This window comes from Carcharhinus amblyrhynchos, chromosome 10 (genome assembly GCF_965287045.1).
Source record: "Carcharhinus amblyrhynchos chromosome 10, sCarAmb.v2.hapA, whole genome shotgun sequence".
NCBI lineage: Eukaryota > Metazoa > Chordata > Chondrichthyes > Carcharhiniformes > Carcharhinidae > Carcharhinus > Carcharhinus amblyrhynchos.
This window is the reverse complement of record NC_137333.1, coordinates 14,575,495-14,647,583: the sequence shown is the minus strand read 5'-3', so window position 1 is coordinate 14,647,583 and position 72,089 is coordinate 14,575,495. Positions and strand designations below refer to the sequence as shown.

Genomic DNA, 72,089 nt, shown 5'->3' with positions numbered 1-72,089 from the left:
TGTTCTGGCAAATAAAGTTATTGAAACTTAGTCATGTACAATCCTATATGATCCTTCTTAATTCTCCAAATGCAAGGAAGAGACTTGTATCATTAAGTAGAATATTTTAGTGTATTAATTAGTGTATAATGTCAAAGATTGTTCGAAGGGATTGATAGTTGTATGAGTAAATATAAGAAATAAAGCATAGTTTTCAGTGAGTTTAATCTTATGTCTCTGTGGCTGGAAGTTGCCTTTAGCTAGATGTATGCTTTTGAATGTGTAGGGGTTGGTTTCAATTCAAACTCAAATTCTATTGTGCTGAGAGAGGGCTATGGCATGAAGAATAAATAAAGTTGCTGAGCAACCAGAGGCCCTTGTGAAATAAAAAGCTGTCCTTTGCTCTTAGGTTTAGCTAGAAGCCAGAGTAGTTAGATCATTGAGGAGTGAGCAACTCTCAGATCTGTTGAAGCAGTACAATGGAGTATTTGCAAGAAAGCAAATTCCAGAGGAACTAAAGGATGGTTGGTTCTGGGAACCTGGAAATAGAACAGGAATAGAACTGTTCATGAACATCCCAGACAAAGCTGAGAAGGAATCTGTTGCTGAGAATGCACGAGAAAGGTTTTTAAAGTAATCTGAAAGTTTGAAATGTCTTACTACTGTCTGTGAAACAAACTTTAAAGTATTGGCTAGCTATCAGTGATTGTGTAATAGTGGAAGTCAGTGGAGGCAAAAAAAAATCCTAGAGAGGTTGGTGCAAAATCATGGAGTGGATTTGCTGTTGAAAATGGAGCAAAAGCTTTGTTTAAAAGTGTCGATTATAAAACCTGGGTTGGAGTTTGGAATACAAACCAGTAAGTGGAAGCATTACAAAGAAAAAGTATGCATTTGGGAGTGGAGTTTGGAATGTGTCACATGAGATGTTGTCTGGAGGGATTCTGAAGACAAATCCACAGACAGTACTTGGGTTCAGAGAGGAGTGAGCACTTGGCAATCATTTTGTGTGCATCAAAAGGATTTTGTGTGCTAATGATACCACTGTAGTTTTAAATGGGCTGTGACATCTATGTTAATCATAAAATTTGTGTGCATTGTGTAAGCTAAAGGGGAATAAAGTTGTATTGTATTATGTTGCTATTATGGATCATCAGGTGATTTCAGACATTATTAGGAACAGAAGGTACTTATTGCTAAGAGAACCTTAAGTACAGGAGGTTTATGCAGTATAAAGTCTGCCCTGGGGGGGGTCAGCTCTACTTGCTGACAAAATTGGTCCAGAAGTAAAATGCCTGACAGAGGACTCTCTCTCCCTTGGTGTGATCACCCACTCTCAGTTTCCATTGGTCCCTGGAGGTTGGAAAAACATTGTATAAAACCTGAGTTGGATCACTGCGAGATTACTGCAACCAGCTCTGGCCACCATGACTGGAATTCTCCGGCCATCCGCTCCTCACCTTTGCTGCTAGTGAGAACAGAGAATTTGTCTCTCAGCCAAGTCTCCATTCACTGCAGTGGGGCTGGAGAATCCCAGCGGTGGGTGAGGTTGGAGAATCCAGCCCCAGGTTACACACGAAAGATATGCTTGCAATAGAGGATGCAGAAGAATTTCACACAGCTGTCACCAGAATTGGAGAATTTTTGCTCTGGGGAAAGCCTGGAGTTGTTTTATTTGAAACAGAGGAGGCTGAGGGGACATTTAATTGAGAGGCACAAAATTATGAGGGATTGGAGTGCAGAGACTTATTTCCAATGGCAGAGAGCCCAGAGGGCTACAAAGTTAAAATAATTGGTAGGGGAGACTTGAGGAGGAATTATTTGAACCAGAGAGGCAGCCTGGAACTTCCTGTTGGAAAGAGTACAAAGGCAGGAAACCTCACCAACCTTAAAAATAACTTGGACACAAACTTGATGTGTCTTAACACACAATGCGACTGGGAAGTGGGATTAGGTTGAGTTGCTCTTTTTGGTCAGCACCAAGTAGATTGGCTGAAAGGCCCGCTTCTTTGCTACAACTCTTTCTATGGGCGGGTTTATACGGTCTCGCTCATCCCAAAACCGTAAAATCCCACCCAAGGTCAACGGACCTCCCCATTAGTCGTTCCTCGCCCAATCTGATTCCCATGGCAGGCGGAGCAATAAAATTCTGGTGTATGTTTCAAAAGATGCGATAACTGAAGAATACTTTGATACAAAGAAGAAAGAATTGTATTTGCGTAACTGCTTTGTCATTACGTATCAAAGCGTTTCACCTCATCAATTGCTTAATGCTGTTATGTCAGCTGCTCTGTGCCAGAAGCATTTCACAATTGTCAATTCCATGATTGACGAGTCAATCTATTTGTTCAGACAAAGCTAGTGGTGGATCTCATGTTGGCCAGAACTTTGGGAAAACTTGCTGCTCTTTTTTTAAAAATGATGTGATCTGATCGATTTTCAAAACACTCGAACAGATAAGCAATTCTTTTAGCTTAAAGTCACATCAGTAGGGAGCCCCAATATCAAGAATCATCGCATTAGTGCACTGAGGTGTCAGCCTACATTATAAATCACTGAGATGATAGACAACTGGAATTTACAACCTTGCCCCAAATACTAGCTGAATGAACTGATGCAAGATACAAACTTTCTTTGCATTGAAATACCTTGTGAGGATGTTCTGGAAGGGCCAAGGACATAATCTATATGGCTAGAGCTAAGGAACAAGAAAGGTACAGTTACATTGCTTGGCATAGTGTATAAATCACCAACTAGTGGAAAATATGTAAGGAATCAATTTGCAAGAAATTATAGAGAGGTGAAAGAATTATAGAGTTGTCAGAATAGGGGACCTTTAATCACCCAGAAATAGATTATAAGTCAGAGTGGGCAAGAGCTCAGGAAAATATTCTATAGAGAAAGGAGACATCTCCTTGAGAACGAGGTGGCATGAAGTGGAGCAAGTGTCAAGTAAGGGAATATTTAGATGGCAGTGATCATTATATCATAAGATTCAGGTTGGCTATAGGAAATGGCAAAGATCAATCCAAAATGAGAATAATTAATTGGGGGAAATCTATTGGAATCAGAGGTTTGCAGACAAAACGATGACTGAAAAATGTATAGGCTCTAAAGAAGAGACAGTTTGGGCACAGTCAAGGTATATTCCCAAGAGGCAGAAAGTTTGGGTCAACAAATCCAAGCTCCCTGAACAACGTATGTAGGGATTAATATGGAAACGGAAAAATGTTCACATGTTAGGTAATGTGAAAAATGCAGCTGAGATCCAGGCTGAATATAGAAGGTTCAGAGGGGAATTGTAAAAACAAATATGAGGAGCAAAGACAGACCACGAGAAGAGACTTATGACTAACATAAACAGAAATACAGAAGTCTTCGATCGGCATATAAATAGTAAGAGGTAGTAAAAAGAAATGTGAAACCGATTGGAGACTAAAAAGGGGATTTAACCATGAGGGTGGGGATATGGCTAAAGTACTTTATTGGGCGGCATCATAGCACAGTGTTTAGCACTGCTGCCTAACAGCGCCAGGAACCCAGGTTCAATTCTGGCCTCGGTGCACTGTCTGTGTGGAGTTTGTACATTCTCCCCATGTCTGCGTGGGTTTTGTCCAAGTGCTCTAGTTTCCTCCCACACTCCAAAGGTGTGTGGGTTAGGTGGATTGACCATGCTAAATTGCTCTTTAGTGTCCCAAGATGTGTAGGTTGGGGGATTAGCAGGGTAAATACTTGGGGTTATGGGGAACAGGCCTGGGTGGGCTTGCCTCTTAATGTCATGGGGATTACATAGAATTACAAGGATAGGGCCTCGGTGGGGTTGTTGTCGGTACAGACTCAATGGGCTTCTTTTGCACTGTAGGGATTCTGTAACAAAGAACAAAGAAAATTACAGCACAGGAACAGGTCCTTTGGCCCTTCAAGCCTGTACCGAACATGCTGTCTGACTTAACTAAAACCCCTACCCTTCCAGGGACCATATCCCTCTATTCCCACCTCATTCATATTCTTATCAAGACACCCTTTAAAAGTCACTACTGTATCCACTTCCACTTCCGCCCCAGACAACGAGTCCCAGGCACCCACTACTCTCTGTGTAAAACATCTGCCTCGTACATCTCTTTTAAACCTAGAGCCCCTCACACCTTAAACCTATGCCCCCAAGTAATTGACTCTTCCACCCTAGGAACAAGCTTCTGACTATCCACTCTGTCCATGCCTCTCATAATCTTGTAGACTTCTATCAGATCTCCCCTCAACCTCCATTGCTCAAATGGGAATAAACCAAGTTTCTCTAACCTCTCCTCATAGCTAATGCCTCCTAATGTTACCAGACAACAACCTGGTAAATCTTTTCTGTACCGTCTCCAAAGCCTCCACATACTTCTAGTAGTGTGGTGATCAGGATTGAACACTATATTCCAAGTGCGGCCTAATTAAGGTTTTATAAAGCTGCAACATGACTTGCCAACTTTTAAACTCAATACCCCGGCCGATGAAGGCAGGCATGCTATATGCCTTCTTGACTCTCTTCTCCACTTGCATTCCCACTTTCGTTGATCTGTGTACCTGTATACCCAGATCTGTTTGCCTATCAATACTCTTAAGGGTTCTGCCATTTACTGTGTATTTCCTATCTGTATTAGACCTTCCAAAATGCATTATTTCATAATTATTATAATTCTATGATTCTATTAAATTGGTACTTGTGTCCGTCTTTACAAAGGAAGGATATTGTGCTCAGGTGAGAGTGAAATTGAGGCAATTAAGAGCCAAGAATTGATTAGGACGAGGTATTGCAAAGGCTGTCTGTACTTCAAGTTGATATATAAAGAACATAAGAACATAAGAAATAGGAGCAGGAGTAGGCCATCTAGCCCTTCGAGCCTGCCCCGCCATTCAATAAGATCATGGCTGGTCTGTTGTGGCTCAGTTCCACCTTCCCGCCCTCTCCCCATAACCCTTAATCCCCTCTCTTATCAAAAACCCATCAACCCGCGTCTTAAAAATGTTTAGCGAGGTAGCCTCCACCACGTCAATGGGCAGAGAATTCCAGAGATTCACCACCCTTTGAGTGAAGAAGTTCTTCCTCAACTCCGTTCTAAACCGCCCCCCCTTTATCTTGAGGCTGTGCCCCCGAGTCCTACTGTCCTTTCTGAGCGGGAAGAGCCTCTCCACCTCTATCCTATCCATCCCATTCATCATCTTATACGTCTCAATGAGATCTCCCCTCATTCTTCTAAACTCTAATGAGTACAAGCCTAGTTTATTCAGCCTCTCCTCATAGCTCAACCCCCTCAACTAAAGAAACAGGACCAATGAAATACATCCAAGGATACTGAGGAAAGTGAGAATGGAAATTGTGGAGGTACTGGCCATAATTTTTCAGTCTTTCTTAGACTTAGGGTAGCGCCAGGGGACTGGAGAATTGCAAATGTTGCATCTTGTTCAAAAAAGGGTGCAAAGATAAGCCTAGAAAACAAAGGCCAGTCCATTTAAGTTTAGTGTTAAGAAAACTTCTAGAGGTGAAATTTCAGGAAAAAAAATAACAGTTGCTTTGCAAAATATGGGTTAAATATGGAAAGTCAGCAATGGAGTAATTAAGGAAAATTGGGATTAAAGAACTTGTTCAAGTTTTTTGATGAAGTAACATAGAGTGGTAATGAGGATAATGCTGTTTATATGGTGCACAGGGACTTTTAAGATGCATTTGATAATGTGCCACGTAACATTATGAGCAAAGTTAGAGTTTGTGGAATAAAAGGGACACTACGAATGTGGATACAAAATTAGCAGAGTGACAGGAAATTTAGCAGTGGATAATAGATGTTTCTCACACTTCAGGAAGGTTTATAATGAAGATCTCAGTGGTGGTGGGGTGGGGGGAGTGGTGGGTGGTGGAGCTTGGTGTTGGGACCACAGTGCCTCCTGATGTATATAAATCACAGAGACTTAGATACAGATCGCAATTCAAAATGTGTAGATGGTACAAAACTTAGAAATAGTGTGAACTTGGAGGGGGATAGTGCAGAATATCAAAAGGACATAGATCGAATTGATGGAGAAGTTGCAGATGAAGTTTAATGAAGGGAAGTGTGAAGTGATTAAGTTTGATAGGAAGAACATGAACAGACAATATAAAATAAAGAGAACAATGCTGAAGGTGTTATAGGAGCAGAGGGGCTTGGGTGTATATGTGCATATATTATTGAATGTGGCAGGACAGTTCTAGAGAATGATTGATGAAGCATACAGTAACCTGAGTTTTATTGACAAGGGTATGGAGTACAAAAACAAGGAAGTTATGTTAAACTTGTATAAAATACTGGATTGCCCACAATTGGAGTGTTACATCCAGTTCTGGATGCCACACCTTAGGGAGGATATGAAAAAATCAGAGAAAGAACAGAAAAGATTCACAATAAGGCTTCCAGATGCGGAACCTCAGTTATCTAGTTTGGAGAAATTGGGATTGTATTCCTCAGAAAAAAGACAGTTGAAAGATGATTTAATAGAATCATAGCGTCCCAACAGTACAGAAGAAGCCATTTGGCCCATCAAGTTTGTACTGACCACAATCCCACACAGGCCTTATTCTCATAACCCCGCACATTTATCCTGCTAATCTCCCTGACTATAATGGGCAATTCAGCATGGCCAATCAACCTAACCCGCATATCTTTGGAATGTGGGAGGAAACCGGAGCATGGGGAGAAAACCCACATAACACGAGAAGAAAGTGCAAACCCCAGACAGTTACCCAAGGAGGAATTGAACCTGAGTTCCTGACGCTGTGAGGTAACAGTGCTAACCACTGTGCCACAGTGCCTCCCTACTGGGAAATAACTTTAGAAATCTTTCCCTAGCTTTCTTACCAACCAATTTCTTCTCACTGTGCCACTGCGCCACCCTAAGAGGTAGAGGTATTCAAAATCATGAGAAGTCTGGACACAATAGATAAGGGAAAGCTCTGTCCATTGGTGGAAGGTTGGCATGGATTATAGTAATTGGCAGAAGAAGCAATGGTGACGTGAGGGAAAATGCTTTCCTGCAGCAAGTTGGCAGGATCTGGAATCGACTGCTGAAATTTTGATGGAGGAAGGTTCAATCATAGCATTTAAGAAAGAATTGGATGATTCTCTGAAAAGAGAAAAATATGCAGGGCTATGGGAAGAGGGAGGAGAGTGCGCTCGTGGTGAAAGATCTGGGCCAGAATTTTCTGGCCGTTTTTGCCAGCGGGATTCTCTGCAGTGAACAAAGATTTGGCCGAGCACCAAATAATCCATCTTCATTTGCAGTGGGCGTGAATGGCCTGAAAATTACAGCTCCTGCTCTATAATAAAGGTAAATTAAAGCCACTGCAAATTGATCAAGTGCTACATCCTTAGCCTGCAGAACACAGAGCCAGGGCCAATTTACACTCTCCTCGAATTGGGTAATTCATATTTATGCAGGTTGAGGAGTGTAGGCGTAAGGGGTGCTGGGGGGAGAGGGGGAGGAGGGTGGGGCAGAGTGGGGATGGGAGAGGGGATGGTGGGCATAATTAAAGTAATTTCATTGCGAAAAATGAGGCTTGAAGGTGAGAAGCCAAAGGGCAGGATTCTCTGATCTTGTCTGTAACCCATGCCGCTGTCAGCAAGGATGGAGAATTTCAAAAACTCCACTCACTGCAGCATTGCCGGAGGATCTCAGCCACGGAATAAGTCGGAGATTATCGGCAAAAGGGCAGGATTTTCTGCCAAACCCTTCCCACCCTTCCCACCTCGCCTGCAACGGCATGGTTTCTAGTAGCAAAGGCAGCTCACCATTCACAATTGCCCGCTGGCAGAATCTTTCAGCTCTGCTGATGTCTCTGCCATTTTGTGTGGCTCACCCGTCCCCCATCCCACCGCTGGGGACCCTGCTGCGGGGTTTGGTGGGAAGGGCGGGATGGCCTTTGGCAAGAACGAAAGATCCTGCCAGTAGGAAGGACAGAAAATCCCTCCCAAAGAGATTATGCCCAGAAGGGGGCAATGTTGGGGGGGAAAAGGCAAAAAATATTTTCAAACGGAGCAAATTCAGAGAAAGACTTTCAGAGTTTTGTGTTGTCGACTTGCTTATTTTTTGTTGCCTTGGAGAGCCAGCACAGAAACAGCAGGGCAAGTAGTCTTTTGCACGGTCACCATTATGTGATTGTGTGAGGCCTAGGTTTTTTGATCAGAATACTGCTGATAACACATTAAATAAATAATGGGGATGGTGCATCAACAGCTGAAGTGAAAGAAAAAGCCAGCTGGTGCCTGGAGAAAAGAACCTTTAGTCGTGTACCAGAGGGCAAAGGGAAAGAATTGAAAGGGACCTGATGGGTGACTTCTTCATGCAGAGGATGGTGATTATATGGAATGAGCTGCCAGAGAAAGTGGAGGCAGGTACAATCGCAACATTTGAGAAGCATTTGGATAAGTACATGGGAAAGGATTCGAGAGATATGGGCCAAGCATAAGCAATTGGGGCGAGTTGGGAGGGCACCATGGTTGGCATGGACCAGTTGGGCCGAAGGGCCTGTTTCTGTGCTGTACTACTCTATGACTCGATGGGCGGGATTTTATGCCCTCTCTCGGCTGAGACCAGGAATTTCCGCTGGATGTCAATGGAGATTTCCATTGTTGGACACCTGCCTGTGCAGATTCCACGGCGGGCAAGGTGATAGAGTTTTGGCCAATGACACTATGTGGTTTTGGTTGAGGTTCCAACATGATCAGCACCGACTTAAACATTCCCTCCCCCCACCACCAATGCAAAGTGGCAGCAGTGTTAACAATACTGGGGCAAATGGGATCAAAATTTATACAGAAAAAGTGACCGAGTTGGATGATCAGCCATGTCATAATAAATAGCGGAGAAGCTCGAGGGGCCAAATGGTATCCTCCTGCTTCTAGTTCCCTAGTCTTGCAAACATAGCAATTAGGACCATTGTTCAGTGGTGGATCCAATTACTTGTAACCATGGTACAATGTTCAAATCATGAAATAGCCTACACAAAAAAAACCAAAGAAATTGGTTCCTGAATTGGCTTAAACAGGCTTCACAATTGATCAAACTCAACGTGGACTAAGTAGCATGACACTTGGACCATATTTGAAAGAGGACGTGGATAATGTGAGTGTTTGGAGAAATCTGGGACCTATTGATGTTAATTAAATCTCTTGTACAATTGTGGGAAACCAATTTGGCTATCATACACATACTATGTATAGAAAGTTTGGGACATAAATTTAATTTACTATCATATGGTTGGTTAGCGTTCCTCTTTTAAGTGCTGCTAACTTTTCCCATTATCTGGGCTTACTTCTCACTCTGTATTTATAATACATGTAGCAAAGGGAAATCAATAAAACTATTCATTGATTTATATGAATATGATTTAAGCATAGCTGTTGTATCAGCTTCATAATTTCACCATGACTGTTGTGCATTTTTCACCATGTATCTATCTTTATTAAGGATTCATTCATGGAATGTGAGTATTGCCGGTGAGTTCAACATTTGTTGCAAGCTCCCTAATTGCCCTTGGGATGGTGATAGTCAGCCACTTTATTGAACTGCTGCAGTCAGTCTGGTGCAGGGGCACCCATAGTACTGTTAGGAAGGATGTTCCACTGACATTGGAGGAATGGCAATATGGTTCCAAGTCCAGCATGCGTGTGGCTTGAAGGGAAATTTGCACATGGTGGTGTTCCCAAGCCTCTGCTGCCCACATCCTTCTACCCGGTAGATGTCATGGATTTGGAAGGAGAATTGCTGAGCATCTTGTATATTACATAGAAACATAAAAGATAGGGGACCATTTGGCCCTTCGAGCCTGCTCTGCCCCATTTATTACGATATGGCTGATCATCCAACTCAGTAGCTTTTTTCCCCATAACCTTTGGTCCCATTCGCCCCAATATTGTTAACACTGCTGCCACTTTGCATTGGTGGTGGGGGGGGAGGGAATTTTTAAGTTGGTGCTGATCAAGTGCACTGCTTTGCCTTTGATAGTGTTGAGCTTCTTGAGTGTTATCGAGCTTCACTCATCCAGACAAGGCGAAAGCTTTCCATCAAAATCCCAGGATTGCTGTCAGTACAGGCTCGATGGGCCAATGGCTTCCTTCTGCAATGTAGGGGTTCTATGATTCTAGGCCCAGTTCACATGAATGAGCAATGGCAATGGATCGAAGAGATGAAGGTACATGAGATTGTTTCAAATTGAGCGCATAGTGAAGTGGGTCAGAGGACCTCAAAATAACAATAGTGCTGAGTTTCAAATCAGGGTATTTGGCCTCTTACTGAATGCAGCAAAATGGATTCAGAGAATGAGTTAATGCACTCTCATTGTTCATTTCTTTTGTATAAATAGCTCGATTTTCTAAATATTTTCAACATACTGTAGTATGGGGCAGTATGGTGGCACAATGCTTAGCACTGCTGCCTCACAGCGCCAGGGACCTGGGTTCAGTTCCCAGCCTCGGGTCACTGTCTCTGTGGAGTTTGCACGTTTTCTCCATGTCTGCATGGGTTTTCTCCGGGTGCTCTGGTTTTTTTTCCCGACACTCCAAAGACATGTGGGTTAGGTGGATTGGCCATGCTAAATTACTCCTAGTTCGGGAGGATTAGCAGGGAAAATGTATGGGATTGCAGGGATAAGGCCTGGGTGGGATTGTGGGAGGTACAGACTCAATGGGCCAAATGGCCTCCTTCTGCATTGTAAGGACTCTATGATTATGGATTCTTTCTATGATTATATATTGTTCGCAGGTGTAAAATGACGAAGGCATTTACAGCACTCCAAACACAGAGAGAAAACCCGGCAGAGATTCAAGCTTTGTTTTTTTCAGAGCAGCTGAAATGATGAAGCTTAATGTTAATTGTCTATATGGCGATTAAGTGCTGCAATTAGTGCAACATTTGAATGGAGTATATGTTAGCTTCAAAGCACGATCTGAATCCTTTCTGACTCAGTAAATTGGTAAATTGAAACACTTTAAATAAATAAATCCGACTGGATGACAGAGAGGAGAGCGGCACAGGAACAGATGGTCACCAAAATTCAGGGCTTATGTATTCTGTACTGGGAATTGAACAAGAATACAGTTTGAAGATTGAAGGACATTGTTATGTAATTACTTGCCTACCATCAATTTTCTGGCAGAGTAATGTTGTTATTTTAATACGATTAGCATGTTAGGATTAAGATTAAGAGGTATGTCTAAATGTACTACTTCAAAACACCATACGAATGATTTTATACAGCCTTCAGTCTTAAAAACCACAATGCAGCATGATTTGATCCAGTTGTCCAAATTTTCAAGTAAATTGTGTTTAGAATCAGAATTATTACACTGCAAGGGGGAGGCCATTCAGCTCATTGAGTGAGCACTGGCTCTCTGAATGGGCGTTCTACCTCATCCCACTCCCCTGTCTTACTGGCACAATGACACAGTGAGTTAGCAGTCATAGTGGCAGGGACCCAGGTTCAACTCTGGCCTTGTGTGACTGCCTGTGTGGAGTCTGCTCATTGGCTACGTGGGTTTCCCCTCGGGCTACTCTGGAGCGAAAGATGTGCTGATTAGGTGCATTGGGCACACTAAATTCTCCCCAAACAGGCACTGGAGTGTGGTGATGAGCAGATTTTCATACTAACCAAATTGCAGTGTTGATGTGAGCTTTCTTGTGACACTAATAAATAAACTTTATACCCATCATCTTGCATATTCTTTCTTTTCAGATTGCAACCTAATTCCGTTTTGCCACCTTCTCAGGTAGAAGTCTCCACTTGGAGCTGACAGTTTGCAGTGTGGATGGTAGCCATGATGTGGAGATGCCAGTGTTGGACTGGGGTAAACACAGTAAGAAGTCTTCTTACTGTGTTTACCCCAGTCCAACGTCGGCATCTCCACATCATGACCTTCTCAGGTACCAAGGGTCAGTGCCAGTGCACCTTCCAGCCATGCCCATGACCACCTGGGGGCTTCAGTGACCTCCGAGCCCCCCCTGGGCATGGTCATCATGTACACTACAATTATAGTGATTCCCTCCAGCCTCACATTGTGCGAGTAGGTGGGAGAATTAAAGGGACCCAGTGAATTCAGCTTAAAGCCAAATCTAAATATGCAAATGATAATTTAAATATGCTTACCTGAGTTGTGCCCTTGTTGGGTGTGAGCCCGAGGATGATGTTGAGCAGGGAGAATCTCAGAATGAATTCTCCCTGGAAATGAAAGGCCTATCTCACAAGATTATCCAGCCATGATGCAATTTGTGCTTTCGCGTGCAGGGCCCAAGAATTACCCCGAGTGTTTCCAATCTTATTATCATCTGCACACTTGAAATCACACGCAGAGCATCACAGTCCAGACTATCAATACATATATTTATTTTTTAATTAGATTTTACCTTCATGAATCTTGTATCCAAAATTCTGATCAGAGCCATATGGAATGCCAGCAGATTTCAAGCGTGAAATCAAAAAATGGCTAGAACCGAATTTGACCAGAATTATGTATTTGTTTTTGATCCAGGAGGAAGGTTGTAAAGGCGTCTTTCACCCACGGTTCGAAAAGCAGGAAATATGTCTGGAGCTTTCCTGGTTTAATCCAGAAATTCTATCAATGCCTCTCAACAGAATTCCCATCTGATGGTCTTTGACCAAGGGGCTGCAAATGCCATTTGAAAAGTTCTTGAAGATGTGACGATAATTTAAACTAATTTGCAGAAAAGGGAGGCAACGGCCTACTGGTATCTTCACGAGATTACTAATCCAGCATCTCAGCTAATATTTTGAGGATCCCAGTTCAAATCCCGTCACGGCAATTGATGGAATTTGAGTTCAATAAAAAATACTTTGAATTAAGAATTTACTGATGACCATGAAACAATTATTGGAAAAACCCATCTGGTTCACTAATGTTGTTTAGAGAAGGAAATGTACCATCCTTACCTGGTGTGGCTTGCATTTGGCTCTCAAAGCACTGCAATGATTTGATTTATTATTGTCACTTATTATTATGCAATGAAAAGTATTGTTTCTTGCGCACAACGTAAAGCATGCCGTTTGCAAAGCATACTGTTCATAGAGAAGGAAACGAGAGAGCGCAGAATGTAGTGTTACAGTCATAGCTAAGACGCAGAGAAAGATCAACTTAATGCACCGTAAATCCATTTAAAAGTCTGATGGCAGCAAAGAAGCTATTCTTGAGCCGGTTGGTACACGATCTCAGACTTTTGTATCTTTTTCCGAAGTAAGAAGTTGGAAGAGAGAATATCCAGGGTGCAAGGCACCTTAATTATGCTAGCTGCTTTGCCGAAGCAGCAGGAAGTGTAGACAGAGTCAATGGATGGGAGGCTTGTTTGCATGATGGATTTTGTAGTTTCTTGCATTCTTGGACAGAGCAGGAGCCATACCAAGCTGTAACATAACCAAAAAGAATGCTTTCTATGGTGCATCTGTAAAAGTTGGTGAAAGCTGACATGCTAAATTTCCTTTGCCTTCTGAGAAAACAGAGAAATTGGTGGGCTTTCTTAACTATAGTTTCAGCATGGGGGTATCAGGACAGGTTGTTGGTGTCTGGACACCTAAAAACCTGAAGCTTTTGACCATTTCTACTTTGCCCCCGTTGATGTAGACAGGGCATGTTCTCCACTAACTTCCTGAAGTCAATGACAATCTTCTTTGTTTTGTTGACATTAAGGGAGAGATTATTGTCGCTGTACCAGTTCACCAGGTTTTCTGTCTCATTCCAGTACTCTGTCTCACCATTGTTGGAGATCTGACCCACTACAGTGGTGTCTTCAGCAAACTTAAAAGTCGATTTTGGAGGGGAATGTGGCTTAATAGTTTTAGGTGTGTAAGGAGTATAGTTTAGAACTGAGAACATACCCTTGTGGGATACAGAATGTGGAGGAGGTGTTGTTGCCTGACCTTACTGATTGTGGTCTGTGTGTTAGGAAGTTCAGGGTCCAGTCACAGAGGGAGGAGCTGGGGCTCAGGCCACAGAGTTTGGAGATGAGTTTCATAGGAATAATAATATTGAAAGGCTGAGCTTTGGTCAATAAATAGAAGTCTGACATAGGTGACTTTGTTATCTAGGTTTTCCAGGGTTGAGTGCAGGGCCAGGGAGATGGTGTCTGCCATGGACCTGCTGTGATGATAGGTGAACTGTAGTGGATCCAGGTAGTCCAGGAGGCTGGGACTGATTCATGCCATGACCAACTTTTCAACACACTTCATAGTGACGGATGCTCAAGCCACCGGACGATTGTCGTTGAGGCATGTTGCTTGGCTCTTCTTTGGTACTGGGATGATGGTTGTCTTCTTGAGGCAGATGGGGACCTCAGATTTTTGTAAAGAGAGATTGAAAATGTCTGTGAATACCCCCAACAGCTGCCCTGTGCAGGGTCTGAGTGCTTGTCCAGGTATCCCATTCGGGCCAGTCAGTGTTGATCCTTAACTTCCCTTGGGCAATAGAGAATGGCAATAAATGTTGGCCAGCCCGTGTGCCCATGCCCCAGGAATGAATATAAAAAAAAAGTGTTTTTTCCAGCAAGGATCTTTAGCTTGGGAGAAGTGCAGGACACGAAGAAGCAAAGTGATTTCATCTCTCTGCCTTTTGAGGAGACTCTACTGATGCTTGCAGTTAATTAACACTCTATCCCAATGTTACTGACAGAATTGCTGTGATTTGTAACTTAAGGACTGGTGTTTCTGGCCACATCACGCTTTTTTCTCCTGGCAGAGGCAGCTTGTCACTGGCTGCTGGTGGCATCTTCCAATCCCACCAAAATCTACGGCATTTTGTGTGGCTTGTCCATTCAAAAGATCCCACCGGCAGGAAGGGCCAGATTTTGTGTAGCTCATGTGAATGGAAAACAAGGCGGGCAGGGCACCAACTTGTGCAGGAGACCAGAAGCGTGCACCTGACAATTGGATAAAATCATCATATTCAGTTGCTGTCAGATTGACGGCAGATCAAGCCTCCCAACAGCAAGTGTGGGGACCTTTTTAAAAACATTTGCATGTCATGCACTTTCATTAATATGCGATCTCTCCAGAATTAAGAGCACCTTCCCAATTAAGTGAAGCAGAAATATGCTTAAGCAGGGTGTTCACAGGGTGAGGTAATTCTCACAATGGATTTGGACTGGGAGCTGCTTTGTCTTTTTATGTCAAGCTTCGTTCAACTGTTAGAGAGGAGGCATTGATGGTTGAATTTAGGTTGGGGCAGTCAACGGAGAAGGTGATATTGGAGACAGAGAGAAGGAGGGCAATGGAGGACAGCTCTCAGAAGACTTTTAGAGGATAAAGGGGGGAAGCAGGGATGCACTGGGAAGGTCAATGTTAAAGTCCTCAGAATCAGGAGCATTCAAGGGAAGGTCAAGAATTTTTATTTTTATTCATTAGACATGACCATCGCTAGCTCAGTCAGCATTTTTGGTCCGGCCATTTTTTGCCCATCCTTAATTGCCCTTGAATTGAATGGCTTGCAAGACCACGTCAGAGGACAGTAAAGAGTCAATCATATTGCTGTCGATCTGGAGTCACATGTAGGCCAGACCAGGTAAAAATGGGAGATTTCCTTCCCGAAAGGACATTAGTGAACCAGATGTGTTTTTTTTTAAGTCATTTGTGGGGCATAGGCATTACCGGCTGGCCAGCATGTATTGCCCATCCCTAATTTCCCAAGGACAGTTGAGAGTCAAGCACATTGCTGTGGAATCACATGTAGGCCAGACCAAGTAAGAATGGCAGATTTCTTTCCCCAAAGGACATAAGTTAACCAGATGGGTTTTTATGGCAATTGACAATTGTTCCATGATCATAATTGGACTTTCATTCTTACGTAATTCAGATTTCACCAGCTGCTGTGGTGGGTTCTGAATTCAGGTTTCCAGAGCATTACCCTGGGTCTCTAGATTACTGGTCAAGTGACAATACCACCATGCTATTATCTACCCCCAAATAGAAGAAGAATCAAGGATGATGGGTGGCAGGTTGAGTAAAAAACTCCACTGTGCAGTAGGAAACAAGGGGCACAAAAATGTGGATTGGGATGGGTCAAAGATTACAGAAGATTACAAGTGATGGGTGGAGAGTGGGCTGTGGTTACTGTTCCATAAAGCTTCTCAGACAGGGAGGGTTTTGCCCCTGTCTTGCAGAGTGTCACTGCATTTCTGGGTGCCTTTTAACTATGGTGACCAGGCCTTCAATCCTGTATGGTAATGGACGGAGCTTCAACTTCCTGTCCATTCCTGCTGCGTGATTCACCATTGAGTCCCTGGTTGACGGACCAACCTCTGATCATACGTGACCAGCCATTCCAACTACCAACTATGTGTTTCCTGTCCCATCGCTGACAACTTTATCATGACCAGAATGTTTCTCCCATTGTTAAAAAAGTGCACCGGACTGTGACCTTTGTGAATAGATGGAAAAGTAACAAAGTCAGGCTAAAACATTATAAAACACTTGCTAGTCCTCAATCGGAATATTTTGTCCAGTTCAGGAAACCAGGAGTGGGATCTTCTGGCCCCACCTACCTGGGCACAGGAAATTCCCACCCAAGGTCAATGATTCCCATAATTGTTGGGATCAGAAAATGTACCCCCAAATTTTAAAAAGCATAGCGAGGCCTTGGAGTCGCTCTAGATGTTCATGAAAATGATTCTTGGGTTGAGGGACGTCAGTTACACAAAGACACAAGGAAGTTGGATTTATTTTCAATACAGCAGCAAAACATAAGGGGAGATTTAATAGAGATTAACAAAATGATGTTGGATTTTTGTGAGAGAAAATAAGGAGCAATTGTTTCCACTGTTCGGAGGGTTGGTAACCAGAAGTCACAAAATGAAAGGAATTGTCAGAATGGAGATGGGGAGATAATTGAACACGCAACAAGTTGTAATGATCTGGAAGGGTGATGAATGCAGATTTAACAGTTTAATACATTTCAAAATGACATTCCCACAGTCACTTTGTGACCCTCCACAGATCCTGGCTGTTTAAAAAATCTCCAGCTCAGAAAGACCACTGACTTAATCCAGGTTAACATAAACTACCTTCACAAGTTCTAGGGGAGGTGTATTAGTGTCACTCAACTTGCATCCTGGAGGCCCAGGCTAAAGTTCTGGGGCACATGGATACAAGTCCCAATATGGCAGCTCTTGGGATTTCAATGCAATTTATAAATCTGGAATTAAAAGCTAGCATCAGTAAACTGAGGACCTGGATGCTGCAACACTGTGACAATGATACTGAAGTACTTGCTGCGCCCTGAGCCAAGCTGCCCCAGAACAGTAACACTGGCATCTACCCAGCAATGTTGAAAATTGCCTATTTTTACCCTGCTTTTTGTGGACAAGACATACCTGGTCAATTACAGTGCCATCAGTCTACTATCGAGCATCCTATTGCTGACAGCATTATTAAGCAGTACTTACTCAACAATACCCTGCTCACTGATGCTCAGATTTTATTTCATCCAAAATCACTCAGCTCCTGACCTAAATGGGGATCATGGGCAAATCTCTTCAAAGGATGGATGTAATTGTTGGAAGTCAAACGTCTCAGTCCCAGGATATTGCTGTAGGAATTCTGTTCCGATCTACCACCTATGGCACTAGTAGATGCCTGTATTATAGTTGTACTGAGACAGCTTGGTTCAGGCTACAGCGATACTTCAGCTGCTTCATCAATGACCTTGTCTCCATCATAAGGTCAGTAGTGGGAAGTTCACGGAGGGATGCACAATGGTCGGCACCATTCGTGACTCCTCAGATACTGAAGCTGAACTTGCCCATATCGAGCAAGAACTGGAGAACAATCAGACTTGTAATGGCAAGTATCAAGTATCACAATGCAAGTGTGTGAGGCAAAAACCACCTCCAGCAAGAGATAGTCTTACCATCTCTCAATGGCATTACCATTATTGAATACCCCACTATCAACTTCATTGGTGGTTACCATTGATCAGAAATTGCGTTGGACCAACTATATAAATATTATAACTACAAGAACAGGTCAGAGGCTAGGAATTTTATGGAGACTAATTGATTGCTGACTCCACAAAGCCTGTCCAAACAGCACAAGGAGTGTACTGTTCAGGATACTCTCCATTTGCCCGAATGATTACAGCTCAAGCAATACTCAAGAAGCTCAGTACCATCCAGGGCAAAATTGGTACCCTCACCAAACAAAACATTCACTGTCTCCATCACCAAAGCACAGTGGCAGCAGAATGTACCATTTACAAGATGCACTGCACCAACTCAGCAGGTCTCCATCAACAAGACCTTCAAAACCTGCAACCACTATCACCTGGAAGGAATCCGATGCGTGGGAGCTCCACCACCGGCAAGTTCCTATCCAAGCCACTCACCATTTGACTTTGAGTTAAATCACCACAATTTCACTGTGGCTGGGTCAAAATTCTTGAATCCCACTCTAACGACACTGTGGTTGCACCTACACCACATGAACTGCAGTGGTTCAAGAAGGTGGCTTACCACTACCTACTCAAGGGCAATCAGAATGGGCAACAACTGCTAGCCTAGCCAACTACAGCTGTATCCCGTGAATGAATACATTTTTAAAACATTGATGAGTATTTGAAAAAGGAAAAGCATGCAGGGCTTTGGGGGAAGGATAGGAGAGCAAAACAATTGGGTTTCTCTCCAGAGCCAGCACAGCTACAATGGGCTGAGTGGCCACCTGCACTGAGTTATCATTTGTACCACAGTAAACTCTGCTTCTCAAAATGTTGAAAATAGTTCCGTGGCTTTTGTGTAATAACTTAATAGTAAAGATTTTAAAAACTTAGACATGTGGAAAGAAAAATGGAAAAGCGCCAAGACCGATATTTAAGAAAAAAACCCTCTGAAACGTATATTCCTTGGCAGCTTATTACACAAGGTGACTCTGAACTAAGCAATATCAAGAACACATTGAGATTAATTGGATAAATAAATTTTAGTTTTCTACAATTTGTGTTATGCCTGGGAAATGACTGCTGAATGCACAGGAGTAATTTCTTCATGAAACATTTAAAACAAATTTGGGAAATAAAAAAATCCCTCGCTGTAAGCCCAAGGTATTTTATTGGTGTGTAATTTTTTTTATTGCATTGATATTGCTAAAATATGAAACAAACATCAGGGTACAGACAGAGTAAAGGAGAGATTTTTTTAAAATTAAAATTGTAATGGCTATTTCATAACACTTTTGAATATTTACTGTTTATGCAAAATTCTGCATTTTAAACGGATATGCTCACTATTAATCTCTAATAATAACCAGAAGGTTTGGATGGATGAATCTTAAACTGATTTTGTTTTTGCACAATTTTACAGCTATATTTAAAAGGAAATGATTTGTTTGACAATTGCTAAACCTGATAAATAAGAAGTGCAGAACACTGATTGGGTTTTAACCGTGGATATATAATCATCATCTATAAATTGTTGCGCTGGCTGATTTTCTTGCAGTAATATGGTGCTGTACAAGAAAAGACAACATGGTGGCTGAAGCTTGATATCTTGATATCTTGTGTAATAGTTACAATATTGATATCTTGAAATTGATATCTTGTGTTATAGTTACAATAGCCTCAAGAGATGTGTCAGTGGTACAGTGATATCAAATTAGGTCAATTTTTATTTTGGTTGGAGTTTGCGTCACTTAGATTAACTATTGCTGGCATGGCAGCACAGTGGTGAGCACTGCTACCTCGCAGTGCCAGGGATCCGGGTTCAATTCTGGCCTTGGGTCACTGTATGGAATTTGTACGTTCTCCCCATGTCTGCATGGGTTTCCTCTGTGTGTTCCAGTTTCTTCCCACACTCCAAAGGTGTGCAGGTTAGATGGATTGGCCATGCTAAATTGCCGCTTAATGTCCTGAGATGTGTAGGTTAAAATAATTAGCCATATGGGGGGTTATGGAGAGAGGGCCTGGGTAAGATGCGCTTTCACAGAGTTGGTGGAGATTCAGTGGGCTAAATGGCCTCCTTCTGCACAGTAGGGATCCTATGATTCTATGCGCAGGTGGGGTGGATTGGCTTTGCTAAATTGCCCATTAGTGTCCAAAAGTTATTAAATTTGGTAGATTAGCCATGACAATGGCCTAGTGGGATTAATGTTAGATTATTAATCCGGCTTGAATCCTGCCACAGCAGATGGTGGAATGTGAATTCAATAAAAAATATCTGGAATTAAGAATTCACTAATGACCATGAAACCATTGCCAATTGTCAGAAAACCCATCTGATTCACTAATGTCAATTAGGGAAGGAAACCTGCCATCCTGACCTGGCCTGGCCTACATGTGACTGCATAGCCACAGCAATGTAGTTGACTCTCAACTGCCCTCAGGCAACTAGGGATGGGCAATAAATGCTGGCCAGCTTGCCATGTCCATATCCCACAAATGATTAAAAAATTACATGGGGTTACGACGATAGGGTGAAGGGGGCACATTTGGGTAGGATGCTCTTTCAGAGAGTCGGTGTAATCTTCAAGGACCAAATGGTCTCCTTTGCACTGTAGGGATTCTATGGATTTTAAGAGCCTTGTTTGACTGGTGTAGCACATCTCTTGACCATTACTGCTTAGGAAAGATATCCTTCTCTGAGGGACATCAGTGAACAAGATGGGTTTTTACAACAATCTGATGGTTTCAAGGTCATTATTGCTGACACTAACTTTTTATTCCAGCTTTATTACTTGGACTCAAATTCCCCCAGCAACCATGGATTTGAAACTGTGTTTTCAGAGCATTAGTATGGGTCTTTGGATTATTAGTTGAGTAACAATACCCCTTATACTATCAGGAAAAATTGTCATATTAACTGTTAATCAACCTCCTTCCTCCTATGGTGCACAACAATACATTTCAAATAAATATGAGACACGTGTTGGTGGAATACATTGAATAGAGTTTATTGACCTATAGCATAAGTAAATTCCAACTGTATGCAAAGAGTAGCATTTTAGGTTTCGCAGGCCAGGTTCTCCGACCTCACACGTGGCTGGGATTCTCCAGTCCCACTGCAGTGAACGGAGATTTAGCTGAGTGCCAAATTCTCCAGTCTCACTGGCAGTGACAATGGGGTGTGAACAGTCGGAGTATTCCAACCTGTATCTTTCAAGTCCTCCAACTGACTGGAAAATTGTGCTTCTTTTTAAACCTCAGTTTGCCTACAACAAAGGTAAATGATAAGACTTCATGATCTATCTAGTGCTGAATCCTTTTAAACTAGTCTAGTTCCATAAATAGTCACAGCTGTCTACCCCAAAATTACTTATTTCAAGAATCACCTCCTGACCTAACTGTTCTTGAATACTTTGAATTTTATTCACGGTCGGTTATTTCCTTGCAGAGGCATTTCTTGTAGGTCAGACTCTGATATTCGGAGCAGAAGGTAAGCCCATGCTTTCTTCCATGATACCGCTCTATTGCTTTCTTAATCCTGTGAAGGATATTGCTCCAATAAGAGAATAAAGAAAATAAAGACAATAAAGAGAAATTTGATTATTAATCCTTAACTCCTGAAAATGCCCAACATTTATCTCTCCACGATGTTTGCCAGCAAAAAGAGAGAGAAAAACCAACAGTCAGAAGAGAGATTTCCTTATAATATTAAGGACAAACAAGCAGCGTAGTCATGAAGGACATCTTCTGATAGCAAAATGACAGCCGATCAATGACAGCAAAAATTAAGATGAGATGGACAGGTATGAAGCTGGCTAAAAGGACACAGAGGACAAGGAAATAAATAAGTAAAGGACAGATAGCTTAGACAAAGACAAAGGGTGGCTCTCATTAAGAAAGAAGTGCAAGAAAGTAAAATATTGTTATCAAAACATATTTTACTTTGATCACAATAAGAGAAAATGCTGGAAAATCTCAGCAGGTCTGCCAGCATCTGTAAGGAGAGAAAAGAGCTGACTCTTCAAGTCCAGATGACCCTTTGTCAATGCGAAAAGGTGAAGGGTGATTTGGACTCAAAACGTCAGCTCTTTTCTCTCCTTACAGATACTGCCAGACCTGCTGAGCTTTTCCAGCATTTTCTCTTTTGTTTTAAGATTCCAGCAGCCACAGTAATTTGCTTCTATTTTAGTTTGATAGGACCATTTATTGCTGGGAACTGAAATTATGTGAGGTACAATAAACACTTAGTTAATCCTTATGAATGCAAATGACTTGAACAATGATACTTGCCGGGGGGCAATTTTGTGCGGAGTTGGCGGAGAGGGCTCGAGATCCAATGAAACCCGAAAATCGTGAATTTCGTGGAGAAATGGCTAGGTTACTTTCCTTGTTTTATTTTTGCACCAGAAAGGAATGTATAACTGTTGCAATGCATACATTTGTTCCTTAAATATTAGCCATTGCCTGTCCACCATCATGCATCTTAATGAAGTTCCCCAATCTATTTTAGCCAATTCACATTTCATAACTTTGTAGTTTTCTTTGTTTATATTTCGGACTCTGGTCTCAGATCAGACATCTCCACTTTCCATACTAATGAAGCATTCTGTCATGTTATGGTCAGTGTTTCCTAAATGACTCCATACAACATGATTATGAATGAACTCCTTTTCATTGCAAAATATCAAGTCAAGGATAATATGTTACCTAGTTGGTTCCTCATTGTACTGATTTAAAAATATTTCATTAACACTCCAGGAATTCATTTGCCACAGTATTGTTGCTTATTCGATTTGCTCAATCTATATGTAGATTAAAGTCACCCCTGGTTACCATAGTACCCTTGTTACATGTATCTCAAATTTCCTGTTTCGTGCCATCACCTATCTTGTCACTGTTTGGAGGCCTATAGGCAACTCCCCGGAATGTTTACCATCCTTGTTGCTTTCGAGCTCCACCCTGACTACTTCTACATCTAGATTTTCTGATCCAATATCTACTTGCGCTATTGCACAGATTTCATCCTTAACTAAAAACATCACCCCATCTCCTTTCCCCTTTTCATAGAATCATAGAATTCCTACAGTGCAGAAAGAGGCCTTTTGGCCCATTGAGACTTCACTGACCATGATCCCACAGAGACCCTACCCCTGTAACCCCACATATTTACTCTGCTCGACCCCCTGACACTAATGGACAATTTAGCATGGCCAATCCACCTAACCTGCATATTTTTGGACTGTGGGAGGAAACTGGAGCACCTGAAAGAAACACATGCAGATAGGGGGTGAAGGTGCAAAGTCCACATAGACAGTAACCCGAGTCAGGAATCAAACCAGGTCCCTGGCGCTGTGAGGCAGCGCTGCCAACCACTTTTTTTCTGTCCTTCTTAAATAACAAATATCCTTGGAAATTCAATTCCTAGCCTTGATCACCCTGCAGCCATGACTCCAGAATCTCAATCACTTAATACCCTTGTATACAATTTGCACTGTTAATTCATCTACCTTGTTGCGAGTACTTCCTGTCTTCGGGTACTGTCCTTTAGGTTTGTCTTTTTAACATTTTATACATTTCTTTTGTATTATGGCCCTATTCAGTGTTAACCCTTGTTTCCTTTGCTTTCCACTTTTGCTTTCTATTTTTCTGTCTTTGTCTCCCATCCGCCACCTTACCATATGTGCTATCCACATATGAGGATGATTCACAGTGACTCCAGTCACAACCCCAGCTCTGAAAACATGGATTTCAAGTAGCTTTAGCTGGGGACACTTCTGCACACGTGGTCAACCTGAACATTGAAAGCGTCTCTAACTTCCGAAACTGGAAGGCGTCCCATATAAACCGGCATGGAGGTTACAAAAAGTAACTAACTGGTGCTTGCTCATTCAGATGAAGGTAGCACCTAGCAAAATTGCTGTGGTACCCAAGCCAACATTTATTACTCAACTATACTGCAACAGGATCTAATTGATCGATAATTTATTTGCTGCACATTTGCCAACCCTGCCTGAGCAACATCATTCTTATCCTTAAGTCAGATGGTTGTGGGTTCAAGTCCCACTCCAGGGGTGTTAGCATAAATTCTGCAAGAAGGCAGCAGAGATGTTTTATTTCAGATCAGACAGTAAAGTGAGGCATTCTCTGCTCTTTGTGCTGGATGCAAATTGTGGCACAAGTTGAAGAAGAGCAAAGTTAGAAGCTGTAGGAGGGAATGAATGAACTGAGTAGAACTTCAACATGAATGGCAGAGAGCAGAACTCGTAGCTGTAATTACAGCTTGCTCCAAACTACTCTTACAGATTCTTATACCCTTTTCTTTTTATGTTACATTTACATCAGGTCATCATGTTGTTACTTTGAATTGGTTACACTTCTGCTTTTGATTACATCATATGGTTGCATTGTCTTGTGTGCTTTAGTCTTATTTGTTTTTTGGACAACTCTTATCTATCTGTTTACAATATCAAAGTGTTGTGTTGCGTTTGTCAAATTGATTTCAATGGGGTGTTAATTGTCCCATCTCATGGATCTCAATTAAGTTTCTAGAGGCACAATGGTTCCTCTAGACATTTTGGAGCCTTGATAAGTGATATAAATTTTCATATAGTTGTTGTAACCTTGGAGCGATACTATCTGGAGTATGACTGTCTTTGTGCCATCTGAGATATAGTAATTTGTACTTTATCCTGTCTGCCTGCAGCGAGTGTGAGTACCACAGTGCTGTCTGTTTAAACCTTTTCATACATCCTTTTCCTGCTGGTTTTTGCCTTAGTTCCTGGGCTTTGCCCTACTAGAGAAGCCAACACCCAATTAGCACTGTCCTGGATAAATCAGATGGGTAATGAATGCCTTACAATGGAAAATCATGACTTATAATTTAAATGATAAAACCAAAGAGAGTTTTAAGAAGATTTTACAACAGAGAAAAAGGGTTAACAGTGGCCATGTCAGTAATCAGATGAAATGTGAAGAATTTCTTTGTGAGAAATATGAGAATAAGGTGAATTTTGAATACAACTTTTTCAAAATACATTTTGGGCTTTATTTTTTCTACACGATAGAACTAAAACAAGCAATCTAAGGTAGAATTGCGAGAACTGGTACATATCACAGAAATTACACTAACACTGCTACTCGGAGCTAAATTGACAATAGCCCCAGAGATTAGTGCTGTTGGATCGCATTGAGATGAGGAAACTATAACAATTGCTGAACCAGCAATCGATATATTAGCTGAGAACATTGACAAACAGCCACCATTCAAAGTTGGATTGTCAATATAGATGCAAAACATTTGTAAGAACTGCCATGGACTACTTGCCCACAAGTATGCAAATAAAGTTTCCCAAAGGCAAGAATCATTTAATTATGTGCATCACTCTGCCAATTTCCATGGCACTTGTCAAACTTGACATGAAAGCAAACTAATAAGGCTAAACTAATAACCAAACTGTGGAGGATATAGGAATTGTCAGAAATATTTAAGAAAGCTAAGGACCAGTTTTTGCTATTGAAGTAGGTAGCTGGAGTCAGGAAGCATCTTGACTTGGCAGATCTGCCTAAGTTTAGAGGGCCTCTTTGGTGACAGTTTTCACTGTAGGCAGGTGGGGATAGGATAGATTCAGGTCCAGCGACACTGGAAGCAGATGCTAGGTGGCCAAACAGGCAGGTAAGTAACCAGGTAGGTTGTTGAGAAGTCCTATGACTTCAACCCTGTTTCAGAAGCAGTTAGGCCCTCTAGCCCTTACCCAGTCACCCCATACCACGCTACCCATTATAATCCCACCCATGCCAATTCATGAACCCTATCACAAATCCCCATGCATCTTCCATAGCTATTAACCCAATATCCACCATAGACAGATACCAGGAGCCATGTGGCGGTGGAAAATACTTCTAAAAATCTAATACCATTTTCAATCATACACATTTGAGAGTGTAAAGAAAAACTTTTTATTCATGAAACCTTTCAAATCTTATAAATCTTTTAAATCATTTTCGGTAGCTAATCTCTTGTGAAGAAAAATAAACTTCTAGTCAGACGCACATAAAAACAAATCCTTTAATAGCACCTTTATTATGTCAATCAAACTATGAATTCAGAACTCCCTAGTAGGATATCATAGATTTTGAAACTCAGCCAACATTCTTAATGACATAATAATAGTCCTTTGGGACATGTTAACAAGGACCACCATTGAAACTGCATGATCAGACTTTTTTCCCCCAAACTACACAAGATGCTCTCTCAATCAAAGCAGTTAACCAAACATTTTTCAGTTCTTACTGATAGCTTCAGCTTGTTTTTCTCAGTTTGAAGATTGGGGAATTTCAAAGGCTTGAGATCATGACATTTAAACCGATCTGATCTGCCTTTCAAGAGCAATTATTTCTACTTCATTAGTCATGACTCCCACACTTGGGGTTAAGACTTTTGCAGTAGTCAACATTTTTTTTTGAACTCAATGCCAAGTGAAAATGAGTTTAGGCTTCCTAGCTGTGTGAATCAAGCCCCTTCCCCAACACTAAAATTTGGATCTGTCACGATCGTCATTTTCAATGGTCCACAGAATCTTTGCTGAATTGACAAATAAGAAAAGTCAGACAGATATTGAATTCAGTGATCAGCCATGATCAAAATGAATGGTGGAGCAGGCTCAAAGTGCCAAAGGCCTACTCCTGCTTTTATTTTCTGTGTTTCTAGGTATTGATAGGATCTAGAAAATAGCTGCATTAATATTGGTATTTTTGATTGTCCATGGATTGCATGATGGTACTGATTGAGAAGAAGGTGTAGCCTAAGAATAACTTACTAAATACCTCCCTTAAGAAGCCTTGAGGCAGAGATGCCAGCATTGGACTGGGGTGGGCAAAGTAAAAAGTCTCAAAACATCAGGTTAAAGTCCAACAGGTTTATTTGGAATCATTAATTGGAATTTGATTCCAAATAAACCTGTTGGACTTTAACCGGGTGTTATGAGACTTCTTACCGTCTCTTAAGAAGGATTAAGTACTTTTTCATCTTGTAAAAAAAAATCCAGCCGATATGTTTAGTTCAATGCAAGAGGAAACATGATGGGCCCCATTTTACCATTGTGCTGCTCCCGTTTTCGGGTGCAAAAACTTGATAAAGTCAGGCGTGAGGCAAATAGCATAAACCATGCCCGTGTCTGCGCCAATTCCCCCTTTACCAAGGCCTGAAAATGGATGCAATTAGGGCCGTGCCTGAAACGGGTGTGACGTCAATGCACTTGCATGCATTTAAATTGATTTAATGGACTAGAGGCCCAAACTTAGCTGCATTTTCCCCTTCATCAGATTTGTTGCAAAGGCCTGTTTCGGGCACTCTAGCTTCTGAAGAGGTAAATTCAGACCTCCCAGCAGGTCTCTAAATCAGATCGGTGGTGAGGGAGAAGGGAGGCAGACCAGATGTAGCACTGATGGTGGGTGGGGGGTGCGGCGGGGGGGCTGGGGGAGGGCCAGATCATTTTCTGGTGGAGGGGAAGGAGGTGGGTCAGATGTATCTCTAGTGGGGGGGGTGCATGGGCCAGATAGCTCTCTGGTGGGGTGGTGGGGATGGGGGAAGGTCTTTCTCTGTTGGTGGGGGAGGAGGAGAGAGGCCAGATCGTTCTCTTGTGAGAAGAACGGGAAGGGGGAGGGCCAGATCATTCTCTGGTGTGAAGGGGAAGAGAAAGGCCAGGTAGATCTTTGGTGGAGGCAGAGGCAGGGTGGGGGGTCCACTGCCACTCTACAGACAATCGATGGGGGGAAGGGGGTGTGAGCTGCCACTCTGCATGCGATCTGGGGCAGGGGGTTGTGATCAATCTGTGTCACGGGCAGGGTGGTAGATAAAGGGGACAGTCATGTTGTAGGGATGGGGCCAGTGCTTCCGGGCTGCTTTATCCAACCCGGGAGCAATGTGGCAGGGGAGCCTTTTTCAACTTTTTTTAATATGAATGCGCATTTGAAGGTTCCGTTCAGAGCAGCAGCATTTCAAGTGCAATAAGCCCCACCCACAGCATGATTCAGATTCACAACATTTTTTTCCAAGGCTGAGTGCGTATGAACGTAAGAACATAAGAAATAGGAGCAGGAGTAGGCCATCTAGCCCTTCGAGCCTGCCCCGCCATTCAATAAGATCATGGCTGATCTGTTGTGGCTCAGTTCCACTTTCCCGCCCTCTCCCCATAACCCTTAATCCCCTCTCTTATCAAGAACCCATCAACCCGCTTCTTAAAAATATTTAGCGAGGCAGCCTCCACCACTTCAACGGGCAGAGAATTCCAGAGATTCACCACCCTTTGAGTGAAGAAGTTCCTCCTCAACTCCGTTCTAAACCGCCTCCCCTTTATCTTGAGGCTGTGCCCCCTAGTCCTACTGTCTTTTTTGAGCGGGAAGAGTCTCTCCACCTCTATCCTATCCATCCCATTCATCATCTTATACGTCTCAATGAGATCTCCCCTCATTCTTCTAAACTCTAACGAGTACAAGCCTAGTTTATTCAGCCTCTCCTCATAGCTCAACCCCCTCAACTCCAGTATCAGCCTAGTAAACCTCCTCTGCACTCCCTCCAAGGCCAAAATATCTTTGCGCAGGTGCGGCGCCCAAAACTGCACACAGTACTCCAGCTGCGGCCTCACCAATGCCCTATACAGCTGCAGCAAGACCTCCCTACTTTTATATTCAATCCCCCTCGCTTTGAAGGCCAGCATCCCATTCGCCTTCCTGACCACCTGCTACACCTGCAAGCTGGGTTTTTGCGACTCATGCACAAGGACTCCGAGGTCCCTCTGCACCGTCGCCTGCTGCAGTTTTTCGCCCCGTAAGTAATAGTCCTTCCTACCATTCTTCCTACCAAAGTGGACCACCTCGCACTTGCCAACATTAAATTCCATTTGCCATTTCCTGGCCCATTCGCCCAGCCTATCTAGATCCTTCTGCAGACTCTCCACACCCTCCGCACAATTTGCCGTTTCCCCAATCTTGGTGTCATCAGCAAATTTCGACATCCTACACTCGGTTCCCTCCTCCAGATCATCTATATAAATGGTAAAAAGCTGAGGCCCCAGCACCGACCCCTGGGGCACCCCACTAGTCACCAACCGCCAATCCGAATCGCACCCATTGACCCCCACTCTCTGCCTCCTATTTGACAACCAATCCTCTATCCACGCTAACACCCTACCCCCAATTCCATGTCCCCTGACCTTCTGCAATAACCTCTTGTGAGGTACCTTGTCAAACGCCTTCTGAAAATCCAGAAAGACCACATCCACCGGCTCTCCTCTATCCACTGCCCTAGACACATCCTCATAGAACTCCAGTAAATTTGTCAGACACGATTTCCCTTTAATGAAACCGTGTTGCGTCTGCCCTATCAAGCAATTCCCTTCAAGATGCCTCGCAATTTCCTCCTTAATGACGGATTCTAACATTTTACCTACCACAGACGTTAAACTAACCGGCCTATAATTCCCCGCCTTTTGCCTGGCACCCTTCTTAAACAACGGCGTAACATTAGCCGTTTTCCAATCATCCGGCACTTCCCCGGAATCCAGCGACGTCTGGAAAATAACCACCAAGGCATCCACTATAACTTCCGCCATTTCTTTCAGAACCCTCAGATGCATTCCATCCGGTCCTGGGGACTTGTCTACAATCAGCCCCTCCAGTCTGTCGAGCACCACCTCTCTAGTAACAGTAATGTCATTAAGACCCTCCAGTCCTACCACCTTTCTATCGCTAACACTCGGCAAATTATTCACGTCCTCCTCCGTGAAGACAGAAACAAAAAAGTTATTCAAGACCTTAGCCATATCCCCATCCCCTACCACTAGGTCCCCTTTCTCATCCTCTAAAGGACCAACGTTCACCCTAGCCAGCCTCTTCCTTTTTATATATTTATAAAAACTCTTGCTATCCTTTTTTATATTAAGTGCTAGCCCAGCTTCATAGCTTCTCCTACCCTCCTTTATCAACTTCTTTGTCAATCTTTGTTGACATTTAAACCTTTCCCAATCCTCTTCTCGCCCACTGCTCTTAGCTACTTTAAATTCCTCCGCTTTTAATTTAACACTTTCCTTCACCTCCTTCGTTATCCATGGCTTATTACCTCTCCTCCTACGGTCCTTTTTGACCATCGGAATAAATTTCTGCTGAGCACCAAGAAAGATCTCCTTAAAGATCCTCCACTGCTCCTCAGCAGACCTACCTTCCAACGCGCTCCCCCAGTCCACATTCGCCAATTCTTTTCTCATCCTACCATACTCCCCTCTATTCAAACAAAGGACGCATGTCCGGGAACCCACTTTCTCCTCCTCCATCTGCAACAGAAACTCCACCATACAATGATCACTCTCTCCAAGAGGATCCTTCACCACAAGGTCCCTAATTCTACCCGCCTCATTACATAGCACCAGATCCAAGATAGCTCGCTCCCTCATCGGCTCCAACACACACTGTTCAAGGAAATTATCCCGGCAGCATTCCAAGAACTCCTCCTCGAGCCCACCTCGTCCAACATGGGTCGACCAATCAATATGCAGATTGAAATCCCCCATAACTACTGCCGTCCCATTCCTGCACGCCGCACTTATTTGCGCAGGAATGGGACGGCAGTAGTAATGGGGCCTGAGAGCAGCTTTACAAGCCAGATCTGAATCACGCCCAGATTCAGTACTTAGAACCAAACTGAGCCCAATATGAACCACTTTGTGCACTGTTAACTCTCAAAAGGCAAGAATCACATGGTTTGCTGTGGATTCTTGAATGTAATGGATCATTTCAGATATTGACAGCACAATGAAATTGTGCAGAGGAAGGGCTGAGCAAGACAAAAAACTACAGATAAGGAAGTGACAGCTGATAAATCAAAACAGAATAGATAACAGGGGGACCGGTGACAGATATTAAGAGATGTAGACAAGGACAGGGAGGATCAGAGGAGAGAAGAATTTTAAAGAAGCAACGTAGAAAACAGATATGCAAAGGAATTGAAAGATACAAGACAATTGGTGCAGAGGAAAGGAAAAGGTACAAATAAAGTATTAAATCAAATTTGGCAATTTAAATTAGCCTGAGTAATGTTCATTGCATTTTATGAAATAATTACAATGGTGATTTAAAATAGTTAGTGGATAATTATGTGGAGATATTTTTTTTTAAAAATGTGTGTTCCTTCATATGCTAAGAGGACATTATCAGAGATTCAAACCTGGAGGTCACCTTTTTATGATCCATAACTTGTGCATCTGAAATGTGCATTTGTAAAGCGTCCCCCATAATTTGCAATTAGTTTTGAACAAATGCTAAGTATTTGTTCAAAACTAATTGCAAATTATGGGGGGGCGTTTAGAATTGTATAAATCAACAAGCCTGAAATATTAAACTGAAAATGCTAGAAAAACTAAGCTGGTCAGGCAGCCTCATGAGAGAAACATATTTTTCTCCACAGATACTGCCTGACCCGATGGGGTATTTCCAACTTTTTCGGTTCATAAATCAGATTTCCGATATCCACAGTATTTTGCTATTAGTAAACATAAAGTCTTGTTTATTATCTTCATTGCTTGCTCATGAATGTAGTCCAAGCATAAGCAAGGATATCTGCAGTTTTCCAATTCATAGTATACCATCTTTCTTGTCTTCAAAGATGCACTACAGAAAATATCCTTTCCGGATGTATCACAGATTGGTATGACTCCTGCTCTGACCAAGACTGTGAGGAACTATAAAGGGTTGTGAACGTAGCCCAGCCCATCACGCAAACCAGCCTCCCATCCATTTATGCCATCTACACTTGCTGCTGCCTTAGAAAAGCAGCCAGCATCATCAAGGACCCCATGTACTCCGGACATACTCTCTGCCATCTCCTTCCAAGGGGAAAAAGATACAGAAGTCTGAGATCACAAACCCACCGACTCAAGAATGGCTTCTTCCCTGCTACCATCAGCAAATGGACTTACCCTATATTAAGTCGATCTTTCCCTACACCTTAGTTACGACCGTAATATGACATTCTGCAACCTCTTCTTTCATTCTGTTCTATATACTTCATGGATATTATGATTTGTCTTTACAGCACGCAAGAAACAATATTTTTCATTGTATCCCTATACATGTGGCAATAATAAATCAAATCAAATCAAAAGCCATGCTCATGGTATTATTAACGCCATAGTCAAGATTCAATAGGCTGTTCCCATCCTCTGAAAAGTCCCTTTCCATCACTTTGACCTTAAGCAAGAGACACCATTTGGAGTGTTGTGAGCAGTTTTGGACCCCATATCTAAAGAAGGATGTGCTGATCTTGGAAAGGGTCCAGAGGAAGTTCACAAGAATGATCCCTGGAGTGAAGACCTTGTATGAGGAATGGTTGAGGACTCTGGGTCTATAAACATTGGAGTTCAGAGGGATGAGGGGGGATCATATTGAAACTTACAGGATACTGCAAGGCCTGATAGAGTGGATGTGGAGAGGCTATTTCCACTAGTAGGGAAAACTAGAACCAGAGGGCACATCCTCAGGCTAAAGGGACGATCCTTTAAAACTGAGATGCAGAAGAATTTCTTCAGCCAGTGACTGGTGAATCTGTGCAACTCCTCGCCACAAAAGGAGTTGGAGACTAGGTCATTGAATGTCTTTAAGACAGAGATAGATAGGCTCTTGATTAATATGGTGATGCAGGGTTACGGGGAAAAGGCAGGAGAATGGGGATGAGAAAAATATCAGCCATGATTGAATGGCAGAGCAGACTTGATGGGCCGAGTGGCGTAATTCTGCTCCAACGTCTTATGATCTAATGGTCTATAGTGGACTCAGCGGTGCACAAAGTGTGGAAGATTCTTTTTCAAACTTTTGCTAAAAAAAACATGATTTATTCCAGTTTTTACACAAATTTGATCAAAAGTGGAATGAAGGGCTACGGGGAGAGAACAGGGGAGTGCAGTTAGGAGGAGATGGAGATCAGCCATGGTCATATAGAATGGCAGAGTGGGGTCAAAGGGTTGAATTGCCTACTCGCACTCCTAATTCCTATGTTCCTATGTTTTGACGGACTGTCTGAAGATCTAGGGAGAAAACCGGCCATGCTTGTTTTCAGTCAGACCCTGATGCTTTGCCAAGTTCTGATAAGTTCTCCCCCAATATGCAGAGAAGGTTTGCATTCAGAACTTTCCTCCAGTTCCAATATTGTGTACCTAATCTTGTCACTGACATCATTGTCTCGTAGAATCTCTACAGTACAGAAGGATGCCATTCAGCCCATTGAATCTGTACCGATCACAATCACACCCAGGCCCTATTCCTGTAACCGCATGCATTTACCTTGCTAATCCCACTGACACTAAGGGGCAATTTTAGCATGGCCAATCAACCTAACTCGCACATCTTTGGACAGGGGGAGGAAACTGGGGCACCCAGAGGAAATGCATGCAGACAAGGGGAGAAGGTGCAAATTCCATATAGACAGACACCCAAGGCCAGAATTGAATCTGGGATCTTAGTGTTGTGAGGCAGCAGTGCTAACCACTGTGCCACCATGCTGCTATAGTGGTTTAGTGGTGATGTGCTGTCTCCATGGCACATCACTAACAAATTATAAAATTAAGATACCTTCATAAATTTTTCCCACAATGAGTTAAATATTTTAAAACCAGGCAATCGTAATTGATGGAGGAATATATTCAGCAAGCTCGTGTGCACAGTCTCAGTTAATCACCATGTAGTCTTGCTTTTTCATTGTGCACGTGAACCATTTAACATCTCAGGGCAGCACAGTGATACTGTGGTTAGCACTGCTGCCTCACAGTGTCAAGTGTTCAATTCTTGGCTTGGGTCACTGTCTAAGTGGAGTTTGCACGTTCTCCCTGCGTCTGTGTGGTTTCATCCGGGTGCTCCAGTTTCCTCCCACGGTCCAAAGATGTGCGGGTTAGGTTGATTGGCCATGCTAAATTGACCCTCGTGTCAGGGGGATTCGCAGGGTAAATGTTTGGGGTTACAAGAATAGGGCCTGAGTGGGATTGTGGTCAGTGCACAAGTGATGGGCCAAATGGCCTCCTTCTTCACTGTAGGGATTCTATGATAAGTGAAGCACTTTTAATGAATTCTGATTGAGGTGATCAATTTATTGATTTTGTATATCAATTCATTCTTCTTGCTCCCACTGTGTGACACAGAACTCTCATATTCTTTATGAGGCAATCCGATCAAATTGTTCCTATTGTAAAACAGCATCATCATTCATCAGGCACAATCCAACTTTGCTGTGGGTTTGAATTTCTTCAACCAGTGATCGATCGTTACATCTTTGAGTTTTGGTCACATCACTCATGCTCTAAGTAGTGACATCTTTGAATTTGTGAAATGATAATCTTCTTTGCAAGAAAAATTCCTCCTCGTTTGCCACATGGCTGAAGGTATCGTTATGAATTGAGAAATGATTCCAACTATTTAGCTATGAAGCAATTTGCGAATGATGAATTGATACTTCATTTTAATTAATTTCTACATTATCTCATTTCGCTATAGATATATTCCTCAAATTAAGTATTGTGGTTTCATTCTGGGTCAAATTGATTACTTCCAAATGTATCCATTAAGAATCGGGTGTAATTTCAAATCATTGCCCACCCATTCCTTGCTTTTAAATAGAAAACTGGGCCTGGAAAAAGGATCAGGCACTTCAACACCCTTTTGTTTCCCGAGATATCCAGTTCACTTTAAATGGCTGTCGAGTCCTTCCTCCTCCCCTGGGGTTCCTGTGGGGCCCTGGGTCACTGCATTGGACAGCGGTGCTTCTGCAGTGAGCTCCAGAAGCTCTGGTATCACCTGGCATTGCCAGCCCTGAAGGACCAACTGCGTCCTATACATGGTGGTCGAGCCCTCTGCAATGACTACTTGAGGTGGGGGTCATCTCTCAATGGCTGCAGTAACTCCCCTCTGACTCTGGGCCACGCTATGCAACCCCTCAGCCATGACCCTATGCAACTGGGTCACGTTCTTAAGGCTACTACCATAGCCAACTGTGACTCAGCGCTCACCCGCTGGATTTCCTGCAAGCTTTCAAGCCTCTCAGCCATAGGCGGCAGAACGTCAAGAAGCCTGCTCAGTTCCTTAGCTGTGGCCTGCTGCGACTCAGCTATCGCTCGGCACTTGTTGGGAGGATCCCCTGCCCGAGGCTTTCCACTGCAGATGTCACCCTTGCAGTGTTGGCCTGGGAAGCACACAAGACAGGCAATAGCTGGTCCACCTGAAAGCTTTGGAACTCCTCCCAGCACCCTTGCAGTCAGTCCAGTGTCAGCCCCTCCTGCATTCCCTGGCTCTGCTGCTGCATCTTCATCAGCTGAGGGAGAAGTGATCTCAGAGAACCAGCATATAGCCTGGGGCCAGCTGAGTCCTTACCTCCGGCAGGCCCCTGCGTGCCAGAGGCCTCAGACATATCCTCCTCCACCAGATGTACATTGTCAGGTGTGTCATGCTCACCAGAGAGTGACACAGGAACCTCATCACTAACTGGATCCACCCATCTGGTATGTTGAGTTGAGAGGTGGCAGATGGTGCCAAAATGGTAGCACCCTTGGAGAACCCTTCATCCATATCCCCTGAGAACTCACCCAAGCTGTCTGAACCAGGATGGGTGGGAGCTGCAGTATAGGTCTGGAGTCCAGGAGGTCTCAGGGCGTCCAGATGAGTCCCTGCAAGACAGGAGGAAGGCTAAGTGCAAGGGAGGGAGAGGAATCCAGGATATCAAAGACATGATTCACATGTCTCCATTGAACGTAGAACAAAGAATAAACAAATTATATCACAGGAACAGGCCCTTCGGCTCTCCAAGCTGCAGCGACCAGGCTGCCCATCTGATTTGTAACCTTCTGCCCTTTCGGGGACCATATACCTCTATTCTCATCCCATTCACATTGCTGTAAAGACGCCCCTTAAATATCACTATCGTATCTGCATCCACGACTTCCCTCAGCAGCGAATTGCAGGCACCCGCTACTCTCTTTGTGCAATTAAACATTCTTCTCCTTTAAACCTTGACCCTCTCACATGGAACTCATGCCCCCAACAATTTGCCTCAAAATAAGTGGAGGAACGACAGGGCTCAGGTCTTGACAGCAGCCCGACCATGCTGCCGCTGACAGCCCGTATCTCCCCTTGAGAGTTCCTGCACCCGCTCCTCAAAGGGGGCGAGGACCCACAGGTCTATCTCACCACCCCGTGTCTTTGCCCTCTCACACCCGTTATGGTTGGTCTTCTGTGGAGACAGAAGGAGCCATGAAAGAAGGAGATACTCCTGCAGAGTATCAGGCGATGGTCCTTAGAGGGCAAGCGCAGTGGGGCTCATTGGGGAGAAAGGAAGGAGGTCCTTGGGGGTCAGGAGCTGGAAGAATGCAGGGTGCTGGGGGTGGAAGGATCTGGGGGAAGACGCAAGCTGAGATTCAGCACTCACCATTGCTACATGGATAAGGTTGTTGACCTTTTTCTGGCACTGCTTCCCAGTTTGGGGGCTTTCTCCCAAGTTGCATTTCCATCAGCAAGACCCCCCCTTGGTCTGTGTCCTCCTGGGGGTGGGGGTGGGGTGGGGGGTGGTGGGGCGGGGAGGAGGGTGGTGGGGGTGGGAAGGGTGTCCGGCCTCACCTCTGCTGCATCCAGCAGCCTCTCAAGGTCGCCCTCAGAGAATTGGGGGTCTGGTTGTGCACACGTTTTGCGCAGGAATGCCTGCCTGTCCATGCTTGAGTTTTAAATGGAGCTACCTCTCGTTAGGGCAGATCAGCTACAGTTAGTTTGGCAGAACATTCTAGCAAGTTCCATGCAGTTTGCTTGTGAGCATTGAGGGGAAGGCAAGTGAGCGCTCGCAGGTGTGCTGATGGGGAGGGGGTGCGGGTGGTGAATAAATGCCTCAATGATTGGGTACGGCGGAGAGAGAGGGAGGTGTCACACAGCCATCAGAGGAGATGGGGGCCTTGTGCGGGAGGGTCCACGGTCAGGGTGGTAGGATCAACCTGGCTGATATCTGTAGGTTGGAGGGTGGATCTCTCTGCCTGAGATCAGTGGGAGGGGAAGGGGGTCCGCTGCCACTCTGCCTGAGATTGATAGGGAGGAAGGGGGACGAGCAGGCGATCGGTCTGGGTGATGGTCGGATGGGGGGGTTATTAATGTTGTGGGTGTGGAGCAATGTCTGTGGGGGCTAGGGGGAAACATTATTTGGCCTGGGAGGGATGTGACAGGGGAACAACATTCTATCATTTTTTTGTTGTCCCCAGTGCACAGTTGAAGGTGTCGATCAGTGCTGCAGGTTTCAGGCACATTAAGCCCCACCCATAGGCTTGTACAGCACGATTTTGAATCGCTGATGTTTTTGCAGGCAGGGTGCATATATGGGCACCTGAGAATGCGTCTAAAAATCAGACCTGAAACGCTCCCAGATTCAAGTCCACACAACACTTAGAATCAAAAGGGTAAAATAGGGCCCAATTGTGGTACCTGGTAATATTGAATCACTTGTGCTGGCTTCTGCTTTCTGCAGTAGTGCTTCCTCTTTACATGCAGCATTAAAAACTGGACATTTTCTTGGTGCCCGGGGACTGCCCACTTTGTTTACCTGGCTTGCCTGCGTCGACTATTGTGCGAATTGTGGATGAATTATCTATAACCCTGTAGGATCTGTGTCCCCAGCAGTTTGCAGTAACGTTTCCATGGTGTAACCTTCGAGTTGCTCCAAGCCTTTTTGGAATGTTTTCACTGGAATAAATGGGAACACAAGCAGAATCAATCTGTTGGCTAACTCTGCCACAATGAAGTCAGATCCACACCCCCATGAGTTCCGCAGGGACCTTCTCCTCCCACTGTTGTCGGCTTGACCAATTAGAAAGTTCCAATCCTTGTCTCTGCATCTGCTTAGAAATTGATCAATGCTCTCTGTTGTTTTTTGTTCAAAGGATAGAAATTCAATGTGGTATATTTTAATGTTGAGTTTCACTCGCAGTTGATCTTCGAGTGTTGTATCTGGATCTTTAATATAGCCATCAGACAGACCTAATGGGTTCTGTTTTTGAAGGCCTTCATTGCCTCCAGCAATTCTAATTTTAGTGGTATTTTTATCTGTTAAAAAACAGCATCACAGTGGTTAGTACTGCTGCCTCATAGCACCAGGGAACTGGCTAAGGTGCTCTTTCAGAGAGTCGAAACAAAATCGATGGGCTGAATGCACTGTAGGGATTCATTGGATTTTATGGATCTGGCTGGGAAATATTGAAATCTACAAAATGCAGCTCAATGCATTGTTGGAGCAGAATAAGCTCCGGTCGGCAATCTGTTGCTCTCCAATTGAGTGTTGGAAATTTGGTGCAAGATTTTTAAGCTTTTGATACATCTTCTCCAGCTCTTTGAGTGTTAATATAGCTTTGAGTTACAGTACCTTTAGTGGCCACTGCCTTAGGTGGTCATAGGTTCTTCTTGACTGTAATGGCGATGCTTTTGAGCTTTCTCTGATTTTCCCAGTTTAACTCTATTCTCCACTCACGAAGCAGTGACTTGGGTGGAAAAATGGCTGTAGACTTCAAAAATGAAAGCTAATAGTGAAAAAATGCAGAAATGTTTTTCCAGCTATTTGGAGCTGTTCCTGAACAGATTTTTTTTTCCAGCTCAGTCTGACCTTGAACAATAATGAGCTCTCCTATCTGTGGAGTTTTACTTGAAGTGCAACCACCTGCAGTCTGCTGCTGAATTTCTGCTCCTGCTTAAACTTTGCAGCAGTTAGACTTTCACTAATGAAGCTCTCAGAGCTCTGAACAACCTCACCTGCACCTGACAATGGCTGGTTGGAGTGAGATACTACTTTCTACTGAAGGGGTTGTGTGTAGAATCCTTACAAAGCACCTTACAAATGATGGATTTTGACAGCGGTTTGACTTTCAGACCAGTTTTGTTCTTTTTCTGCCTACAGAGCACTTGAGGCTTGTATTCTGCCCAGTTGAAGTCATAGAATCATAAAAATCATACAGCGCAGGAAGAGGTAATTTGGTCTATTGAGTCTGCACCAACCACAATCCTACCCAAACCCAAATTCCAGAACCCCATATATTTATCCTAGCTAGTCCCCCTGACACTAAGTGGCAATTTAACATGGCCAATCAAACTAACTTGCACATCTTTGGACTGTGGCAGGAAACCGGAGCACCCAGAGGAAATCCACGCAGACACAGAACATACAACCTCCACACAGACAGTGACCTGAAGTCGGAATTGAACATGGGTCCTTGAAGCTGTGTTTCAGCAGTGCTAACCACGGTGCCGCCCATAGAACAAAAATATACCTCACCTCTCTCTCTTCCTCTGTTTTTCTTTCTTTTGTTTGTGGTCCTCAAAGTGACTATATTTTTTATTTTGGTTAGAGAAGGAGGGAGGGAGGTAAATACTGAAGTAGTTTTTGGGGTTTAATTGTCCCTTGACAACAGCTCCTCTGCAAACTTCTGGAGCTTATCTTTAAACACATTCTGCCATCCCACCACCCTGTTGCATTCTCCTCTATTCAATGAAAATGTTCCAGTTAGACACAAAGGGGGTTGAGACAATAATATGGACTCTTTATTTGAAGATAAGATTCTATCCAAACGGATTTACTAGGAGGCTATATCAAATTTCTTCTTGAAATCAGACAACATTTCGGCCTCAACTACCTTATGTGGGAATGATTTCCACACATTCACCACCCTCTGAGTGAAGAAATTTCCCCTCACCTCAGTTCTAAAAGGTTTACCCCTTATCCTCAAACTATGACCCCTAGTTCTGGACTCCAAGTGAGAAAAAAATTGCTAAAAGCCTGTTGTTAATCCATAGGATTAAATTGCTGATAACAACATCTATCCTTCTGCCTGGAAGCTTGTTCTGAATACATGGACGTCAGTGTTTTATTTTCAACATGGAAGTAAAATTATTTCTCTGTTGTCTAGAAATCTGCTCAAAAATATTCTACTCTTCAGATTTGCTTTTTGCTTTGTATGTGGTTCAGTACCTCACACTTTAAACTGCATAGAAATAAGTCCAGTACAGCAAGAGAGCAAGCCCACAGAGTGGGCTAAACCTTATTTCCCCCTCACTGAAATCATTGAAGATGGGTGGGTGGGAGGGCAGGGTGGGGTGGCTGGGAAGGTAAAGTAAAATGGATGGCCAATGAAGCATCATCATAAACAATCCATGGTATGCTTAACAGGGACTATTTCCTCTGCTGTTGTGCTAAGCGATAGGAAAGTTGTGGAAACATAAATCAGCACTGTTTCATTCCATGTTACATTGCTCTTTTGAACTGTTAGCAAGCTCTTAGTCAGTGCTCTTAACATGGATCAAATTGTAAAATCCTATTGGAACCTGCCATTTCAACAAAAAAAAGATTTGCATTTATATAGCTCTACAGGACTTTCAAGAATCATTTCACAAAGCGCCCTTGTAGCTTTTGTAATGTACGAAACACAACGGCCAATTTTCACACTGTATACCCTCCAAAACACCAAGGTGATAATAACCAGATAATCTGCTTTAGTAGTGGTAAATGAGACATGAATGTTGGCCAGGGCACTGGGATAACTTCCCTGTGGTCCTTCGAAGGAGATCCTTTGACTGACTTAATTTGGCTATCGCTTCTCGGCATTTTGGCTAAGATCAAGTGTAGTATTGACATGCTGCACTTGGTTGAAGTCATTAGGTTACATTTCAGCTTCATTTGAAGCAATTTTTTAAAGCGGCATCTGGGCCTTTGGGCTAAGATGCAAATGAGATCAAGCCTTGGAGGCGGAGCTACGTCTACTCCAATTAGCTTGGATCATGTAGATCAAGCCCAAGACAGGAGGTGAGAGCTCTGTCTTATCAGCTTGGATTGGGAATGTCCCAACTTGTTGGGACTCTGAATTGGCTTTAATTTGACTTGATTGGATTGGGAAAAAGTAAACAAAAAAAAATCACCTCAGCCTTCTGCAGCAACTCGGCCTCTGCCTTTTGGTTAAGATCAAGTGTAGCGTCAACATGCTGTACTTGGTTGACGTTATTAGGTTACATTTTATCTTCATTTGAAGCAATTTTTTCAAGCGGCATCTCGGCCTTTAGGCTAAGGTGCAAATGAGATCAAGCCTTGAAGGAGAAACTACGCCTACTCCAATCAGCTTGGATCGTGTAGATCAAGCCCAAGACAAGAGGTGAGAGCCCTGTCTTGTCAGCTTGGATCAGGAATGTCTCAACTTGTTGAGACTCTGAATTAGACTTGATTGGACTGAATTGAAATAAAAACAAAGAAAAAATTGCCTCAGACAGCAAATAGGAGATGGGAGACCAACCCAAGAGTGCAGTGGAATTGACAAGTTTGAAGGTGACAAAGGTGTCAATGAAGTTTAACATAAAAGTTTATTTATTAGTCACAAATAGGCTTACATTCACAGTGCAATGAAGTTACTATGAAAATCTTCTAGCCCCACATTCTGGCATCTGTTTGGATACACTGAGGGAGAATTTAGCATAATTTAAAAATATGCTAAACCTGTCGAAGACTTTTGAAATAGTTGACATCTTCGCAGATGCTTCTTCTCCAGTTTGGCCAATCTCGAGCTCAGAATTGGCAGGAATGTTGCATTTTTCCAGGAAAGCTTTGAGGATGTGCCTGAAATGTTTCCTCTGCCCTTCTGGTAACCGTGAAGAAGCTCAAAGTACAGAGATCGTTTTGGGAGTCTTGCATCAGGCACACAGACAATGAGGCCCACCCAACATAGCTGATTATCTATAATAATCAAGCCAAGTTGTTTATAGTTTTGGAATGTTATGGATCACCTCCACTACAGAGAATCGTTGGACAATGGCCACTTGAGCGGCACGGTGGAACAGTTGTTATAATTCTAATATTCTATAATTCTAAGATCCACATCTTCACTTAAAACTAATCAGTTCTTCTCTGAAGCCATTCCCTATCTATGTACCAGGCTTCATCGAAATTCACCTATTAGTTTTTGAGACATAGGCTAGAATTCTCCAACTTCACCCGCAGCTGATACTGTAGATGTTGGCCTGAGAAAGAACTCTGATATTGGAATGCCTATTCTGTCATTGAGTTGGCAGGATTTTGCAGAGGCACTGCTAGTGATATTTCTCCAAGGATTTAACATGTCTGCTGTATGTTGGCCATGTCTCGCATGCATCAAAGGAGGCAAACAGCGCTACAGCCCTGTAGACCATAAGCTTGATGCCAAGTTTGATGTCTTTGACATTAAAAACTCTTTTCCTCAGTTGGCTAAAGACTGTGCTGGCACACTTGGGGCAATGCTGAATTTCATCATTGGTGTCTGTCTGCCCTCTCTGAGAGGAGGTTCAAAGGTATGAGAAATAATCCACATAGAACCGTAGAATCCTACAATGCAGATGGAGGCCATTCAGTCCATCGAGTTTGCATCGACCACAATCTCACCCAGGCTCTATCCCCATAACACTATGCATTTACCCTAGCTAGTTCCCCTGACACTAAGGGTCAATTTAGCATGGCCAATTCCCCTAACCGACGCACCTCTGGGAGGAAATTGGGCGCCTGGAGGAAACCCACGCACACACGGGAAGAACATACAAGTTCCAAACCGACAGTGACCCAAGCTAGGAATCAAACCCGAGTCCCCTGCACTGTGAGGCAGCAGTGTTAATCACTGTGCCACTGTGCCAACCAAGTGGCCATTGTCCAATGGTTCTCTGTAGCGGAGGTGATCTATAACATTCCAAAACTATGAACAACATTCTAAATCAAGCAACATATAGCATTGCTAAAAAAAAGTCAATTTGCCCTATCTCCAAAGATTAATGATGGATCCTTTAAAAACAATTCCATCATCCAGATATGGATCCACATCTTCACTTCAAACCAATCAATTCTTCTTTGAAGCCATTCCTTATCTATATACCAAGTTTCATTGAAATTCATCCATTAATTTTTCAGACATAGGCTGGAATTCTCTGACCTCACCTGCAGCTGGGATTCTCCAGTCCCGCTGCAGTGAATGGAGTTCTGGCTGAGCGTCAAATTCTCCGTTCTTGCTGGTAGCGGTGGTGCCATTGACATCAGAGAATTCCAGCCATATTGTTTACGAACAAACAGATTTAAAAACAGGAGCGAAAATATTGGCTGGAATTTTCCAGCTGTTCACGACCCGCCACTGCTGTAAGCGAGGTCGGAGAATTTGACGTTCTGTCAAATCTCCATTCCCTGCAGTGGGACAAGAGAATCCCATCCCATCTGAACAGCCATAAAATTCCAACTATTATCTCTATCCACTTTAGAGGTAGCAGCTGCCAATCTGTCTATTTTACAAAACAAAAAGGATTGATTAAAACAAATAGCTTTTAAACAAGCTGAGCAGCAACTAGAGGAATTTCACAGTAACTTTATTGCAGTGTTAACGTAAGCCTTACTTGTGACTAATAAATAAACTTTAACTTTAAATGATTACAATGCAAATTCATGAACAGCTGGAGCCTACTTGAAAGTGTTGTGTCTTTAATTCAGGAAGATGCTATTGAGACAAAAAAAATGTTTAAGTTGTGTTTGATGTAACTATTCTTGAATGAGGGTGGTACAGTGGCACATTGCTAGCACTGCTGCCTCACAGCGCTAGCAACCTGGGTCCTATTCCCAGCTTGGATCACTGTGTGGCCTGTGCACATTCTCCCCATGTCTGTGTGGGTTTTCTGTGGGTGCTCCGGTTTCCTCCCACAGTCCGAAAGACATTCTGGTTAGATGCATTGGCCACGCTAAGTTCTCCCTCAGTGTATCCAAACACTGTCGGAGTGTGGCGACTAGAGGCTTTTCACAGTAACTTCATTGCAGTGTTAATGTAAGTGTTTTTGTGACACGGATAGAAAAATAGAAAAGTAACATATTCTTAATTGTTCATTGATGTTGGGGAAATAAATTCTGGATAATAATTAGGTGCATGAAAAACAAATAAATAATACCGATTACAAATGCTGGATTTTGTCCAAGAATTTAAATATATTGGTGTTCGATTTCTTTCAGTTTTAAGAACTGTATTTGCTCCCAATCTTCCACTCAAAATCATGTATATACTGCCAAATGTAAAATCTTTCATGGGACAGCAGTATTAAGCAACGTTTTTAAATACTTTACTGCTTTCGAAATATTTCTTGATTTATTAAAGAGTGAAAGGCTAATGCAATTTGATTAATACAGGTCAAAATTGGTTTATCACTAAAGAATAAGCATTTTAATCAATGACTAATTCTGCAACTATGAGGAATCCAATTTTAAACAAATGAAAATGATTTAAAGGTGAATAAAAATCAACTACTAATTATACTCGTGCACATTTTCTGAGTGAAGTGAAAAAGTATTCAAATGATTTTAAAATGTATTTATTAGAGCTATTCAGCCAACATAAAGGCTTAATTTTGACCCTTGTTGAAGGCCCAGAAATGGGTGTACTCCACAGAAACTCACCATGGTGATTTAGAATAGAAACATAGGTTGGAATTTTATCGGCAAACCTGCCCTGGATTCAGGGCGAGTGAGGCTTGCAGAATGGAATTCTCCATCGGCCTCAGGCGAGATTTTATGGGTCTTACCCAAGCAAAGTCATACAACCCTGGTTATAGAAACCCTACAGTGTAGAAGCAGACCATTCAGCCATCAAATCTGTACCAAACAAAATCCCACTCGGGTCCTATTCCCATAATCGCACATATTTACCTTGTTAATCCCCGACACTAGGATCAATTTAGCATGGTCAATCAAACTAACCTGCACACCTTTGGACTGTAGGAGGAAACCGGAGCGCCTAGAGGAAATACACACAGACACAGAGAGAACGTACAAACTCCATACAGACAATGACCCCAGCCTGGAATTGAACCCTTGTCCCTGGTGCTGTGAGGCGGCAGTGCTAACCACTTAAGACAGAGATAAGGAGAATTTTCTTCCATCAGAGAGTATCTGGAATTCTCTTCGTCAAAAGACGGTGGAAGCAGAGTCTTTGAATATTTTTAAAGCAGGGCTAGATAGATTCTTGATCAGTGAAAAGGTATCAAGGGTAGGAAGTAGATGGGGTTGAAGTTACAATCAGATCAACCATGATCTTATTGAATGGTAGAGCAGGCTCGAGGGGCTGAGTTCTCTACTCTTGCTCCTAATTCATATGTTTGTCTGATTAATTCAATCTGAAGTACGGCCAGATCCGTGAGTGCGGCTGGATTCTGGCAGAATGATCCTGAAATGAACACAAAGGTTCACAAGAAAGCAAGTTCTGTTCAGTGCAGTTTGCATTTAAATTCCCATTCTTTATATCACCAGTTGTTGTATTTTGACAAAATACTGGGCAAATCTAATTATCGCCCCATCAGCTGCCATTCAGCCAAGTGATAGAAGGTGACTCCACGAACTCAAGAACAGCTTCTTCCCTGCTGCTGCCAGACTTTTGAATGGACTTATCTCGCATTAACTTGATCTTTCTCTACACCCTAGCTATGACTACATTCTGCACTCTCTCGTTTCCTTCTCTATGTATGGTATGTTTTGTCTGTATCGTGCACAAGAAACAACTCTTTTCATTGTGGGTTAATACATGTGACAATAATAAATCAAATCAAATCACATCACCCACAGTGGTACTAGACTGCACTTGCACAGCGATAACTTCTTCATTGATGCTTACTTTGGGCTCTGCCAGGGCCACTTGAGTCCTAAACTCAATACAGCCTTGGTCCAAACATGGGCAAAGGAGCTGCATTGAAGAGATGGGATGAGAATGACTACCCTTGACACCAAGGCAGCATTTGACTGGCTGTGGTATCAAGGAATCCTGGCAAAATTAAAAACAGAACCTAAAGGAAAATTCTTTACTCGTTTGGTTCCATAATTAACACAAATAAAAATGATTATGTTTGCTGGGGACCCAGTTTCTTAACTGAGGGATACACATACAGGTTCATAAGGATGGCATAATGGTCTCAACCTTATTCACCGACCTCCCCTCCATCATAAGGTTAAAACTGAGGATATTCACTGATGAGAACAAACGTTCTAGGTAAAGGCCATCTCCAACTAGACTACCTCTTTCTGACAAACAATGGCGTTACTATCACTGAATCCCTCATCATCAGCATCCTGGGAGTTACCATTGATTAGAAACTGAGCTGGACTTGCCATGTAAATACTGACGCTACAAGAACAGGTTAGAGTCTAAGCATTCTATTGCAAGAAATTCATCTCCTGACCCCCCAAACACTGTTCACCATACACAAGGTACAGGTCAGAAATGTAATAGAAGATGTTCCACTTGTTTGGTTAAGTATAGTTCCAACAGCTCAAGACACTTTCCAGGACAAAGCAGTCCACTTGATCGGCATCCCATTCATCACCATAGACATGCTTTGCCTCCACCAGTGATGCACAATGGCAGCACTGTATACCATCTACAATGTGCCCTGCAGCAACTTAATAATAATCATAAGAACTAGCAATAGGAGTTGACAATTCAGCCCCTCAAGCCTGCTCCAATATTTAATATGATCAGGCTGATCTCACCTGGGCCCCAACTCCACTTATCTGCCTGTTCACCATAGCCCTTCAAATCCTTACTAATTAAAAAGCTGTCCACCTCTTCCTTAAATTTATTCAATGTCTCAGCATTCACCGTTCTCTGGCGTAGTGAATTCCATAGATTCACCGCCATTTGAGAGAAGTAATTTCTCCTCATCTCTGTTTGAAATCTGCTATCACTTATCCAAAAACCATGCTCTCTTGTTCTAGGTTTTCCTACAAGAGAAAATAGCCTCTTCACATCTCCTCTGTCAACCAACCTCCCCCCCACTCCCACCTCATCATCTTTTATACCTTAGGTAGATCTCCTTTAGTTCTTCGAAACTCCATGAAGTTAGGCCTAAACTGCTCAATCTTTCTTCATCTTGGAATCAATCTGATAAACCTCCTTTGAACCACCTCCAATTCAACTACATCCTTCCCCAGGTAAGGGGATGAAACTATGCATAATATTCTAAGGGTGGTCTCAATAATGCTTTGTACAGAAGCAGCAACACTTCACTATTTTTATGTTCTACTCCTTTAGCAATAAATGCCAAGATTTGCTTTCCTTATTGCCTACTGTATCTGCATACTAGTTTTCTGTGATTTATGAATGAAAACACCCAGATCCCTTTGCCTGGCCTTCTTCAATAGCACCTCCCAGGCCTGCAATTTCTACCACCTAGAAGAACAACGGAAGCAGATGCATGGGAACTCTATCCCCTACAAGTTCCCTTCCAAGACGCACACCATCCTGACTTGGAAATATCTCTCCATTCCTTCACTATCGCGCGGTCAAACTCTGGGATCTTTGTTCCTGTGTTGTAGAAACACTGAGCATATTCCAACAACATATGCACTGCAGCAGTTCAAGAAGGAAGTACACCTCAATCTTCCCAAGGGAAATTCAGGATGGGTAACAAAATGCTGGCCTAGCTAGTGAAACCCACATCTCATGAAAACAATTTGAAAAATCTAACAGCCTTGATACCAGTTTGAAGGAAAATATTTCATTATATCATTGAATGTTTTTGATTTGCATCTATTGCAGCAATTACCAAAGTTGTGACCTGTAAGATTAATTTTCTTTCTTAACTTGCATTATTACACTAATGATTAAATATGAACAGAATGATTAGTACCATATCCTTTCACTCAGCAAAGCACTCACGGTAAATGTAAACAATTAAATGTTGAATACCTGTCAAATGTAACTCCCCACATTTGAATCAATGTGATCTTAATGTAGTGTCAAATGTCAATCATTTAGTGAATTGATTTAAATTGAAAGAAATATTGAGTAGGGTCCTTAACAGCAGTCAATCCAGTATGCTGCTGTTACACCACCACTGGAAGTAAAAGTTAGCTCTAGTTTTGGTTCACGTCAGTAGACAAGATATTCATGATGGGTGATATTTTTTATTCCTCATGTGACGTAAGTATAACTGGCAAGGCCAGCTTTTGTTACCCATCCCTATTTTCACTTGAGGAGGTGGTGGTGAGTTGCCTTCTTGAACCGCTACAGTCCATATAGTTTAGGTACAGTCCTATTAGGGAGGAAATTCCAGGATATTGACACAGTACAATAAAGGAACAGTGATATATTTCCAAATCAGGATTGTATGTGACTTCGAGGGTCATGGTGTTCATCTACATCTGCTGCCCTCATCCTTGTAAATAGTTGAGATTACAAGTGTTGTGATATATGCTACATACATTACAGTGTAAACATGCTTGGCAGGGCATGGGTTGAAGGAGCAGTGCTCTGAGAGCTAGTGGTTTTTGCTACCAAATAAACCTGTCGGACTTTAACCTGGTGTTGTGAGACTTCTTACTGTGTTTACCCCAGTCCAACGCCGGCATCTCCGCATCAGAGCAAGTGTTAACATGGGACTGCAGAATAATGCTTCTGACACTATGATGAATACAGTCACATGGTAACACACTCCTGAACAGCAAACTAGAGGCAACACTTTGGCCAAATGAACAATAGATTGAGCAATTAGGCCTAATATAAAATTATTCACCTTAAATTAATACAGCAAGGTCCGATGGAATGCGGAGGTTACCACAGGTCAAAAGCCAATACATCCCAGAGCCGTCTAGCACATTGAAAAGAGGTATTTGAAGCTATTATGACCCAAAACCAGAACCCAAATCTCTTATACATTTCACAAAGAGGCTCAAATTTAACAATGGAAGGGTTGTTACAGCCCAAAACCCATCAGGGAACACTCTATCAGAAGAATAGAAGAAAGCCCAACTGTATATTCCCTAATCTCAGCCATATTCCCTATTAACCATACCCTGAAAGGAGATATGTGCAACTAGGATGACCTGGCCTAACTTCATTGGGTGCCATGATCCTCGTCCTGTCACTCTATTGGCTGAAAGCCAGAGAACATTCCAGAAGGACTTGGAGGGGGAAAAAAAAACAGCGATCTCATGGCAAAGTCTCAACCAACCTACTGTGACCTGGAATGATGCAAGAGTGTGTTGCAAGATCCACCTTCGAATCAACAAGACCCTGAGTTCATCTGTCCACATGAGCTCAGTGAATTGAATCCACCAACCCAATTGACTTCACCAGACCGGGTAATATCTGTTTCTCAGGAAATTAGCCTAGTTTGGGGAAAACTTAACTTCATTTATTATGTAAGAGTTGTTCCTTTAAACTGTGAGTATTATTAATAGAGCCATGTTTGAACTACCGTCCTTTGTCACTCTCATGAAGTTAGAGCGCCTGTTTTGAGTGATAAACTGGCCAGACTGTTTGTATAGAGTATTTCGTAGATAACAGTTCTGTAAGTAAGCAGTGAGCCTGCATGGTGGAGCAGCACCATCCACGAACGTACCTTGGAACTGTAATAGTTAAAGCCTACCAATAAACGGTTCATCTTTAAATGTACAACCCTCAAGCTCTCATCAGTGAACACTGAACACCACTGCAGGAGAGAGAAACCCAATTGCAACAGAAGTTTGGATGGCGCTGTTGAAGCAGCCTTGACGGGTTGAGCATAGAATCCTTACAGTACAGGAGGAGGCCATTCGGTTCATCGGGTCGGCAAAAACAACAATCCCACCCAGTCCCTCTATCCCTGTAACCCCATGTATTTACCATGCTAATTCTCCTGACACGAGGGGCAATTTATTATTGCCAACCCACCTAACCCATACATCTTTGAACTGTGGGAGGAAACCCGAGTACCTGGAGGAAACCTGCACAGACATGGGGAGAATGTGCAAACTCCACACGGAAAGTGACCCAAGATCGGAATTGAACCCGGGTCTCTGGAGCTGTGGGACAGCAGTGCTAACCACTGTGCCACCATGAGTTGCCGCAGTGCATCTTATATATATAGAATTCAGTGTATCGGTGGTGAAATTCACATAAATGGCAAGAAAGCCATCAATCACCTGTCTGATGCATATGTGCTGAAGATTCTGTATATGATCCTAACAGAGCCTTGGATGGATCTGGAGGCTAAAGAATTTTGGATGGTGTGGTTTTGACAGCCACTGGTAATGCTTAGTCCCCAGTTCCAGCATGGCCCAACTCTTTCTTTGGGGGGTTGTGAGTGACTCCCACACTTGGTGCTACAACATGAACCTCCTGTCATACTGCTATTCATACTGCTATTGAGGAAACTCTGCCTTTGGACCCTGCTGTATTGAGTAATGCCTTCTGCAAGCTGCTGCTGCTTTGCTGCTTCTCTCTCGGCTATGGAGCTACAGGTTTGTCATCATCAGGCTGATTGTTCTGCTGCTGTTGTTGGACATCTTGGTCCTCATCTGAAAAAGTGACACTCATTTTGGATAGATGAATCAAATATCCAAAGTTTAGAGTGTCAATACCCAGCAAATGTGCTTTGAAAACCCTTCCATACAAGTAGGTAGGAAAGCAGCTCTGCATACTGAGTATTTATTGTATATTTCCTTAAGATTGATCACTATTTCAGTTGCCACTGGGTACTCATCTTGCACTTCCTGGTGAGTATTAAAAAGCCTGAGGAACCATGCACTAAGCAATCAGTCAACATTAACATAGATTATGGTAAATACCAATATAAACAGCTATACTTTAAACTGCCTGTTTAATTCCAAGGCTGAATAGAATTGAAAAGACCAGAAGGTGGCCGTTTATATTTTTGTACCTGGAACACAAGGCCCATATCATTCAAGTTGACATGGAGAATTGGCTTTGAGAAAGGAAATGATGATAGAGAACTATTATAGTATTGGGTTGCAGTTTTTCTAATATAATCATCAAACTCATGATCACAGGCAGCCTATCACAATCTGAGAGAAACAGAGAGGGACAGAGACAGACAGAAAAAAGATAGGTACGATCAGTCCTGAGATTAAGCAGAGAAAATGCTCCTTCTGTTAATTATAATGCAGGTGCGCAAAGAAACGTGCTCTCAAACTAAATGAGACTAGGTTCATGAGGTTTCATAGGAAGCTGGATGATTTCCCAAGATTGATTAGCTCAAAAAATCTCCGGTGAATCCTCCAAAATGAAGGTGAGATCTTTCATTAAAAGTACTCAACTAAGAAAGGAACAGGGAACCAAGCCATTGGGAGCTGACAATAACATTGGACTAGTTCCTGAAGAATAAAGTGCTCACCTAAGGGATAGGATAATGCATAAGTATGATGTGAGGTTTTTGGTCGTGCTAAAAGTGAATTTATTGTTTGGAATTTATTTTTAATTGGGTGCCTACTAAGTCATGTTTAATCAATGTTGCTTTTTTCCTGAGGGGATTCAGTGTGCACAGCCTAATATGTTCAAGTTAAATGCAAAAGTTGTCTACTTGGAATCAACTTCCCAACACACAAAATACTTACCAGGTTTATAACCTCCACCTGCACCCAAACCCATGTGTTCCCCCATGTTACAATTCACCCCCAAATGTTCTGATGCTTGTAAAGATCAGTAAAACTCACAGTGGGCTGTTACTTATTGAAAAGATTTATCATCAAAAGAGCATTAGTAGGAAGTAAAGAGAGTTGGTGGACCACTTAGAATTACAGCACATTGAGATTGTGCCAGAGGTTCTTAGCTTCAAATTAAGGGGCGGTAGTGATAGGACACGGCTTTAAATTAAGGGGTGGTAGTTATAGGACAGCTGTCAGAGGTAGGTTCTTTACTCAGAGGGTAGTAAGGGCGTGGAATGCCCTGCCCGCAGCAGTCGTGGACTCGCCAACTTTAAGGGCGTTCAAATGGTCAGTGGATAGGCATATGGATAACATTGGAATAGTTTAGGTTAGAGGGTCATTAGATTGGTTCCACTGGTCGGTGCAACATCGAGGGCCGAAGGGCCTGTACTGCGCTGTCATGTTCTACGTTCTTACCTGCTGAATCACAGCTACAGAACAGAAAGAGTCTTAAGGCTATGGGCAGTCAATGATGTGTTTTGTTATAAAGTCTTGAATGAGTGGGCCCTTATTTTTAAATAGTGTCTCTACTATTTGTCTCTCTCACAAGGGGAAACACCCTTTCAGCAGCCATCTTCTCAAGTCCCCTCAGGACCTTGTCTGTTTTAATAAGATCATCTTTCATTCTTCTAAACTCTAATGGATACTGGCCCAGCCTGTTCAATCTCATCTCTTAAGATAACACCCCCATCCCAGGTTTCAGTTGGGTGAATCTTTTCTAAGTTGTTTCCGGCACATTTAAGAATACCAAATCTGTACACAGTGTTCCAGGTATAGAATCTTATCAATGATTTTACATTGATTGCCACATGCATACTAATCTTTCTTGTGATTCATTTACCAGGACACACAGATCCTTTGGTACCTCATAATTCTGTAATCTTTCTCTACTTAAATACCATACTTTTTTAAATTCTTCCTGCCAAAGTGAAAAAGTTCACATTTTTCTATATTATACTTCATCTGTCAAGTATTTGACCACTCACTGAATCTATTTCCCTTTAAAGGATCCTTACATCCTCTACAAAGCTTAGCTTTCCGACCTATCTCCATGTCTTCAGCAAATTTAGCAACTGTACATTTAAAGCCTTCATTCAAGTATTAATATAAAATTGTAATTAGTGGATGCCCCAGTACTGGGCACGATCACCTGGACTCACTTGCACTTACCTGCTCACTTGTCAATGTCCTCACTGATGAGAATCAGGAATGGTGCCCCAAAAAATTGATGTCCTCACCGGTGACATGATGGCCTTGCTGGTAGAATCAAAAACCATTGAAGGCTGGGGGCAGGGACGGCCTCTACCCCTAGGGCAATATCAGCCGGGCACCCTGGCACTGTCCGCTGGGCACTGGGCTGTGCTAAAGGGAAAGGGCCTACGGAGGGTGGGGCTTGAACAGGCTGAGCCCATGACAGGGGGTATGGCCAGGATGGGGGAAGTGGAGAGAGCTCAGCGTGCAGGGAAAGAGAAAAGTGTTACACTGCATCGGCACGATGGGAGATTGGCATCGGCTAGGGTGGTGATTGGGAGGTGTGCAGGGAAAGAGAAAAGTGTTACACTGCATTGGCACGATGGGGGATCAGCATAGGCTAGGGTGGTGATTGGGGTGGGGGGGGGGATTGATGTCGGGGGTGGCAAAAGGGAGAGCGTCCGGGGATGGGGGGAGGGGCGATGGCCCGGGGGGGAGGGGCAAGTGCACTGAGAGATCAGGCACACCTGTGCACTGGCCCCTGGAGAGCTCAGCAGCTTGCTTCCCGTCAAGAATAATCTCTGCCCCCTCCCCCTGCTGGCGAGAATCACATCTGGGCTTTCTTTTTCTAAACTACTATACGATTGTGTCTGGGAGCTCACCTAAAAAACTGACACAATTCTCTCCTGTTTTCAAACTTGTTCAGAAGTTGGAATTGTTTTGGTAAGATGATCCCTTATATATTTACTATCCAGCAGGTATTATGTTCACGTCTGACAAGCTAGCATTCTGTTCATGTCTGAGCCTCAGTCATTTTCCTTACTATAAAATAACCTTCAAGCTTTGCAATCTGCACTACTCAATCAAAATTATATTTCTAGGTACCTTATCTTTAACATTTTGACCTAGAGCGTTCAAAATCTATAGATACTTGAAATCACACTTATTTCTCCTGTGTGCACCAGAAAGCGAGGGTAATAGCAATAGCTGAAGAAAGCTTGAAGGTCATGTGAAGAAAGGAAGCAGAATGTCAATAGGAAACAGAGTGGTGACTTAACAATGATTCAAACTGAGCTTTCTCTTCAAAAAAATACAAAGCAGAATTTTCAATTGTGATTTGCAATGAATACATCCTGCTCCTGCCACCTTAGTGTGTTGTGTTTTAAAATATGAGACCTCAATTCCTTTCCTGGTATTTGCCGGCCTTATAGCTTTGCAGGTTAAGCATCAAATTCATTGACGATTATAAGTTCTATATAGATGCTTAACTTGAATGATTTTACACAGCAAGGGAAGAGTTTCATCCGCCATCCTTTGGATTCAGGTTGCAAACCCCTTTGTTGATCACTATGTATCCTCAGGGAAAATATCATCTTTGTTCTTCTCATGGACCTAGACTTTGGTCAGTTTAGGCCACATATTTTGATCTTCCATTCAAAATTACACTTCATCCAAATAAATTGCAAATATGGCGGGGAGGGTGGGGGGGGTGGTAATTCTGCCAGCCCATTATGTGGCTTTTGTAGTGCAGCAGGTCATGAGAATCGGATGGTGGCAGTTTTGTGGGCTTCCAACTGCACGGCTTCCGTGTTTCTCCGTCAGCCAGATTCCTGGCATCGCCAGCCCTATAACTATGCACATTTCCCATGGCAAATCCATCTGACACCTTGGGATGCTAAGGGGCAATTTAGCATGGCCAATCCACCATCTTTGAACTGTGGAAGGAAACTAGAGCACCCGGAGGAAACTGACGCAGACGCTGGGAGAACGTGCAAACTCCATACAGTCACCCAAGGCCGGAATTGAACTGGGAATGGATCGGAAGACTGACCGCCATCCAGGTCATGGGCAAATACGTCACCATGGAAATGTTTAAACCATTGGTCGGAACTCTGACTTTCCCACAGTGGGGTTATCCAGTTCCGCTCCTGTGAATGGAGATTTGGCTGAGCTCCACATTTTCCATTCTCACTGGCTGCTGCAACTGTGAGGTATGTGAGACTGGGAAATTCTGGCCACTGTGATAGGCAGCCAAATTTCTCTATTAGCTTCCACTAACAAGGCGGCAGTGCAACAGATACAAACTAAAATAGCATGGCTGCAGTTACAATGATTAGCCAGACTTTGCCTGTAAGAGCTGTAAATTTTGCACTCTAGTACGTTGGTCTTGGTGTTGCAAAGCTACCTCAGATTCTGTTTCTTTTTCTATTTAGAATATGCCATAGAGAGTGCAGCAGTGATTCTGAAGCAGAAAAATGTGAACTCGGAGTATTCATTATTTCCGGTGCCCCAACTTTATATTAAAACAATCAAAAAAGTTGTTTTTGATTAAAATTTAATTGGAATAAGACAGAAGGATTTGTTTCATTAATTTGCTACTTTCAAAAAACAGCTAACAAAATCTTCCTGTTCACTTCCCAGTTATGAGAGATGTGTCCAACAGGAAACTCCAGTGACAATGGTGGGACCATAAGTTCCCATTGCCAGCGAGCAGTACACTGTCTCGCGCTGCCTCAAAATGCATCAGCAAGTGGGAGATGGCTTCATGATGTAAACAGATTCAATTCAGCAAAGCCTGCTGATTAGAGTGAACATTTAACCATTTGAACGTTTGATCCATTTTTCAAAAACAATCTTAATGATTTACCATAGTGCAATATGAGCAAACAAGTTAAAGCACAATGTTATTGAAAGTCATTTTGAATGGCTTTTGAATCAACCTATCTTGCATTAAGCTGATCTTTCTCTACACCCTAGCTATGATTGTAACACTACATTCTGCACTCTGTCCTGTCTTTCTCTATGTACAGTATGCTTTGTCTGTATAACGCACAAGAAACAATACTTTTCACTGTATTGTAATACATATGGCAATAAAAAAATCAAATCAAATAATTTCCAGAAGCTTGCTCTGAAATGTAATTGTTAAATAGCAATCCTAAGCTGTGTCTGTGTGGGTTTCTCCAGGTGCTCAACTTTCCTCCAACGGTCCGAAAGATGTGCTGGTTAGGTGCATTGATCATGCTAAATTCTCCCTCAGTTTAAAGTTTATTTATTAGTGTCACAAGTAGGCTTACATTATCACTGCAATGAGGTCATTGTGAAATTCCCCTAGTCGCCACACTCCAGTATCTATTCGGATACATTGAGGGAGGATTTAGCATGGCCAATGCACCTAACCAGCATATTTTTTGGACTATGGGAGAAACCAGAGCGCCTGAAGGGAACCCGCACAGACATGGGGAGAATGTGTAGACTCTGCACAGACAGTGAAGCTGGGAATTGAACCTGGGTCCCTGGTGCTGTGAGGCAGCAGTGCTAACCACTGAGCCACCATGCCACCTCGTGCACTGCCTCCGCAGTATACCGGAATATGTGCCGGAGTGTGGCGACTGGGGGATTTTCACAATAATTTCATTGTAGTGTTAATGTAAACCTACTTTTGACACTAATAAGTAGTTCAGTTTTTTTTTGAAAACTTGATGCTACTGCAAGCATTCATTGATGATTTCTGCCATTCCTTTCTAACCTGGGCAGTCTGAGTTGCCATTTTTTTTCTGAACTTAAATTTATACGCAATTGTTTTTTACAAATAGCAAAAACATTTCCTTTGCAGTCAATTAATGACATGGTTGCCTTGTTACCAGTGTGTCTTTCTTTCTAGACAAAGTAGCTGCAATGTGGTTTAGTGCATCGGGCTATCACAACTGCTATTAATTTTAATGGGAGCGTGGTTGTGGCAATTACATTGCAAATACTTTCAGCCAAAGTAACAGTGTGGCTGTGCAAAAGTTCCAGCAAAATATTATGTAACATAATTAATGGTGTCATGGATTTGCCTGGTGACAACAAGACCTAAAATTGACAAAGGAAATGATGGGATTTAATCTATCTAGCAACAAGGGAGAACCTACCAGCAGGCCACATTCAAAGGGGCTGCTAAGATGCATCATTTTTCCCAGCAACATGGCTAGCAGACATCTAGATAAGATTAGATGTAAATAGCCCCACCATTAGGAAATAATTTACCAAGATGACTGTGAGATCAGGGAAGGCATCCAGATGCTAATTTTCAATACTCAGAAATGTAGGGGAGACAGACAGCCCAATCTATGATGAACAGAATAATTGTCAACTTTTGCAGAAGCAAGATAAGCCAGTTCAATATTACAGGAACGTCAGGATAACCTCTGACAGTAAATCAGCTGACAGCAGAGGTCTTCTGTAAAGTCTTACAGCTAAGAAACATTCATAAGGACAGATGACCTATCTCGTTAAACCAGGCAAAAATGTTCCTCAGGTTGGACCGTCCTCCTGGTGTTGTGGGGTAACTATGGGCTGGATTGAACCCATAGATTTAAGGTGGTGTTGTTTGGGGAATGGCGAAGTCTTACTGAGTTCAGGTGTCGAGGATATTGTTTGGAACAAGAGGTGATTTTTAGATAAAACAGTGTGTATGTGCATTTCTCCAGCATTTATGTGTCCTACAGAATTCGAGTTTGTATTAATTGCCTTTAGTAATTGATACATGATGACTGAAGCTGCTTATTCCCATGGATGTTTTCAAGTGACTTCTCATCATTTCAAAAAACAATAATGTACACTGCCATGAACTGATGTCTCCACATTGAGGTGCCCTCGCAGATAACATTAACGTGGTTCGTGACAATGGTCACTTATTCAATCATTTCCTCTTCGTTTTGCAGTGAGCAAGGTGCTCCTAGAGTATTGACTTACCATTTCAATGCTGTAAGTCCCCAGGTAAATCTGGAGTGACCGATGACAAATATATGATTGCTTTGTGAACATTTGCTGTCTACCGTTGCTTGATCTGAAGGCAATTTGCAGTTCTGCCATTTGTTTCCCTTTATATTGTCACCTTCAGCCCTCCCTCAGTGATCAAAAGTACTTTCTGCATTAAGTGAGCAGTTTTAGCTTCTTTTGAGTTGACAGTTGCTGTGTCATGGTAATCTGCTGCCAATGCTTCAGTTTTATAATTGTGAGAGGAGCAGTAAATCTTTGGGCTGATAAGGCCTGATTATTAACATTGTGTTGCCTTTGTTGCAGGCAAGGTTACATAAAAGAACCTTGAATAATGAGGTGATGTGGAGGTAGGCTAGATAAGCAACATACGTCTCGTGACAGTGTAAGTAGTTATCACCTGTCTGCTGATCTGTGAATAATTTAAGAAAAAAGATATCTTCCAATGCTACAAGCATCGATCACTGTGAAAGCAACATATCTCTGTGAATATGTCTGCTCATCAGTTACATTTGTTTTTAGGGTTATGCCTGCCTTTGTGGCTGATGCTACATGGTTTTACTCAGAGGATCATAGGGTGGAATTTTACCAGTTCTGTGATGATGGGGTTAGAGGTGAGGTAGTGTTGAGGGGGTCTTCATGGAGGGAAGGCAGCTTACCACCACTTTCTCAAGGGCAATCAGGGCTGGGCAATAAATGTTGGTTTAGCAAGCAACATCCACATCCCTTCAATGAATAAAGAGATGGGATGCGGCCATTTATTGCTCATCGCTTAGGGTATTTAAAAGTCGACTGTATTTCTGTGGATCAGGAGTCACATGGAGATCAGATTTTCTCCCCTAAAGGAAGACCAAAGGTGCTTTTATGATAATTAGCAATTCACATCACCAGTAGAGCTTTAATTCTAGATTTTTATTGAATTCAAATTTCATCTTCTGCTACAGTGGGATTTGAACTCAGGTCCCAGAGCATTACCCTGTGTTTCTAGATTACTAGTCCAAGAACAATACCATTACGCCACCACCTCCCTAGTGGATAAGTAATCACTGACCTTCACTGTGTATCCTTAATTGCAATAATATAATTACCATGCTATCAACAGAATTCCCTCTCTTTTAACTTCAACATTTCATAACACACAAATGGTGTTTCCAAACAAATTGAAAGAAAGGGAAAGAGAAAAAATGAGTTTCCATATTTTCTACACCAGATCATTATAGGAGACCTCCCTCTTGTAGGACTTCTGATAATCTCTTTGTGCAAACATTTCTTTTTGTATAGCAGTCTGACAATTGATAATTTGCTCTGTTTCATTTTTCTTCTTGGTGATTTATTTTCTTTCCAGAATTTGTTTTGCACAAACTTTTGATTATCTATGTAACTATTTCCAGAATGCTCCAAAAATATTTGATATGTAGAGCACATATCCATTGTTTCTTTCAGTGTCAGTGTTTCTGCAGCTGATGTACTTGTAACCACCTTTTGTTTTCTTCGCTTTCCAGGTGAAGGGGCAACATTTCCCATTCACACCCACCAAAAATATTTTAAAACCAGCAGTACACAAATACCTTTCCACAAGATTGGCTTGGGCAGCATCACTAAGAAGGATTGATTTCTTGTCCTTTGGGTTCCTCTAAGGTTGGAAATTTGAATATCTAGTTACAAATATTTTGTTTGTTCTTAACACATCTTCAATTGCAGTGTGTTTTGTCACAGAACTTAGTTTTAATACACAGAAATGCTGAGGCCAGAGGAACACTCACCAAATCATCCAGCTTCAATATTACTAATTATGCACCCAAGTGTTTCCATTAAATTCCATGGCGGGCAAGCTTGGATGTCGTGTCCTTTGCTATCATGTCAAGGAGCCTTACTGAAGAGCCATACAACATTACCTACCCACTAATGAGGAAAGAAAGTAGACCGCCTGAAAATTAATTTAGGTCTCAGGGTCACAGTGAGATGGGAAAATGGACTTCCTGAGACAAAGATGGATCTCCTGTAACATTCTGAGGCTGCAAGATAGACATGCTCCAGGACACGGAATTTGGAATTTCAACCTCCAGATGCTTCCCCATCTCCACTGCTGTGGTGTCCAGGATCCAGGATTGCTGGAGACTTTCATCCTGATCTCTGGGGGCAGTTCCGGACATTGTTCAGATGAGTCCCGGCATCTACTTGCTACATTGGGAGGCATGGCGGCATAGTAGTTAGGGACCCGGGTTCAATTCCCAGCTTGGGTCGCTGTCTGTATGGAGTTTGCATAATCTCCCGTGTCTGTGTGGGTTTCATTCAGTTCTCCGGTTTCCTCCCACAGTCCAAAAATGTGCGGATTAGGTGGATTGGCCACCTAAATGGCCTTCTTCTGCACTGTAGGATTCTATGATTCATTGTTGCGAACCTGTTTTCCCACTGGCATGTGGGGGTGGGCCATTGGAGTTGACCTTCACCTTCATCCCATTAATGGGATATAAATGAAATTTTATGTCAATCTCCGGTGGTTCACTGGCCCCCCAAGGTGGGCACCAACAGAAGATCCCGTTGTAAATTCACGCTGGTGTGAAAGCAATTTCTGGGACTCCTGCCATACTCTCTGATGATGGCTCCCATCAAACATGCAGATGGGAGCTTGGGAAAATTCCACTCAGGGAGTCGGGATAAATGGATCATTCAGGTTGGCAAACCTGAATGCAGTGCCACACGGATCAACTACCTACAATCTGAATTAATGACCTGGGGGCAGGATTTTCTGGCTGCACTCACCCAACACCGGAAAATCCCATCCGAGATCAACAGACTTTATGGTCTGCCCACCCCCCACCCCCCATCCCGCTGCTGCAATTCCCATGGTGGGCAGGACAGGAAAATTCTACATTTGGATGAAGGGGCCTAATGTATTGTAGTCAAATTTGCTGATAATACAAAGATAGCTATGAAAGCAAATCGTGAGGTCCCAAAAAATTTCTAAAAGAATATAGATATATTTAATGAGTATAAAAACAAAATGCTAGGTAGTGTAAATGTGAATCATCCACCTTGGTTTGAAGAACAGAGAAGCAGAATATTATTCGGATGGTGAGAGGCTACAAATTGCTGTGGTACAGAGGGATTTGGGTGTCTTCGTATATTCATCACAAAAAGTTAGCATGGAAGGACAGCAAGTAATTAGGAAAGCAAATGCAATGTTGGTCTTTATTGTAAGAGGGCTGGAGTAAAACTAGGAAAGTCTTACTACAACTGGACTGAGTACCGGGGATGGTCACACTTTGTGTACAATGTACAGTTTTGATCTCCTTATTTGAGGGAAGCTATATTTGCGTTGGAAGCTGTTCAGAAAAGGTTCACAAGGTTGATTGCTGAGATGAAAGGGTTGTCTTACGAGGAAAATATGAGCAGGTTGGGTCTGGAACTCAGTGAAGTTTCGAAGGATAAGAAGTGATTTTATTGTAAAGTTCTGAGGGAGCATGACAGGGTAGTGAATACAAGAAAAATCCGGAACAAGGGGCTCAGTTTCAAAATAAAGGCTGTCCCATTTAAGATGGAGATGAGGCGGAATTTACTCTCAGAGAATGGTTAATCTTTGGAATTCACTACCCCAGAATGATGTGGAGGTAAGATCATTGAATATATTTAAGGCTGAATTGGGTATAATTTTGATCTACAATGTCGGTAAGGGTTATGGGAGTAGGCAGGAAAGTGGAACTAATACCACTGTCAAATCAAACCTGATGTTATTGGATGATGGAACAGGTTCAAAGTGTCAAATAGCATACTTCTAAATCCTATCTCTTGCATTCTTAGTTCTTTCTGCCTTTCTCATTTAGTGCAAAGTTACAATTGGCCTTACAGGCAGCAAGCAATACCAATAAAAACTGTTCCAAAAACACCTTAATTCCTTTCCATCTAAGAAACTATATAGAAAAGGTTTTAAGGTTTTTGGGGCACATAGTTCACTGATTCACAATTGGATCACATTTTGAAGTTCATGACAGCGGATGATAACATAATATTTGGCGCCTGTTGCTAATCACATTGCATCATTGCCTGTGCCACCAATTATACAATTCAAAATATTTCTCTTTAGGAAAATGGAGCAGTTAGAAAGTTCATTTTATTGAGAAAGCAATGTGCAAACCGTTCTTTCTTAATAAACTAAGATAACATAATATACGAATGCCGAAATGTACAATGTACAATGCCTGTGGCATTGGTAGTGTTTTACAAAAACTGAGCCTGATTAATATCATGAGGAGCTTTAAAATCATTTGGTTTTATGGTCTCTGATGTTTACTGTCTCTTCTGGATTATGCCTCAGGCTTCTTATTGGTGACTGTAATTGCGTTCTTATTGGATAGCTGAGTTGGTGATATTCTAATAGTCTTACAAGTGAGGTCTCAAGTCAAAGCCTTTAGTAAGCTGTTCCTTCTTTGAACATGATGCATATAACACACGTATATAACACAGAAAGGATCACTGCAGCAATTCAAAGTATTTCCAGAGAACAGCTGGATGTATTAAGTAGCCCAGATGTCTGATGTCTGGATGGTTATGACGTGGAGGTGCCGGCATTGGACTGGGGTAAACACAGTAAGAAATCTCACAACACCAGGTTAACGTCTAACAGGTTTATTTGGTAGCACAAGCCACTAGCTTTCGGAGCCCTGCTCCTTCATCAGGTGAGTCGGAGTTCTGTTCACAAACAGGGCATGTAAAGACTCAAACTCAATTTACAAAATAATGGTTGGAATGCGGGTCTTTACAGGTAATCAAGTCTTACAGGTACAGACAACGTGAGTGAAGAAAGGGTTAAGCACAGGTTAGAGAGATGTGTATTATCTCTAGCCAGTATAGTTAGTGAGATTTTGCAAGCCCAGACAAGTCATGGAGGTTACAGATAGTGTGACATGAACCCAAGATCCCGGTTGAGGCCATCCTCATGAATGTGGAACTTGGCTATCAGTCTCTGCTCAGCGACTCTACACTATCGTGTGCCATGAAGGCCGCCTTGGAGAACACTTACCCGAAGGTCAGAGGCTGAATGACCGTAACCCAGCAGGAAGAGAACACTCTTATCTGATAATTGTTGAGTGGTGTTCGTTCATTTGTTGTTACAACATCTGTATGGTCTCCCCAGTGTACCATGCGTCGGGACATCTTTTCCTGCAGCGTATCAGGTAGACAACATTGGCTGGGTTGCAAGTGTATGTACCATGTAACTGGTGGATGATGTTCTCACGTGAGATGATGGCATCCGTGTCAATGATCCGGCACACCTTGCAGAGGCTATGGTAGCGTTGTGTGGTGTCGTGGTCACTGTTCTCCTGAAGGCTAGGTAGTTTGCTGTGGACAATGGTCTGTTTGAAGTTGTGCGGTTGTTTGACAGCAAGAAGTGGAAGTGTGGGATAGCCTTGGTGAGATGTTCGTTTTCATCAATGACATGTTGAAGGTTCCAAAGAAGATGTCATAGCTTCTCCGCTCCATGGAAGTGCTGGATGACAAAGAGTACCCTGTCCGCCATGTCCCGTTTTTGTCTTCTGATGTTTATGCCCAGAGGTATTACCCAATATGCACGAGAGGACTCCCACGGGCTATATTGGAATTTCATAAAAAATTTGGACTTCCAAAGGGCAATTCCCCAGTCTCCAACTGAGTTAGAGTCAGAGATATTGCATGATTCTGGCTAACTTACCTGAATAGTTATCTTGGAAAGTTAGAAGGATTAAAACCAATTCTCACTCTCAATGACTAAACTACTGAACTTTCTCCACTGGAGCCTGTGGCTCTAATCCCCAATCCCCTGACTACCCCCCTCCCAACTCAACTAGACCCTAACCCACCCTACTCCTTCACCCATCTGCCACTCTACCCATCACCCATTTTCCTGCCACCCAAACACCTCAACTGCTTACGTTTTACTCTGTGGCTTCTCAGAATGACTTTGGAATGTTTAAATTCTCCACTCAGTAAGAGCTGCAGAAAGGTAAGAGTGCCTTCTACAATGATTCTTTCCAGTGCTCCATTCAAAGCTTGGTGCACGTAATGAATTTTGAAGGACCCCCTAGCAGAAGGCAGGCCCACAGAATAAAGTTATAGTTTATTTCTCAGTCACAACTAACGCTTACATTTACACTACAATGAAGTTACTGCCAAATTCCCCTAGTCGACACAGTCTGCACCAATGCACCTAACCAGCACGCCTTTCCGATTGAGGGAGGAAACCCGAGCACCCAAAGGAAACCCACGCAGACATGAGGAGAACATGCAAACTCCACACAGACAGTCACCCAAGCCAGGAATCAAACCCGGGTTCCTGGGTCTGTGAAGCAGCAGTGCTAACCATTGTACTACCATGGGTACACTAAGTAGGTGACTCTTTGTGTGACCTGGGTCAGAAACAAGGATTCAGGCCAGAACTTGTTATCTTCAGTATCAGTGAATATTCAAGCTTATAACAGAGGAAACACATTAATCAATCCTCCACCCATCCTCCCAAAGCAGCCTGTTTGATTGGCTTGCCTTCCACAAACAATCACACCTTCCACTGCCAACACAGAGTTTTAGCAGTGTGTAACCATCTACAAGTGTTACTTAGGAACGCACCATGGTTCCTTAGGCAGCGCCTTCTAAACCCATGACTGCTACCATCTGGAAGAACAAGGGCAACTGATGCATAGGAATACCACCATCTGGAAGTTCATCTGGTCTGATCAGCAAAGCTCACATTCCTTGAATGAATAGAAAAAATCTATCCACATCTTTCATGACATTGAGTACCTTGAAGGGTTTTGCAGCTAAAGAATTATTTTTGAATGTTATCACTGTTGCACTAGAGTCATAGGGCCCCGTTTTACCATTTTGAGTCAAAGTGCTAAATGTGGGCACAATTCGGATCTGACTTGGAAACCTGTTCTCAGGCACCCCCAATTGCACTCAGCCTGAAACAAAATTGTAAGTCTGAATCGGCAGGGCTTATCACGCCCGAATCATTGCAGCTCTGATCAGAGCCTTCAACTGCGCATGTGCAGTGAAAAAACATATGTAAAACCCGCCCTTGTCATAATGTTCTTAGGCAGCGAAAAGCGGATAAAGCAGCGCGGGAGTGATGGCCCCCACAGATATCGCCCCACATCCACAATATTACTGTCCCCCTTATCCAACCCCCCCATCTACCCATAACCGATCGTGACCCCCTGCCCTCTGCCCCCCCAACCAGAGAATGATCTGACCTGCCTCCACCACCCACCCCACCACCACCACCACCACCACCACCGCCCACCACCTACCCCATCACCACCAATCTGAGTTAGAGAGTTGTTGGAAGCTCTGAAATGACCTCTTCAGAAACTGGAGTGCCTGAAACAGACTTTTGCCGAGCATGTCTGTTTCGCGTCGATTCTGGACAGGTGAACGCGGTGGCAAAGGGGGAAATGCAGGTAAGATTGGGTCTTTATTTCATCAAGTCAATTCAAATTCATGCAAATGCTAATTACCTCACGCCCGACTCCACCAAGCTTTTGCGCCCATTTTCGGGCTCGACGCAGTGGTAAAATCGGGCACAAGATTTACAGCATGGAAGCAGGCCCTTCGACCCAACTTGTCCATATCACCTTTTTTTTTAATCACTAAGATAGTCTCTCTAGAAGATCACCCCTAAGACTCCGATGCTCCGGGGGAATAAAGTGCCAGTCTATCCAGCCTCTCCTTATAACTCAAGCCATCAAGTCCCTGCAGCGTCCTAATAAATCTTTTCTGCACTCCTTCGGACGCTTATTACAGGGAAGATGCCAGCCAGATATATGTTCTCAAGAACAACAGTGAGTTGGCCAGCTGCTTTTTGCAATGGTGGTTGAGAAGTAGATAATAGTCATGGTATCAAGGAGATAACCCATGCACTTCTTTCAAAATCTGATGTGTTTTTTTAAATCTCCCAGCAAGGCACAATAGACCTCACTTTAACACCACATCTAAAAAATGGCATCTCTGAGAGTGCAACACTCCTTCAGCACTGCACAAAAGTATTAGCCAGGATTATTTTCAGCATGGCCAATGCATCTAACCAGCACATCTTTCAGATTGTGGTAGGAAACCAGAGCATCCAGGGAAATCCACACAGATGCAAGAGAACATGCAGACTCTGCACAGACAGTGGTCCAAGCCAGGAATTGAACCTGGGTCCCTAATACTGTGAAGCAGCAATGTTTATCATTGTGCCACCACCTCAAGCAGTCAGTTTTGAGATCCTCCTCCAAGACTCAAAAATTTCATTTATTACACAAACAAGAAAAAAAATCCCCTGAGAATTATGAAAATCAACCATGTTTTAAAAGAAAAGATTTATAAAGTTGTGTTGATTTATACATGGAAATTTCACCTAAGTTTGAATATTTTTTGTTATATTAAGAAAACATATTCCAGCATGACATAAAATTTCTCATGCAGTCTTAATGGCAATGATTTTATAGCTGTGGTACCACAGTTCTAGTTGGGAAAGTGTGTGTTTCCACCACTCATTAGCTCATGTAGCAGTTTGTAGCTTAATCCTTAATTCTGGTCTTTGCATGGGATCATTGAACTAGATATTTTACATTAGTTCCGCAGGTATGATCTTTCTGCTAGTAAAGTGGCAATAGATTAATGAATTTGTAACCAGTGTCTCTGGCAGTAAGTCCATTTCTACATTATGCTAAATTAGAAGTGCCTTATCATTTATAAAACAATTTGTGTATTCCACTATTACTCATTGTCTATTTACTATTTATTCTAATTTTTTAATCCTATTTCGTATTCCATCATTCAACAAATGACTCAATAGTTGAGACAGATGACAACTGTAAACTTAGGGCCCCTATTTTACCATTGTGTTGCGCCTGCTTTCGGGCATGAAAACTTGGTAAAGTCAGGCGTGAGGCAAATAGTGCGATCCGCGTGCCGCGTCCGTGCTGATTCCCCCTTTATCGAGGCCCAAAAATGGGCACGATCGGGACTGCGCTCAAAACGGGTGTGACAGCAATTTAAATGTATTTGCATGCATTTAAATTGACTTAATGGGCTGGACGATCAAACTTACCAGCATTTCCCTCTTTACCATCACGTTTGCCCGCCCAGGTTTGGCATGAAACAGATATGCAGGGTAAAGGTCTGCTTCAGGTGCTCCGGCTTCTGAAGAGGTAAGTTCAGAGCTTCCAGCAGCTCTCTAACTCAGATCGGTGGTCGGGGGCGGCGAGGGCGGGAGGGAGTGGGGGGGAGGTGCAGGTGGGGAAGGGGGGCAGGTTCGATCATTCTCTGGTGGGGGAGGAGGGAGGCCCAATGTATCCCTGGTGGGTGGAGGAGGAGGGCGGTGGGCCAAATGTATCTCTGGTTGGGGGGGGGGGGGGGGGTGGGGGAGGGAGGCAGGTCAGATGATTCTCTGGTGGTGAGGGTGGGGGGAGGAGGGGGAGGGAGGCATGATCATTCTCTGGTGGGGAGGGAGGAGGTGGGTCAGATCGTGCTTGTGTGGGGGGAGAGGAGGAAGGAGGCCCGATTGTTCTCTGGTGTTGGGGGGGTGGGGGGTGGTAGGAGGCGGGACAGATGGATCTCTGGTTGGGAGGTGGAAGGCAGGTCAGATCGTTCTCTAGTGGGTGTTGGAAGGAAGGGTCCGCTGCCACTCTGCGGGCGAGCGGTGAGGGGGGTGGAAGTGGGGCGGGGGGGGGCCGGAGTCATGATCAGTCTGGGTAGCGGGAGCAGGGGGAGTGGGTGGATAAGGGGGACAGTTATGTTGTGGGAGTGGGGCAGTGTCTGTGGCTGCCATCGCTCCTGAACTGCTTTATCCGCTTTTTGCACTCTGGGAGCAAAGTGGCAGGGGAATGTTTTTCAAATTTATTTTCCTGCGCGTGCGCAGTTTAAGATTCCGATCAGAGCTGCAGCATTTCGGGAATGATAGCCCCACCCACAGTGCGATTCAGATTTGCAACTTTTTTTTCAGGCTGAGTACATATGGCGGGGCGGGGAGGGGGGGTGGGGAGGGGGGTGGGGAGGAGGCACCTCAAAACAGGTTTCCAAGTTGGATCTGAAACACTCCCACATTCAGCACTCAGAATCAAAATAGTAAAATTGGGCCCCTGCTTTTAATTTCAGGATATTATCTATAATAATTTTGTGTGAATTTAGGATATTTATGTATCATATTTCTGCAATTAAAATTGTTAATTCAAATAATTGTGTGGAAGATGGTAATGAGGGAATTGTTCCTGTGGAGCAGAGTCGAGAGGCAGCGATTTTTGGGCGTGCGAGGAGGCAAAAACAAGGTATATTTTTCTGTTTATTCCGTTTAACTTTTTATTTTTAGTGCTAAGTCACGAGTTTCGGCGGTTTTTTTTTAAATTAGTTAGAAACCGGAAGTCGTCACTAGGACGCTTACCGATAGTTGTAGTTTTTTTTTCTCGTGCCCCTAACACTATAAATTAGTGCAGAGAGGATTCCCGATTCTCTACACTGGTAGAGAATCCCACCCTTCCACCTCCTCTAACCTAATTATAAGTGTGAGGGAAGTTTTTTTTTATATATTTTTACTTTTCTGCTGGTAATTGATTCAGGGATGGCAGTTCAGGCTGTAAGCTGCATCTCCTGTGGGATGTATGTAGTGAGGGACTCCCACAGTGTTTCAGGTGATTTTACTTGTGGGAAGTGTGTTAGATTGCAGTTTCTGGAGGAGCGTGTAAAGGAGCTGGAAGGGGAATTAGAGGAGCTCCGTATAATTCGGGAAGTGGAGCAGGACATAGAAAGGAGTTATAAGGAGATAGTCACTCCTAGGAATAAGTCTTGGGTCACTGCCAGGAAGAGGGGCAAAAAGCAGTTGGGGGGACAATCCCCTGGGGCTGTTCCCCTCCAAAATAGGTTTTCGGTCCTGGAGGCTACAGTTGAGGAGAAATCAACTGGGGATAGCCAAAGGGAGCAGGTCTCTGGGGGTGAGCCTATTGGCAAGCCTCAGGTGGTTAGGGGTAAGAGATTGGGCCTCGTGATTGGGGACTCCACAGTTATGGGGACGGATAGGAGAGTTGGAGGTAAGGGTAGGGACTCTGGGCTGGTGTGTTGCCTACCAGGGGCTGGGGTCCAGGATGTATCGGACAGAGTATTCAGGACTCTTAGGGGAGAGGGAGATCAACCCCAAGTTATAGTTCATGTGGGGACACATGACATAGGGAGATTAAGGGAAGGGGATATTAAGCAAAGATTTATGGAGTTGGGGTGGAAACTAAAGGCGAAGTCAGAAAGAGTAGTTATATCTGGACTCTTGCCTGTGCCACGGGATAGTTTAGAGAGGAATAGGGAGAGGGAAAGTTTGAACTCGTGGCTGAGGGGATGGTGCAGGAGGGAGGGGTTCAGGTACTTGAGCAATTGGGGCTCATTCTGGGGAAGGTGGGGCCTCTATAAGAGGGATGGTCTACACCTGAACCAGAGGGGAATCAATATCCTGGGGGGTAAATTTGCAAAAGCGATGCAGGAAGGTTTAAATTGATTTGGAGGGGGGGAGGGATAGTGAGGAAAGGGGGTGAAAGTGAGGGGGGCATAGTTGGGGAATGCAAGGCACGGCATAGTGGGGGTGGGGCGGAGCAGGGTTTGAAATGCGTGTACTTTAATGCGAGGAGTATTCGCAATAAAGTGGATGAACTTGCAGCGTGGATCAGTACCTGGGACTTTGATGTTGTGGCCATTTCTGAGACATGGATAGAGCAGGGTCAGGAATGGATGTTGCAGGTTCCGGGGTACAAATGCTTTAGTCGGAGTAGAGAAGAAGGTAGAAGGGGGGGTGGGGTAGCATTGCTAGTCAAGGACTGTATCACAGTGTCGGAGAGAAAGTTTGATGAGGACTTGTCAGTTGAGGTAGTATGGGCGGAGATTAGAAATGGGAGAGGAGAGGTCACCCTGTTGGGAGTCTTTTATAGACCTCCTAAAAGTTCTAGAGAGGTTGAGGAAAGGATTGCGGAGACAATCCTGGTTAGGAGTGAAAGTAATAGGGTAATCGTTATGGGGGACTTTAACTTTACGAATATTGATTGGAGTTGCTATAGTTCTAGCTCGCTAGAGGGGTCAGTGTTTGTACAAAGCGTGCAGGAAGGTTTTTTGTCTCAGTATGTAGACAGGCCAACTAGAGGTGAGGCTATATTGGATTTGGTGCTGGGAAATGAGCCAGACCAGGTGCTAGACTTGGAAGTTGGTGTGCATTTTGGTGATAGTGACCACAATTCGGTTACGTTCACCTTAGTGATGGGAAGAGATAGGCATGAACCTCGGGTCAGCAATTTTAGCTGGGGTAAGGGCGATTATGAGGCTATCAGGAGTGAATTAGGAAGCATGGATTGGATTAGGGGATTACAGGGACTGGGAACGTCTGAAATGTGGAGTTTTTTCAAGGAGCAGCTACTGCGAGTCCTTGATAGGTATGTCCCTGTCAGGCATGGTGGATTTGGTAGATCTAGGGAACCGTGGTGCACTAAAAGAGTTGAGTCGATGGTTAAAAAGAAAAAGGAGGCTTATGTTCGGATGAGATTGGAGGGCTCAGATAGTGCACTAGAAAGCTTTAGATTGGCTAGGAGGGAGTTGAAGAGTGAGTTGAGAAGGGCTAAAAGAGGACATGAGAAGACTTTGGCTGATAGGATTAAGGAGAATCCTAAGGCGTTCTATAGGTATGTCAAGAACAGAAGGTTGGTCAGGGCAAGATTAGGGCCAGTTACAGACAGCAGGGGGAAGTTGTGTGTGGAACCGGAGGAGATTGGAGAAGTATTGAACCAATATTTCTCTTCGGTGTTCACGCAGGGGGACATGAATATAGCTGAGGAGGACATTGGGTTGCAGGGGTGTAAAATAGACAGTATTACGGTTGATAAAGGGGATGTGCTGGAAATTCTTGAGGGGCTGAAAATAGATAAGTCCCCTGGTCTGGATGGGATCTACCCTAGGATTCTCTGGGAGGCTAGAGAGGTGATTGCAGAGCCTCTGGCTCAGATCTTCAGGTCGTCATTGGTCTCTGGTGTAGTCCCGGAGGATTGGAGGATAGCGAATGTTGTCCCATTGTTTAAGAAGGGGAACAGAGACTTTGCCGGGAATTATAGACCGGTGAGTCTTACTTCTGTTGTGGGCAAGGTTTTAGAAAAAATTATTAGGGATAGGATTTATAGTTATTTGGAGTGTAATGAATTGATTAGAAATAGTCAGCATGGTTTTGTAGCGGGTAGGTCGTGCCTTACTAACCTTATTGAGTTTTTTGAGAAGGTGACCAAAGAGGTGGATGGGGGCAAGGCAGTTGACGTGGTATACATGGATTTTAGTAAGGCGTTCGATAAGGTTCACCATGGTAGGCTTCTGCAGAAAATGCAGATGTATGGGATTGTGGGTAATCTAGGAAGTTGGATCAGGAATTGGCTATCAGATAGGAGACAGAGGGTGGTGGTGGATGGTAAATATTCATCATGGAGTACAGTTACGAGTGGTGTGCCTCAGGGATCTGTTTTGGGGCCACTGTTGTTTGTAATTTTTATTAATGATCTGGATGAGGGTATAGTTGGGTGGATTAGTAAATTTGCTGATGACACCAAAGTTGGAGGTGTGGTAGATTGTGAGGAAGGGTGTCATAGTCTGCAGGGAGACTTAGATAGGTTGCAGAGCTGGGCCGAGAGGTGGCGGATGGAATTTAATGCGGAGAAGTGTGAGGTAATTCACTTTGGTAGGAGCAACAGATGTGTCGAGTATAGGGCTAACGGGAGGACTTTGAATAGTGTGGATGAACAGAGGGATCTAGGTGTGTGTGTACATAGATCCCTGAAAGTTTGGAATCAAGTAGATAAGGTTGTTAAGAAGGCGTACGGTGTCTTGGCGTTTATTGGTAGGGGGATTGAATTTAGGAGTCGCAGTGTAATGTTGCAACTGTACACTACTCTAGTGCGGCCGCACTTGGAGTACTGTGTGCAGTTCTGGTCCCCGCATTACAAGAAGGATGTGGAGGCGTTGGAGAGGGTGCAGAGGAGGTTTACTAGGATGTTGCCTGGTATGGTGGGGAGGTCCTATGAGGAGAGACTGAGGGATTTAGGGTTGTTTTCGTTGGAAAGAAGGCGGCTAAGAGGGGATCTTATTGAAACATATAAGATGATTAGAGGTTTAGATAGGGTGGATAGTGATAGCCTTTTTCCTCGGATGGAGAAAGCTAGCACGAGGGGGCATGGCTTTAAATTAAGGGGGGGTAGCTACAGGACGGATGTCAGGGGTAGGTTCTTTACCCAGCGGGTGGTGAGGGATTGGAATGCCCTGCCTGCTGCAGTTGTAAATGCGTCTAGTTTGGGGGCGTTTAAGAGATCTCTGGATAGGTTTATGGACGAAAAGGGATTGGTATAGGCTAGTGGGTCATTGTTTTTGTAACTGGTCGGCGCAACATCGTGGGCCGAAGGGCCTGTTCTGCGCTGTAATGTTCTATGTTCTATGTTCTATGTTCTATGAAATTGGGAGGCATGTCTTATGAAGATAGGTTGAGGGAGCTGGGTCTCTTCTCCCTGGAGAGACAAAGGTTGAGAGGCGACCTGATAGGGGTTTATTAAATGTTGAGAGGAATAGATAGGGTGGATTCTCGGAGGCTATTTCCCAGGGCTGAAATGGTTGCTATGAGAGGACACAGGTTTAAGGTGCTGGGAAGCAAGTACAGAGGAGATGTTAGGGGAAAGTTTTTCACTCAGAGGGTGGTGAGTGATTGGAATCGG

General features: G+C 43.3%; 1 non-coding gene across 1 annotated transcript; it reads left to right on the top strand.

Moving 5' to 3' along the window:
• The first annotated feature begins 40,551 nt into the window (after positions 1 to 40,551).
• LOC145349616 (U2 spliceosomal RNA) lies at positions 40,552 to 40,750 on the top strand. The gene has a single exon (XR_013888123.1). It is a non-coding gene; the product is annotated as a U2 spliceosomal RNA (small nuclear RNA).
• Positions 40,751 to 72,089: the final 31,339 nt, after the last annotated feature.